The following is a 72,089-nucleotide window of genomic DNA, read 5'->3' on the forward strand; positions in this document are numbered from 1 at the left end:
GAATGAATTGACCAGCATTGATTGGCCAGTGTACAGCTCGTCTGTGAGGAGGTGGAGTCTAAGATCAGACCACAGCAGTCTCCATTGTGGTCCGATCTTAGACTCCGCCTCCTCACAGACGAGCCTCTGGCAGAACCAGCGTTGATTGGCCGAATGCTGTACACTGGCCAATCAACGCTGATCAATTCATTCCTATGAGAAAAAGTAAGCTCCCTCGTAACAGCAAGCTGCCAGCTCTCTTCTGACTATCAAGGACAAGCCTGCTGCAGAACCAGCGTTGATTTGCCGCAGGCTCGTCTTTCCTAGTCGGGAGAGCTGGCAGCTTGCTGTTACGAGGGAGCTTACTTTTTATCAGCGCAACTGCAAGCGCTGTGCAGTTAAAGCGTATGGATCCCATAGACTATAATGGGGTCTGTGCGCTTTAACTGCACAGCGCTCCTCCTAAACACTCTCCTCCTGCTATTCGTGGACTTGGTGACTCTCCTTTAGTCGAATAGTGGTTTCCCCTGAAATGAGCATTTTTTCCCATAATGGGATTCGATACTCGATCGAGTAGTCGAATATTGAGGCTCTACTTGAAACGAATATCGAATCTCGTATATTTCACTACTCGCTCATCTCTATAAATGATCAGAATTTCCCACAGATTAACTCATATTTGACCATTATTTATAATGTCCTGAAGAACAAGACGAAGTAAAGCCAACTTTATAATGAGTTATGGTCATTGTTATTCATAGATGTTCTCTGAAAAGAAAGTTAAAAGAATTTTATATAATTATATCATGGCATAATTATTTTCCAGATTCACAACCAGACACATTTCCAGTTTTTCTTGGTACATGGTATTTTTAAAAGTGACTTTTTTTTTGTTTGGGTTAGTCAAATAAATGTGTATTTTTTGATGATACATAGGGCTGGAAATACAACCTCCTAGCACGAACTGTTGAGTTGATCTGGGTCTAATGGAAACCAGCAGTTCCTACAGCTACCTTGAAGCATCGGAATTGAAACAGGAAGCAACATGGCAGCTTCCCAACCTGTGTACACATATTTTTTATAGCGCCAGTTCAGTTTGATTAGAGCCTCATCCATAGAAGTGAATGGGACAAGGCTGTTATTTATATCTCATGGCCACAATGTAATGACCCCTGCAAGTATCTGATCAAAAGGAGTCCCTGATATCAGACCCCATCTGACGCCATCAATAAAAAAGTACAACCCCTTTAAATGTTGTAGAATTGTGTTAAATATCCATCACTTTGTGTCCATATGAGTAAATAGCATCAGAATCTAAACCAATACGGTAATACTATGGTTCATCATGCTTATTATTTTAAAAGGAATGTAATGTCATATGCACAGATTATCCATAAACCATCACAATTTTACCTGAATCTACAGATGGGTGAACCAGTCCCAGATCAATCAGCCAAAATGATTTCAAGAGTGTGTATGAAGATAGAAAACTCATTTTAGATAAATAGTTCTGCAGATTAAAATTGATATATATTTTGTGTTCTCATGTTAAACTGCTCGCCGTTTCTGAGCCTTCCTGTTCAAGCCACTTTAGTCAATTTCTGTTCAGTTATTCAACATTCGTATTAGAACAAGAAGCAAATTATTGAGGTTTTTGTCATTTATGCAAATGGACAAGTATTACGGAATTATGAAAGGAAATAAGAGGTATCACGAAATGATAATATTCACTATGTAGGTAAACACTTTTGATGTCTAGGGGTAGGTTGACATCTCTGTTTTTCTGATCTGTCGCAGGAACAGGTGGATGATAAAAACAATAATAAGGGATCCATCTAATGGACAACAATGGACCCGAAGGATCCCCATTTACTGTAATGGAGTCCATTGGGTTTCCACTGTGGTGCCATTTAAAAAGTCCCCCATGAAGGAATTTTTAGTCCTCAATATCAGATGTCCTTTATTATGGAAGCTCCTAATAGAGCATCCAGTGCAGAGGTGAGCATTGGATAAATGCATAATATTGTTGTCTTATTTTATTTTTTGTAGCAATAAGTAGCATATAGAGATGAGTGAACATTGTTTGGATCAGCCGTTCCGAACAGCATGCTCCCTTAGAAATGAATGGAAGCACCTGGCACGTACACTTTGCCGGCCAGGTGCTTCCATTCATTTCTATGGGAGCGTGCTGTTCGGAACGGCTGATCCGAACAGTGTTCGCTCATCTCTACTAGCATACAGTAGCCATCAGAGGTGTCAACCAGTTACTCCAAACTGTTGATATGTATGGCCAAAAGCTCTGTTCCTATTCCAGTGAATGAAAGCAAGATTGCAGTTCCAGGTGTCACTACTATGGTGCATGGATCAGAAGCTGTATACAGTGTATGACGCCCCATATACTGTAGTGGTGGCACCACGGAACTGCAGCCCTACTTTGATCACTTGAATAGAAGCAGGGAAGCTTCTGGCCATATTCTTTATAAATGGCCTCTGGCTGTCTCAGTGCAGGATCCTGGACAACTCCTTTAATGCGCCTGTAAAGGAATTCTTTGCACAATGGCAACATTATATATTGCAGACATGATGTGAGTATCTGGTTTTCTCTATCACCTTTGCAAGTGTTAGACTTTGCTGCAAAGTTCCCCAAGTGGTAGCCTTGAAAGGTCCTCCTAGGCTAATACCCACCATCGGAACTAGGAAGATATCAGGAGAACCGGAAGAGAAGTGTGAATGACCAGGTGGTAGTTCTGTCTAGGATTTTTCTTGTTCTCATCCCTTTGCATAACAGCAACGAAAGCATCTAGTGAGCACATCCACAGTACTAATATACTCTGACAACAGCCGGAGACAAATTGTGTACAGGGGATGTGGATTTGGTTATCAACATTTGTATGTCCTATTGTACAATTTCGTCATCACACATCTATTATAAAAGAGCATGTGACAGAGATCGGGGATGTGTATGACCATACGGGGCGTTCCATTAATCTTCAGATCCTCTGAATCCTCAAAAAATCAGCAGGATAATATTTTTATCCTCTTCCACAAAACTCAAATGCTTTGGCACTCAAACAGTCAAATGGAAACTGCCTTTAACCCCTTCCTGCCAGAGTAAATATGTATTTTGTTTCGTTCCACCCCATCTTTCAAAAGCCATTACTTTTTATTAATCAATTCCATTCTCAGTATTAGGGTATGTTTTCTGCAGGACAAGTTGTTGATTTTTAGGCTAAGGCCCCATGTAGCGGGCTGCGGTGAAAATGCGCTGTGGGAAAAAATACTGCAGAAACGCATCGTGGTTTTTCCTTTGTCGAGTTTCTGCTTCAATTATACCTATAGGGAAACCACCGGAGTTTCCGTAGGATAGGATTCATTTTATGGGGCAACCCCTTTAATGTTCCATATAATTAGAGATGGGCAAACCAATTTGTTCTGAGCTAGATTCGACCCAAATTTCCCAAATTGTTAGTATTATAATGATACTGAACAATTGGGCATTCGTCTCGGAAAACTTACCATGGTTGCCAAGACATACATTGCAACAAGTTATGAGGTCTAATCAGATTCCAGAGTATAATAGATGGAGGCCCAAAAATTTTTGTTTCATGTGACAAGTGTCTCCATCGAAGTCTATGGAGAGTTTTCTATATACATCTCTGAGGGAGGAGAGGAAATAAGTTGTGACATCATCTATTGTCAGTAGTGGATGCAATGATGGGTCAGTGGTGTCACCTATAGTTTTTCTCTCCCTCTGTATAGTCTGTGATATAAATAAAGTTACTAAAGATGGGTGAACCTCAAGAGATTCATTTGGCCCAAGTTGGGTGTGGAAAATGAAAAAAACATTTTTCCTTACCTCAACGAGTTCACCTACTTGCTCATCACCCATAGCTGTTACAAAGACATCACAGTCATGTATGTGTAAAACATGACCAACGGCACATGGATGAACAGGACTCCATATTTTGTGACTTGGTCCTATGGACCCCACATGGCCCCTTAAAAAAACTGAATGTGTGTATAGGGCCAGAGAAATGAATGGGTCCCTATACAGTTTGTTACAGATCCGTAATAATGGATAGCACATAGGCCAAAACAATGGTTGCGTAAATGGGAATAAGGTAGGGTTGAGCGGTCGGGATTGGAAAAGATCGGATTCCCCTCAATGCTTGGGTACTGGCCAATCATTATGGGAAATAACCTCTGACCTCGATCCCGCTGGAAAAGATCGGAATCGGAATCCAATCTTGTCCGATCCCGGTCGCTCAACCCTAGTGTAAGGCCTTATTTACATGACAGTAAAAAAACTGCCATGTGACGTTCAACATATGTCCATTACAAATGGGTCAGTATGTTGGGTCAAACAAGAAAGACCAATGAAATGCATTAATTTTTGTAACAGTCTATTAAAAATGGATGCAAAGTGGATGACACCCACCCATCAAAGATGAATGCAAAATGGCCATTATACGTCTTTGTCCATTTTCACGGACATTTGTCCCTTTAAAAAAACGGAACGGCCATGTGGATAAGGCCTAACTCTGCAATAGGCAGTTCCCCTTTCCTACAGAAAACAGGTGAAGGCACTTATCTGTCAAAACAGAAGACTTGTGCGGGTTCAGTAGAAATGAAGGATATCCAGTGAACTCGGAAAATGACACTTCCTAATGTATTGGTTTAATTACAGGCTTCAGAGGCAGAGATATGAATATCATGATAGAAAGGTTATTCACAGGCAAAGTCATATGCTAGGAGGGTACTTCAGAATAATTGCTTTAATAGAAAGATAATTATATATGTATAACATTCTCATTTTTTCAACTAATCCTTTATAGTCTTGTAAGACAGTTTGTTTTCCCGGCAGACATGGCATTTCTGTTACGTGTTAAGAAGAAAAAGAGTGTATGGGAAGAGCGAGGAGGGAGGATTGGAGTCTATTCAGACCAATTGCAAATGGCTCATTTTTCAGCGCAGATTACATATTGCAAAAAATATGTTTATTAATAATGTTATTAATAGCTCCTCTGTTGGAGCCGTGTGATTACCATGGTGGATGACCTAAGCGCACGTATCTATATAATACCAAAGTTTTCCTATTTTAAAACTGTCAGCGGACTTTGACAAATCTCCTATACAGTATTATTACTGAATTAGCTTGTTATGGTATTAAATACAGTTTGTCGACTGGCACGTTGCACCCCTCCCCCGTCTATTCTAACAAAAAAATCCCTTAGCGCTTTGCCAATGTGATCAGCAAGCTTTGCATATTTAATATAGAAGGTATTTATTGCACTTGGGGAGACATCACCTTTAATACAAGCATCTGATTATTAAACATGGCACAACTTGTTAAAGGGAGTCTGTCAGTAGAACAAGGCATCTCAAAGTGGCCCTGCAGATAGGTAGGTTATGGTCACCTGAATCACACCGCACATTCACTTTATTAATCGATGCCTCTGTTGGTGACAAATCACTGTTTTTGGCAAAAAGGCAAATAAGTTCTTTACCCCTCGCTCACATCTGCGTTTGGTAATCTGTTCAGGGAGTCTGCATAGGGACCCCCCCCAAACGGAATACCAAATGCATTGGCAAGCTTTGTGTGCAGTGAAAGCACACGGACCCCGTAGACTATAATGGGGTCCATGTGCTCTGCGTGCAGTGTCCGCGTAAACATGCGTACTTTGTGATCTACTTTCATGTCTGCATGAATTGTGCAGGCAGCATGCGGAGAGCACATGGACACCATTATAGTCTATGGGGTCCATGTGCTTTCACTGCACACTGCTTGCCAATGTGTTTGATATTCCATTCGGGAGGGGTCCCCATAAGGACTTCCCGAACAGATTACCAACACAGATGTGAATAAGGGGTTAGAGCAATGAAGACATTTCTGTATGCCCCTTTGGAGTCACAACAGCCCCCTCATTGCTCCAAAGAGCTTGTCTGTACATTGACAAAAACTGTGATATCTCAACAATGGAGACGCCAATTCACAAGGGAAAAACTGTATTTGATTCATGATTTGATGGGGCTGGGTTGACATACTGTGTTCCAGTGACTAACTCCTTTTACGATAAAAATTTCTCCATATGGCTCCATAAAAAAATTTGAAGCATACAAAATAAGTTGGAGTCCAACACAAAATATACTTTATCACATTGCACTTCCATACAACTCACACATTGTATTCAGCTGTAGTACAGTAACTTGCACAATCCTCTGTCTATACCCAGTGAAGCAGCTTGGCCTCTTTGTTATTTTTCAAAGACAATGCTGTTTTTGTCTATGGGCTGTGTCTGGTATTGCAAACTCAGTTCTTGTTACTTTGAGAAGTTTCCCATCTCCCTCTCTCACCAGTTTGCCTGTTCTCTCTTCTTATTGCTTCCTGTATTCTTCAACAAGCTGGTGGACAGTTTTTGACTGTTTGATGCATATTATTATTTATTAGTAACAAACGTTTTCTACATGGCAATACAAATGACAATTACATTATGTAATTTTTGGTTTCAGATACAATTAGGTTACTTCTTCAGTGATGGGTCAAAGACATAGTATATCCATATAATGTGCTATCACCGCAGTGGATTTTATGGACTTGAGCACCTCTATTCTAGCATTTGGTGTGCTTGACATAAAACTAATTTTTACTCTTTGACAGGACACTATAATGTATCTCAAATGGGAATAAGCACAGGGAGCAGGACACAGATTTCTGTATTATGACTGGTGTAGGAGGTCTCCTTTTTCTATATTCTGACTACTGACTACTGCTTCTTTGGTGTCCGGACTGGTATAGGAGGCCTCCTTCTGTGGTATCCATACTGGTATAGGAGGCCTGCTTCTACTATATCCAGACTAGTGTAGGAGGCCTGCTTCTACAGTATGCACACTGGTATAGGAGCCTTCTGGGATATCCAGACTGGTGTAGGAGGCCTGCTTCTGTGGGATCCAGACTAATGTAGGTGGCCTGCGTCTGTGGGATCCAGAATGGTGTAGGGGGCATGCTTCTGTGGTACCCAGAATTAGGGTCTACTTTATCTTCAGCTTTGTGTTCAATCTTGGTACACTGTTTGCCCCAGGAAACTTATCACCGATCCAAAGAACCCACAGAATAACTGATAAATATCTTACCACAAGTGACCCCACTACTTATGACTCTGGAATTGGATCTCCTGAGGCTGGTGAAATGTGGCCAAGAGACTGCAAGATTCTGTTCCCATACAAAGCGCATAACATGCCAAAATTAAACTTTTTAGCTGGGGCTACACAGTGTTGCACGGCCAAAGGTTACTTTGTTGCCCTACAAAACCTGAAGTATCATAAGCAAATGAACACACAAAAAATATTGGGCTCTGATCAGGGGTCCATTTATTTGCATTACTTCAGGCATCGCAGACAATGTTGATCTCTGGACGCATGACCAGACCAGCGGACAATATCGCAGAATAGCCCCAGCCTTGGAGTGGAATACACACATTTTACATAAGAGAAATTGTAATGGCTGACCCCTTACAAACCCCGCTAGATGAGTTGACATCAAGACTGTCTGATGTACAGGTAGTCCTTTGTGAGAGACAAATTAACACTATAAGTACTTAAATGACTGAAAACCACAGCCAACATATAACATTTCTCCTAAAAATGGAAAACAGAAGACTGGATCACAAATGGTTGAGATTAGACTGAGTTCACATCTGCACCTTCAATTCAGTTTCTCTGTTCCATCATAGGAGCAGAAAACCAAAGCTTACCTAATATTGGAATCTGTTGGGGTCCATCATGGTGTCTGTTATTTCAGTGGAAAAAATGCCCTATGTACTATTTTTTCAACAAATATGACAAGATCTTTGAACGAAACTTCCACCACAGATGTGACAAGAGAAACAGTATGTTTTGGACAGCAGGATTTAGGATCAATGTTAGGTTTTATTCACAAGTCTATAAAGCATGACCACATGCTATGTTCTCCATGGACAGCATACAGTCCCAAAGATTTTCCATAGTCTATCGTCCACTATTTTGGTTCATTTTTGTTCAAAGGTATTCAAAAGTCTGGCCTTGGCTTGTAGGCCAAATGTCTACTAGACACACCACTAGAATGTCCAACAGAGGAGATCAAACTGTAGAAAACTGTACAGTTTTAAGCAAAACTTTATAAATTAGGCCAGGGAAGGTGAATGAAAACTCACCTGTCCATGGTGTTCCAATGCACGTGACCACTGAGGCTCACCATCAGACGCAGTGAAGGACATGGGACATCACTACCTGTGACATCCCCGGGTCCTTTTCGTAGGTCACTTATTGGCCTCAGCGGTCACATGACCACTGAGACCAATAAGTGGCCTAATGTAAAGGACCTGGGACATCAGAGGTGGCGAGGACTTCCGAAATAAGAAGACATTGGAGTAGCAGGAGCGGACTGCACTGGGGACACCTTCTCAACTTCTTTAAGTTTGTTTCCATATGAAAAGGTTCATTGTTATATCTGATTAGAAGGAAACACTTCCTCAATTATAGTAATTTTTTCAATAAATATTAAAGTTGGCACATGACTTTGTTCAAGTTTTTAATTTTGGCTCACTGTGTATTTGAGTTTGACACTCTTGCCTTAGAGTGAATGGGAAAGGATACAGATGGAGTGGGCTCCATCTGCATCAATCTTTCAACCAGAGTTTTTCTGTTGCTTTTATCCTACGTTGGATGAGAACAATGGACTATAATGATGGTAGTGTGAACCCACCATTACAGTTAGAGTTCCTCATTGTCCTCTCACTGCTACTGTTCAGGACCCTCGGTCCATTTCTGTTTACCTGTCTGCATGACATATAGGGATGACAAAGCAAGTAGGTATGCTACATGTAGCGATGACATCATGGGCAACAACTGACTCACTGAAAGCATGCAGACTTGTAAAGAAATGCAACTGGGGACCAGTGGGAAATGTTAAAGGTAAGAATACCAAAGGGTTGTCTGGTTTATAAAATGGTCAGAATGGTCTAAAAAGTAAAATAAAGTCATGCTTTCCTCACTGATCCCCCACCACTCTCAGACTGATGATGCAGAAATGTGGCCACTATTGTGATGGATCACCGCAGCAGTCACTATTGTGGCAGGTCACCGCTGTGGTCACTACTGAGGCGGATCACCGATGCAGTCATTATTGTGGCTGGTCACCGCTGTGGTCACCACTGTGGTCACTATTGTGATGAGTCACCGCTGTGGTCACTACTGTGGGAGGTCACCGCTGTGGTCATTACTGAGGCAGATCACCACTGTGGTCACTATTGTGGGAGGTTCACCGATGTGGTCACTACTGTGGTCACTTCTGAGGCAGTCCCATTGTCACACTGTGAGGTGGACAAGGAAGTTTAACCTAGTGGGTGACCCAGGAGAGACTCCTCAGAACAGGAATGGCAGGGGATATACTTTTTTTTTCATCTTTACCCACCAGATAACAACTAATACGTTTATTATTTTAGTCTTTTGATGAACATTAAAAAGTTTTATTTTTATCCTCAGACTTCCATTTATTTGGAGGTGCTCTCCACAGATGTTGTTGATTATTTATCTTTTTAGGGTACATTTGCTTTATCATTATTATATGCTTTAATATCAATTCCACTATTCTGATCCCACTATTCTTTTAGGACAATATTATCTTCACCTCTATTAGTCAAAAAACTTTTTAATTCAGTATTTTAGAATACTCTTTACAACATTTTTAGGGGCTGCATTTATATTTTCAGTAAATTTCGTTACTTTGTAACTTCTCTTAGTATTGTATACTAATCCATGTGTATATGTTACATGTATTTTGCTTTGTAAAATCACACCCGTAAGATATAAAAATGCAAAATTACGTAGACAGTACTAGTAAATTGAAACATCCAACAGATGGCGCTCTTGTAAAGGAACACTCACAATGTGCCAAAACCAGAGTAACCTTTCTACATAAGTAACTCTTCTTGTTACTAATGTAATCATAAGGATATAAATATTACATTTGTCTATACAGCAAGTGTTTTAACTAATGCGCTTCGTATATTTATGTCTCATTTAAACAACATCCATTCCCTTTTATTATTTAGATAAGGGACATTTTCCATTTTACGTGTGAACAGATCTCCCCAAAGCCTCATCACATTAATGTTCTTAGGGTGCCAGGGCTGTGCTATTAATTAAACATAATGTGACTGGTCCTAGGAGTTAGGGGAAACTATTGCAGGGGGACAGATTTAGGGCCTGAGGAAAGGACAGTGACTATTAGGCTTTGCAAGGCGCTGACTGTTCGTTACATTCAATTTGTCAAGGGAAAACAAGTAGTTGCATAGAATTTAATACAGTCTCTGTATTGTATCTATGTAGATGTATGCCTCCAGGATAAACTTGGTCTCCTCTATAGTCATACATGTATCCTTCATTAAAATCTAATTAAGGAGGATTTGGTGCCACCCCTCGGGGAATTTTAGGGGTCACCATTTGCTGTTCTATCACTCCACGGGGGACCCAGGGATTGTGCTCAAATAAACATAGATATTATTGAGCTACTAGACGAAGTAACTCTGTAGTCGCATTATGCTCGTTTTCTCTTGTAATATCCATGGGCAAAAATGCAAGAAATATTTTTCAATTTCTTTATAAATTGAGTTCACTTCCTGAATGAACACTTTATGGATAAAGTTAATAGGAAAGGTATCAAGGCTGGCGATGGTGAACAGGGTGTACACTTCCCTTCAGGCGCATTGTGACAACACTTTTCCAAGATTGTAGTTTTTACATAGTGGATGACACTACTCTAATTGATTGCAAGATAGCGATGAGGGAGAGTACGCAGGGTCAAAGACTGCAGGCGGGTTCCATTTATATATGGGTATATAAATTTATACATCTATATATATATATATATATATATATATATATATATATATATATATCCGGCTACATTTATATATGAATACACATGAATACAAGGCATAATTCTATGATACAATAAAACACTTTGGCGGCTTCTCATTTTGGGTGACCTCATGGTAACAACTTTTACTGTTCTACATAAGTGCCCCATTCTTATTCTGCACCATTAGTTGGTTGCATAGTTGACGCATACTAGGCCAAGGCCAAATGGCCTATCTAGATAGCAACATTAAAGTACAAGATGTTAAAGGGGGTTGTCCATCACAAAACCATGGATTGTCCATCATAGGACCGTGGACTGATTATGATTCACTGGAAGTAAGCAGAATGAATGACAGCAAGCAGGGATCTAGAAAACTGTAAGGAACTGATATAACAATGACAATAAGGTAAATTGTAGAACTTTTCCGGGTACAAATAATAAGATTTATTCGCTTATAGTGGACATCCCCTTTAAAATTACACTAAACATGACATGTTTTGGTTCAAATTGCCACTTAACTAATGTCTGGCTGTGAACCCGGTTCTGTGTCGGACCAAATACTGTGTATGCTAGCGCCTGGGTACTATGTTGTGTTGTTAGTACATTACGCTAAAGGAACAGAAAATTTTTACAATCTACTGGATGGCATTAAAGGACAAAAACAACTCTGCCAGCATCTACCAATGGAGGTTCTATAATGGAGGTCGAAGGAACATATTGTTCAGAATGCTATAACATACAGCATAGAACCTCATCACTTTGGATTTGTTTGACCTCTATCCTTCTATATGAAGGCAAAACCATTTGCAACCATTTGGGTGGAATAAAATCTGGACTCTCAAGAGTTGCCAGGCACAGGATACTTCTTTCGAAAAGTTTGGCACATGAGATCCAATGGAGGAAATTTATCGACCCACCTATATCAGTTTAATGCGGAGTCATTGACTGGAAGAGGAAGAGGACTCTCCTTTGGATGCAGTGGGGGCCCTTGATGATGATGACCACCATTGTTTGGCTCATTGCCAAAAATGTGCCACATCCCTGGTCTGTACCTGTGGGTGGAGAGCGGGGAAGAGAGCAGAACATATTGATTATAGCTCACACCAAAAAACTGGTTTTATAGAAAATCTCTGAATGGGGTGTAGATTTCCGTCCTGGTGCATGGGTGTGAGCCAGAGTCATGGGTGTCAGCCAGTTGGGGGTCATTACTAAACCCCAGTCTTAATAAATTCCTTCCAATGTATCGGAGATCACTTGTATAAAAAAAGTCCCTTGCAGTTACATATTCCTCATCATACATCAGCACATATATCAAATACATTACCTTACATCAAAAGCCGTGATATATATGACAATGGCGTCCCTGAGGGTGAGAACAACAGGAAAATATACACTAAAGAAAGTATGTTTAGCACATTGATGAGGTCACCGCACCCTTCCTGCCGCTGAATACCTCTTCAACATGGTTTCATGATCTGTGTCACTTACAGCTTTAAAAGCAAGCCTTCGAGGTTAACATTACAATGGACCTTCTATATGTATCACCTTGATGCATTTACATTAGGAATAAATACGTCATATCACCACAGGAGCACTCAGAAACGTTTATGACTAGAAAAGAAAAAAAAAAAAAACAACTTATTTATTTATTTATTTTTTTTACTTTCTGCTTTTTTTCCCCTCTAAAATCAATAATCACTTAATGGCATGTTCCACCTGCGAAACGCGGCCTTCACCTCCATTAGCGAGCTACTTCTGCCAACAATTAATAACTGCGTGAACACAATATACCCAACATGACTTAGAATAACTGTTAAATTAATAACCCTTTGTCGTCAGAAGGGATTGAAACATTGTTGCGATTGCTTTTATCTAACGCGTTCATTATTTCTAGAACATTAGGGGTTTTCGTAAAGATGCCATTTCGCGCGGCATTCTTTTCTCCTTTTTTTTTTTGTGTGTTCTAGATTCCTACCAAGTGACCATGAATATGTTTTTTCTTCCCTGTATTGTTATTATTTTGCTAGTTTTATTATGCTAATCAGATTATTTGGATAAGAGATTGCTGTAACCTTTTCACATGAGAAATAAAATGCCATGGCTGTAAACAAACTGCCTTCTGATGAATGTTTAGCTTCAAGGCTCGGTGTATGCATTAAGATTATGGCCCCAATCAAGCCCGGGCTCCAATAACTCATTTACAAGACGACTGGATGTGCCTAGCATCTACGCCCTGGAATATTCTGCATCAGCCGAAAACCGTGGGAAGAATTGCTCACCTACAGCAACCAATCAGATACCAGCTCTCATTTTTAATAGACCCTTTTGAAAATGAAAGCAGTGGTATGATTGGCCACTATAATCGACTGGCCCACTTTTTCCCTGTACCCATCTTAACAAATCTTCCCCGCTATTCTCTGTTGTTTCTCATAAATCTGGGTTCACACAGTGCACTGTTGTGGTCAAAAGAAAAGAGAACTATAGAGAACCTTGGGCATGAGTTAATCGGTGCAAATTCACATGTTGCAGAAATTTTGTCAACATAAAATCAGTTTAAACCTGATGGTTTTTCAGGTTAAGCATCTGGACTTTGGAAAGCTGCATTAATACAGCGCATCAATGGAAATTATTTTTAATCGCAGATGTGAGCATACTCTTACCCTTGGTTCACATCTGCGTTTGATAATCCGTTCGGGGAGTCCGCATGGGGACAGAATACCAAACACATTTGCAAGCAGTGTGCAGTGAAAGCACATGGACCCCATAGACTGTAATGGGGTCCGTGTGCTTGCCGCCAGATCTGTGCATGAGTCATGCGGACAGGAAAGTAGATTGTGAAGTACTTTCCTGTCTGCATGTTCCCTGCGGAGATCTCACGACAAGCACACGGACCCCATTATAGTCTATGGGGATCCGTGTGCTATCATTGCACACTGCTTGCAAATGCGTTTGGTAGTCCGTTCGGGGGGACTACCGCAGATGTGAACAAAACGTTAGGTCTGTGAAAAACTTCACAATTGTACAGTATGCTTGAGGCCTTGACATGAATTAATGGCAGGCAGATATGTAACTAAAATTTCTGCAACTATAACTCATATTGTATTGCAATATATATGTAGGGTATATTTCCATGTGGCAGCAGGGACATGTAAAGGCAGCCGTCATTACTGCGTCCATAGACCTCTCTATAACGTATAACGGTACCAGTATTATAAATGGCTTATAGTAGTTGGGAAACTTTGTTATAGATTTTCCATTGGGACCCACAAGCTTCAAGTTACGCCTCTGTGCAGTAGATTTCTGTGCCTATAAACTGGTTCCATACATGTCATTGGGGTCGTTTGTGTAGTATATACATAGATTTCTGTAAACCCTATTCAGATGAAAAGGACAATCACATAAATTTCTGCTGTGTGTGAATATACCCATAAAGTGACTTAAAGAGAACTTATTAAGCAGGCATTATTCTGCAGCGTTACATAGAAATCCATGCATGCTTCTGCCCTGACATCCTGCTTCTAATTACACCGAGGGTTAATGTATCCTATTGGCTTCTAATGATCTGTATTAAACTTCCTTTGATCCTTATAACACATGTCCTGGATTAAAACAAAAAAAAAGGGGCTAAGGGATGGGGGCTAAGTCTAGAACTGGATACCGGCAAGTTGTCTATTTTTTTTTGTTGGCTCAATTGACAATGTTGGATTGCGGAAAAGTTCAAGGCAAAATTGTTGCAGAATTTATTTGCTGCGGAAAATCAGCTCAATTCAATTTTTCTGCAAATCTTCTGTAACAAATTTGCAGCATTGACTGGACCGTTGCGCTACTGTTACATGGCACTTCCAATTTCCAGTGACTTCTGTGAGTCCTGATGGTCCAGGAATCTCTATACATTGTAATGCTGAAAGCAACAGGTGACTCCGTCAGGACCAAGTCTAGTGCTACATGACAAAAAGTCGCACAAAAGTCATAAAGAAAAAAAAACAATTGTTTGACTTGCGGCCAAAATCAGGTTTGGATTTTCTGAGACTGTCGCTTTGCAGTCACATGGACATGCACTGAAATTTTTGTCATGCGACTGCTGTGCAACTTTTTGTTGCATGGCCGTAGCCTAACTGGGTGCAATAGTTGTGTAGGTTTCAGTTGCAGAATGTACACAAGAGCTGTAAAATCTCACACACTATGATGCTACTGCAGATTGCAGAGAGTTATTCGCCACTGAGTTTGCAGCATCTACCTCTCTGCAATCCCTCTCAGTGATAGATTGCAATGTACACTGTGTGCCGCAATCTAAGATTTGGTTGTTTTGTGTACCCCTAAATCGAAGACTAAGCCTACATGGCAACCAAAGTCCGTGGTGTTGCCCTGTGACAAGTTAACAAATGTTAGTGAAGGAAAATGCATTATGACCCTAGGGTGCTAACAGTGACTTATCATTGCATAACGATTGAGCCTTGTGCAATATTTTTGCAAGCAGAAGTCACAGTTTTGACACCTAGGGGGTTGCAATGTGATTCTATTCCCTTGTAGGAGTTGTGGCCAAAGTCAATGTGTAGCCATAGCCTAAATCAATATGTCGTGGTACAAATTTTTTGGTTGCACGACTAATCTGAGATTACTTATCACACAACCAAAGATTGCTGTGACTCTTTAACTAATGCTAGTGAATGTAGTAACATTGTGACCCCTAGGGTGCTGTATTGGTGACGCCTTTGCTAATGTTAGTGAATGTGGTGACGCCTAGGGTGCTGTAACTGTGACGCCTTAGCTAATGTTAGTGAATGTAGTAACACTGTGACGCCTAGGGTGCTGTAACTGCGACTTCTAGTTGCAAAAAGGAGTGAGCCTTGTCCAATCTTTTTGTAACTAGAAGTCACGGTTGTGGAACCCCAAGGGTCACAATGTAACTACATTCACAACCATTTGTTAAGGAGTCGTGGGGCTTAAAGCAGTTTGTATGGCACAATTTTTTCGGTATGAGGCGACCACAGCGGCCGAGTATCCCTGACATGTGGCTCCCCAGCTGCATGCAGCACTGTCGCACACACAAAAGAGACAGAGGCGTCGCAGGCGTATTTCAGCTGCTCGCCTTGTACTGTGCCATGCATTCCTATGCAAAGAGACCCCGCTAGATAGTCATTGTCTAATAACTCCCTCCAAAACTTCCTGTTTAACCATGTCGCTGCCAGAGGGATAATTTGTGACATGTCCCTAATTGTAATTGTCAGAGGCAGCAGCAGCTCAGATCTGTACTTAGGACTGGATCTCTCAATTAAATGACTTCTAAAAGGGGGGAGCACGGAGGAAAAAAAGCGTCTTCCACCTGATCTATCCATCAGCCTGTGCACTGCCCCCAGTCTCAGCACTGGCCTTCCCTTGGCTCATTTTATTATTCCGCCTGAACAATCAGAAAAGGGGATTGGGCTGGGAGGAGCCACAGGCAGGCAGCAGTGCTGGCTTTAGCTCAGTCAGTAACACATGTCAGGCTGGAGAGAGAGCAGAGAGCTCCTAGAGAGAGCAGCAAGAGAGCTGGGGCCTCCAGTCTATGCAGCAAGCCCTGTATACTGTATACACCGTGGACTCCCTGACCTGCACCTACAAGGAGCACTCTCAAGCTTGACCTTCTCCTCCTCCTGCCTGGTGTCAGCCCAGGAGCAGATCCCAGGACTTTGACCAGCGTTCAGGAGCAAACTTGCGGTTTCTAGCAGGCAGGATCTGCGCTTGTGTGGGGAGCTAAAGCTGCACCTTGGATCGCCAAAGCTGCGTTACCTCTTCCTGGAGCTGGTGCTCATTCACACTACTGTATTGCCATCCCAGCTGTGCAAGAAGGGAAACCGGGAAAGGTAAGAAAGCAAGCCTTGGGTGCTGGGAGTTGGAAGGGTTAAAGCAAGCCTTAAAGTATGGAGAAAAAGTCAGGAGCTGCTCTTATCGTGTCCATCTCTGGATGGAAGTGTCCCTGGAGGCTCCCCCAGCTGGAGCGATGGCAGATAAAGTAGTAGATCATAGGGGCACATATTTGTCTGGACGTCCTGTCAGCAATCTACATTATGGTCAGCCTCTCCACAACCTCAAATGGCTGCTTACAGACATAACAATAGATTGCATTCAACGGCACGGCAAATGGAGAGGGGCTAGACTTTAGGTTTAGGGTTCCTCTAGTCAATGCGCACTTAGTGGTCTTCATGTGTTGTGTGACCCCCCCTCCTGTTCCCGCTCCGGAGAGAGTCCTGGTGGGACTCTTGCACAAATAATGAAGAAACCTTACTAGCCCCTGACAGGCGTAGATCTATGTGCCCCCCTGGTGTAGCTGCAGAGCTTCTAGGAGGCTTCTGTCCTCTCCACCCCTTCCTCTACTCTATTTTTTTGTGGAAAGGATTCCCTAGCTTAATTGTAAATTGGGCGATCGCCACCCGCCTTCTAGACAGGAGAACTGGGAAGCCCTTATTTTTGAGGATCAAAGTGGCCCTCGGTCTCTGAACTGGGAATCCATCGACTTGCCTAATTAAAACCCAGCTTATAGTTCTTTTTTTTTTGTATTACAAATTACCCTCCTCCCCTCTTCTTCTTCAAGAGATCTCCATTAAACAAGAGACGTTGCTGTTGCCTCTAGCTGCCACTGCTGGCTTCCCTCTACATTCCCTAAATTGCCTGACTATATAATTTATGTAGCAGTTCTATTAAAGTTAAAAGGTTTTTATTTCCTCAACTGCAATGAAACTTGATGAGCGCCCTCCCTATAAGTTATCTTGAGAGTCCTTTCTGGTCAGTAAAGAAGGATTCATCTCTAGTAGATTTAATCAGCATTAAGGTATTGCTTGTCTTTAAGAGCTTTACTTAATGTGGTTACTGGATGCCTGGCACAGTGTCACGTTTCTTTTATTATTTTTTTTTCGTATTTACCTTTCTACAAGGATTGAGGCCGGTCGTAGGCAGTCCTTCGAAAAAAAAGAAATTTGAAACGAAGGTGGGGAGGGGGGGGAAAAGACATGAAAACACTTGGTGGACTCTGGGCAGGAAATGCAGATTCATTTAGGGGTTGGAGATGAAATTGTTACCAAAAGCCATTCGTTGAGTAATGCATCAGATAAATCAATTTACATAAAGGTATGATGCATTTGGGTACACAAAGATAATGGCTTTTAGAGTGGTTCCGTTTCCCAAGTCCTAGTGTTTTGTTACAGCTTAAAAGGTACAGTTCTGATTATAGCAGATTATGTGGTTTATTTACTGTCCTTTGCGAAACGTCTTCAGAGACTGCCATGAACTTCACTGGCTCCAAACTTTTTCCCATGGCTGTGCACATTAGGGACATATGTATCTGAGGATGTAAACAAATAGGTAGCACATGTTATCGGCTTTCACGAACCAATTATTAGATCTTCTGTGAAGATGTTCTGATGTCTAGTTGTCCCAGCTTTGGGTTCTTTGACCCTAATAACTTCAGAAAGGATAAGGAACCAGGTGGACCTTACCAAGAACCAAGGTAGTGAAGTATAGGTGGCATGGTCACTGTATTTACCTAGATCTACTTTTAGAGATGGTCCCACAGTTTGGTTCAGATGGCATATGCTCACGTAGCTGGCTATATCAGTGATATGACTACTTTTAGTCCAGAGATAAGGTGGTTCTTTGCTTCTGCAATTGTGTTGACAGATGTTGACTTCAGACTGCAGCTTCAATTGTCTCTCTTCTGACTTTTATCTGTAAATGGAAGCCTTTTGAAGGTGTCCATTCATTGCATTTAAATTGCTGATCAAGGACAGATTAGTGATACAAAAGTGTTATTTGTTTGTAGAGCAAGTTAGAAGGGCTTCCTAAAGTTCAACCTGGTTTATTTGCTCCTAATTCCGAGATGACATTCATTGATTGCCTTGAAATCAAATGAGATTTCAGCTGATCCAACAATAATAAGAAATTGATTAAATGGCGAGCGTGACAAAAGGGAAATAACAACTAAGAACACCAACCCAACACGTTTTTACCCCTCACTCTCACGAATGGTGATGAATATGTTAAAGTCCTTGTAGAACCTGGTAGAAGATCTCAAAATGATCTGAATAGCTAGATCTATCATCTTCTTTAGTGAATCAATAAAGTTATTGCTGTGTTATTTGGTTTTATTGGCAAGTGTGATGCCAATCCATGTGCCAAACTGTGTGCTCTATCAGAAACTACTCTTCATGTGATAAGACTTAGGAGTTAAAGGTGTCCTCCTAAGGTCCTGACACTACTACAGACAGTTGGGAGGAGGGCTATCAGTAAAAGTGATCTGGTGGGTGGCACCCCTGACAGAGACCACTGACCCTAAACCAAATAAACAAGCTCTTACAGTCTCCATTAATTAGCTGGATCCTGTGACTTGCTACTGTTTTAGATTCACCTGAAGGTTAGAGAACATCCTCAATAACTTCATTTTTTTCTTCTCTATCCTCTTTCTTTTGTTTTGCTCTGTTTTCGTAGACCATGGTGAACCCAGGTAGTAGTGCCCAGCCTCCCCCTGTGACTGCTAGCACCCTCTCCTGGAAAAGGTGCGCTGGTTGTGGGGGCAAGATTGCAGATCGGTTCCTGCTCTATGCCATGGACAGCTACTGGCATAGTAGATGCCTTAAGTGTTCATGCTGTCAGGCTCAACTTGGGGAAATTGGCACCTCGTGTTATACAAAGAGTGGAATGATTCTCTGCAGAAATGACTACATCAGGTACGTGACTTTCTTTCTTTACCTTAGAAGTCTGCTTTTATATCAGTGTGTTACTTGAACGTAGGATATACATCGGAGAAAAACATTGTCTGAGCCAAACCATGTGATGACATTGGGAGCTAAGAAGTGAAATATTGCATGATATGATCTGCACATACTTTCCACTCTCCACATGATGGAACACGTCGAGGATCCTTAATTACCAAACTGGTTTGGGCATCTTTGCATTCCCTTCCTTTTGAGAATGATCCATTTCCTGACTTCTGGATGTAATCATCCTAAGTAATAACCCATTAATTGCAGAAGATGTGAGCAGAGATTAATTACATGTCCATCATGCTTCCTAATATCATTTTAAAGATGGGAATCGATAAGGATAGTGTGCCCATGCGATCCAGGTGAAACCAAGCTTCTTAAGTCATTAAACTGAAAGGCATTTGAAGGATTACATATTTAATTTAAGTCAACGCTTTAATACACTGATGCACCTGGATGCCCGGCACTTTTTAGACACGTCCTTCTTTTTCGAGATTTCTTTTAAGTCGTCCATAAATAACCAATTTGGACATCAAACGAAAGCACAAACCAATTCTTTAAGACACTGGCTCAAGTTTGCTCTTGAAGTATGGAATGCACTGGGGATAATGTAGGATCGGTTGGATTTGAGAACACTGTAGACCTCAGTTAGTGTTAAAATGATGAAGTCCAAATGCTCTAACCTATGTCCGACCGAATCCCAGTGTCCTCAATCAGCTAAATAGAAGTAATATGCTCGTGGAAAGGGCCATGGAGGGATTGCAACATTAATTTCACTAAGTGGTTTTTTTAGACTTAAATGTTAGGAAATCAGCACATGCTCTAACAAAGCGGAGCCCGATGTAGACTCCTCTGTGAGCTACTGTGGGCATGACAGAATTTTAATTAAATGGAGCAGAACATGGAGGGAAGAGAGCCATTTGTTTTGAGGTGGAAAAAATGACACCAGTGTCTCAATGCTTCCTGTGCTACAGATGTATCTAGCAATAAAAACTGGGAACTATTAGAAAGTTGGTGTGATCATCTAATTCCCATCATTGGTAGTATTACACATGTAGGGTAAGGGCTCGTTCACATGGCGTCTAGCTCTAAGTGTGTCGTTTTATTGTACTTTTTGCATTACGTGTTGTGGTATTCTACCAAGCTTATAGAGTCTGTCGCTGTTGGTAAAATGACAAAAGTTACAGGGTGCATAAAATAGTTAAACTTATATGTTATATGGAATGGTTTACCTATGCCATATAGTCTTGTCATCTGTCGATAGATCTCATTGGACTTACAGTGTTGATGAACTTATATGGACCTCCCCTTAAAGTTTTGGTCACCCAAACTTGATGGACTGATGTCTTCATCCAACCTCATCGACTATGTAACTATAAATGGACACTCCAATCTTATTCTAACATAGATTTGGAAGTTTAGGTGTACTGTTATTACAGCCACAAAAGTGTGAAGTCTTCTGTATCCTATATGATATATCGGTGCGTATTTTGTACAGGAAAAGCGTTGACCTCAATCGCGTCAGCTGCATTCATTACACGACATATCGGGTGTAGAAATAGGATGCCTGTCAAAATGGTCAAACACAAAGGTAAAGGGGCCGGGCAAAATGTCTCGAGAGTTTGATGTGAGGATATGATTGTCTTTGAAAAGCACCTTCCGAGTAAGGCCAAACAAAGTGCTTCATTTCGAGGAGGTGGTGGTGGTGCTGGGGGGGTTGAAATCCACCTCTTCCATTAATGAAAGTGCTTTTGGTGGGAGACTGACATGTAGCTTACAATCATAGATTGGAGATAAAACAGCCTGACAGTGAATACACACAATTAAAAGCTTTAATTAGTGACTCCTCCATTTTCTTTTAGTCCTGATAGGTTTTATCTAATGAGATCTGGGCCCTGGCTTAGATCTGCTCCGAATGACGTGTCCGAAATGAATGAGAGCTGCATTGCAAACAAAACATTTAATTAACAAAATTGGCCTGTAAGAGAGGGGATTATTAACCGGGGCTGAGGATTCAGACTGTTAAAGGGCCAGTGTCTGCTGACTGGGAAACATTAAAGGGATTTGCAGAGATGTTGATGTGATTACGCGATCTTCGATTCTGTGCATCTCTAAACATTAGTGCCCTGTCAGCGGGCATTGTATGAGCCAGCCAGATAGCAAACACCAAAGAGGAGCTGGAGTGGTTCACCTACATCTTTACAGTACAATAGGGTTGTATTGATGGTTCTTTGCCATCGATTCTCCTTGGTTGATGGGTCACATAGGGAATGACAGTCTGTTAATGCCTGTTGTGTTATAGTCTAAATGACACTGTTAACCCTGTGCAGCCTGGACTCAGCCTAGTTCAGTTAATATCGAAAACGTGAGAAAAACCTCGACTTGCCGGCCATCACCTCCTGCGATAATGAATGAAATAATTAGAATCTGGTGTAACACTTAAGCATTAATAATGGTGGTGTCTGGTGCCCCAGTCCTAAATCCCAGTTTAGACAGAGGTCTTCAGTGTAATTGCTGAAGTAATATGTCTGGTAGCCGGGGCCCCCCCTTGAGCCCCTCCTTGTTTCTTTAGAAGGAATCCAAGAGACATCATGCAGAGAGTTAATTTCCCTGGTAATCAACAGCAAGCTGCTATATTCAGGGAATGCTGTCCCTTTAATTGAACAGGCTAGGTAATTAAATGGCGTTTTTCCAATAGGACGTGCTAGGTAAATCTAATAGTTGGTTATTTAATATCACTTTGAAGTCTGCCCACTCAAGCACAATGACAGCACAGGAGCATGTGAACTATTAGCTGGGAGAGAGGGGAAAAAACTGGATCTCAAAAATTAATTAAATCGCATGCAATTTAGGGGGAACGTTTATCTTGATTTGTCATAACAGAATTAATTCAAGGCCTCCAATTCACTTGGGGGCAGATCTGTTACTCTGAATTAACCAAGCGTAATTTGGCAGATTTTTTTTTTTTCTCCTTCCTCCTTCTCTTCTCTAATGTAGCTGCAGCCATTATGCACAGCCCTTTTTCTAAGTATCAATAGCTTCTAGAGCTTTTAAGGTGCCTTACTATCCAGTTAGTATGAAGTACCTTTAATGGACTTGGCTCTTGGCATCACTTTGTAGCATTTAATACACCTCCCATTAACCCCTGGAGAGCTGGAGGTTAATGCATTGCACTCCTCTGCAGAAGGGACTTAAATGAAAAGGCGAGACTTATATAATTGCTTAGAAAACCGGTTAACGCTAAAGGACGGTGTTTTATATGAAAAATGAAATAATGTATATGACCTTGAGGACCATAAATTACCCTTTAAGCTGGCACAATAATGCTAGTTTGAGGATGGCCGCTACGGTATCGGGGGAAGATCGATGTTTTTTGCAACATTAGGGTGTTTGTTAGGAACTAGGTAGGCCAAGCGGATTGTTGTTTTTTTTTTTACGTAAATTTATAATGGATTGGTATATATATATATATATATATATATATATATATATATATATATATATAGTCATTGTATGAAGTCAATATCTGCAGGGCAATTCTTAAGTATGTCATTAAAGTGGTAATTAAATATCATTGATTGAATGTATCATTGTGGAAGGAATTTACCTATTATTATTTTTTATAATAATATTATTATTATTATTATACACATTTAGAAATATTTACATTACTTTATTGAGACGGATTTGGCTAAATACATAATCTCATTGGGCCAGGATGTGGCGCTATGGAAATCTGTATAAAGTGCTCGTGATAAATGTCTTTACTTCTCTACATAGTTACATAGTAGATGAGGTTGGATGAAGACATCAGTCCATCAAGTCCAACCTATAACCCTACAGTCCCCTAGACTATTATAAAGTTGCGCCCAGTTCTCCCAGTGTGCATATGCTCCACTTTTGCATTGTATACAGCTGAAAACCAAACTTGGCTATTTTAATTTTCCATGTAGTCAACAAAAGTTTGAGTAACACATAAAGCATACATAACAGTATATATCAGTGGTTCTTAACCAGGGTTCGATCGAACCCTAGGCCCTATGCACGGTTCATTTTGTGTACCAGTAAAAAACATATACCTATATCTTGAATTTGGAAAAAAATCATATTTGATTATCACTAAAGAAGGGTTCGGTGATTGTGCATATGAAACTGGTGGGTTCGGTACCTCAAACAAGGTTAAGAACCACTGGTATATATATATATATATATATATATATATATATATATATATATGTATATAGTGTATAGTCAGTGCAATGCGATGAAGATTTGCAAATCGCCATTCATGTTCGGTATGGGTTTACACTACCAGACTTTTGTTAAAACACTATCATTCCTTTTTGAACAGTGACTATAGCCCCTTTTTTTTGCATTGTTGCACAGCTGTCACTTATAAGCCACACCCCCATCAATCACATGACACTCTGCTCTTTCAGGATAGAATTCACAAATGTGTCTTGACATCATAGGCAATGCTAACACAAGTCTCTAAGTGGTCCAGACTATGTTTGACCATTTTCAAGGCCTTTCCTTTTGATACATCTGCACATAGTAGTCAATCTCTTTGTAGTAAAACTTTCCTTATAACTCTTTGTTAACTCTGTGACTCCTCCTGATTATTTAGGAATAAATTGACAACCGCTTCGTAACAGTTTGGGGATTGTTCCTACATAGTATGTCCCATCAGCACTGACTATACCAGTCTTTACATGGACATATCCCTTTAACGGGGCAATAATTCTCAATTGGGAAATCTCCCCAAAAGACCAAGTCTTTGCGAAGTCCATCTCCGTACCGAGACACCATTTTCTGTAACAGATTTTCAGTTTTTCATACTAGACTTTATTTTTTAATGTAATGTTGGGTGGTCACCTCAAAGAGGTCTCATTGTACCATTTAATCTCGCCTGAAGATCACCTCTTTGAGAAGACCTTCCCATGATGCAAACCAATTTCTGTGATTAGGTTTTCAATTTTCCATATTAGCCATCTTGCTTGAGAAGACCGCCCCCCTAACAGACCAATTTTGTTGGATCTTCTCAGAGGTTTTACCGTATTTATAAACGTTCAGGGGGATTTACAGAGTTCTGAGAAAAGATGTTTTATGGGAAATACATGTTTTTCCAAAAACAGTCATTTCATCATTGGTGACGGATCAGAACTGAAAGAGTTAAATGGACGTTACGTCTGGCGTCCTCTATAATATTTACTCGTGTTAACTAAATATTGATTCCTTTTTCTATTTTGCAGTTTTTGCTACTTTACTTTGTAACCTTCAGATAACGCCTTGTATTTTGACGCCTCCCCTCCTTTGCAGGATCGGGCTCTTGCCTGTCTCCTCTAGTGCATTAACTCCAGCGACATGCGTAGATTAGATGAGATCCAGTGACACCAAGCAGTGGAGATCATTAAATGAAATATTTACATGCAGGCAATCTCTTATGTCAGATCTAGCATTGCGAACAATGATCTGCCTGTAATTGTAAATGGTCTCACCGTATTAGGCACATCTTGCTGTTTTGAGATTGATTGTGTTCCCCAAATGCTAAAATATTAACGATCTCCTCCAGTCTGAAGACCTTAGCAGAGGAAACTGAAACCATTTCTGTCATCACAATTAAGGAGTCCCCTGGCTTTAATTAGCCTGACCTGGGGTGTATCTCCCCCCATAGCTGGAGTGGTAGAGGAGGGGAAGAAAAAGCCCATTAAAGTCCAGACTGAGACTGATAGCTACTTAATTGAGCACCTAAAGCCTCGAGCCTTCTAAATCAAACAGTGTCCTGCACAATCCCCTGGTTAGATAATTAACTCTCCTGCCTCGCAGAAACTCTCTGAAAACAAGTTTTTAGAAAAGGCTACAGTTACATAGTTGCCTTCATTCTTGGCTCAAAGTGAAAAGCAATTACTCCTCGTCACTTACAAGGGTCTACATTCAACCCAGATTTTTCAATTTCCAGAAAATGATATCATTAAATATTCGGACCTATACAGACCATTCCCAGGATAGAAGCTTGACCAGTCCCCCCCCCTTTTTTTTTCAAAATACGTTTTGCCTTCTCCCTTTCTCACGCTCCCTTACGTATCCTTGGTGGACGACATTAGGGAAATTGGGTATGACCTACAAATGACCTTGATGCAGTAAAGACTGATAACCAACATCCAGGCAATTAAAAGAGAACAATAGAAAGTATTGTATTGTGTAGCCAATATGGTCTTGGGTGGTTATTTCATACAAAGGAGTGAAGACAACATGGGACGCACAATGGGAACCTTGTTTAAAAAGCACCGAGGGCTTCTCTGGTCCATTGACTGTACTTGGTGCCGAGTACGACTTAATTGTATACTTCCCTCGTCATCGTTATGTTACAGTGTAAAAAGGTGTAGCCTGCGCCTGACGGGTTGTTTGTAATGATGATCTTTTGTCAATTAGCGATGCTGTTGGGGTAATCTGCAGCTTCGTCTAGTACTGTGCAAAAGTTTTAAGCAGGGGGTGGGGAAAGATTCCTCAAACTACAAATGCTCTCTATGGACAACATTTTGCCTGTCATCAGTTCTTCTCGGTACTTGCACACAGTTTTTGAACAAATTCGACAGGGAGGTTGTTGCAAATATGGAGCACTAAGCACAGATCTTCTATAGATATAAGCTTGCTCCAATCCTTCTCTCTCTTCATGTAGTCCCAGACAGACTGGATGATGTTTATATCAGGACTCTATTATCACTTTCCAGGGCTCCTCCTCCAATAGCAGTCAATCCAGATATTTACTAATTGACAAAAATAAACTATTAACACTTTAAAAATTTTGGAGGCGTTCTTACTTACACCTGCCTAAAACTTTTGCACAACACTGTGTATGACTTAGTTGACAGGTTTTGCTAAAGTAAATGTAGTTTTTACCTGGTGACCTATTCTTTAAAAAGTCTTATAAACCTCTCACGGTTAGGGCTAGTTCACACGTGAGTATAAGGGGAGGTTTTTGACAGCGGATTTCGCGTTCAAAACCTCCCTTTATAATGGTGGTCTATGGAGACCGCCGGGCTTCTTTTCTCCGCTAGCGGCGGGCTGCTGCTAGTGGAGAAAAGAAAGGACATGTCCTTTCTTCAGGCGGAAGCCGCGCAGGCTCAGCCGCGCGGCTTCCGCCCCCGGCAGCTCCCTCCTATGTCGGCTCATTCATTTGAGCCGACAGCAGAGGGTTAAGCCGCGACAGCGATGGTTGCGGCGGGCGGGTTTTGACAAGAGAGAGACGCGGCTAGCCGCGGCTCTCTCTGTGTGAAAACCCGCGCGGGCAGTTCACGTGTGAACTAGCCCTTAGGGTTGAGCGTTCGGGATCGGATTCCGATCGGCAAATTTCACAATCGGGATCGAGATCGGCTGGAAAATGATCAGAAATCGGATTTTAAAATCGATCTTGAAATCTCAACCCTACTCACAGTATACAGACTAATAAAACAATCACACATTCAGGTTTTGCCTCGCATGTCAATCATGTGATAAGCAATGGAAGACGTTAATAAGTCTTTACATGGATGACAGTCAAGAACCTGCCTTCACGGACAAAATCCAAAAGTGCCATAAGCCGATGAACAAATATATCAGCAAGATAGTCACCCATTTAACCCTTTAGAATAAGAGTTGCGACTCCTCCATAACTCTAGTTCTAGACGATCGTCTCTTGGCAACTTGCAAAGTTTGCATCTGCTCTTGACAAGGCATTCATGTATCTATAGGCTTCCCCCTAGGGCTGATACTATGGTATGGTTACTGTGTCACTTCAGCATTTAGATTACTATATAGGTGAATATTATTTATAGGTTATATGAAGATGATCTCAGGACGTTCTGCCACCCCTGTTCCTCTTCTAGGTCACTCCATGGACTAATGATGATCACTTACCTATTACCAGAATTAATAGCCTAACATCTTGCCTCACCCCCTACATTGTTGGATCATAACAATATGCCGCTTATTAATAGTTTTCCTGGAAGTAGAAAATGTGAGAACAGCACTACGGCTTGTGTCGTTTATTATGTTAGCGATTGGGTTGGACGTATATACAGTATATAGATGACAGGTGTGGCGCAGTTATTATAGCCAACAAAATGAATGAGATCTTAATCTTAGGGCTTTGTATATCTGAACTAATTAGAAGATGGAACGCAGAGATTAGTTTCTCAATAGTCTGTCTACAAATACATAACAAATTTCTGGTAAAAACTCTTAAAGGCGTTGTCTTAAGACTACATCTTATTACTGATGAATAATATCCAACTGTTGGGACTCCAACCAGTGGCGTAACTAAAGTCTTGTAGGCCCCGATGCGAATTCTTGATAGTGATGGTTAAGGGTGCTAAGGAGTTTAATCCGCCTTAGTGTGGTTAGGGTAATCTGTGGGTCTCCTTGGTTTATGGGCCAGATAGAAGCTGAAATCTCAGTTGCCAATACTTATGAGCCCCCTAAGGCTCCTGAGCCCCAGTGCACCCTCTGCACCCCCTCAAGTTACTCCCCTGACTTCCACCAGTCATGAGAACAGGACTCCCTTGTCTCCTCCATTTCATTGTGTAATGGTCAAGTATTCGCACTGCTGCTCCATTGTATGGGTCTACCATAAATGGCTAAGAGCAGAATATATTGGATCTACAGCCCGTTAAAATGGGAGGAGATATGGGACCCTTCATGATCAGTGGGGTCCCAGTAGTCAAACCCCCAACAGCCACACATAGTATGGGGTAGGTGTTAAGTTGGAGTCTTGATATGGGTCCCTTCATGATCAGTGGGGTCCCAGTAGTCAAATCCCCAACAGCCACACATTAATATAGTATGGGGTAGGTGTTAACTTGGAGTCTTGGGACAACTCCTTTAAACTGACCAAGGAAAACAATAGTTGGTGCCTGGCATGTTTTTAATTTTTGTACGAGGTTAAAGGTTTTGTTTTTTTCCAAAAATGGTGCCATTCCCTTTAATCGGTCCCAGGTAAAGGGGGATGAGCTGTATTACCATACAAAGATCATAAAAGTGAGTAGAACGTTGGACATTATTGAGGATATTAGATTATATAATCCATCTCAACTTTTTGATCCGGGAGAGAGATCTATAGTTTAAGGCAAGGCTGTGGGGTTGGAGTTCGGACCAGTTTCGGGTGGAGTCAAAGTTGTTCTTGACTATCTTTAAAATGAAATGACTAATATGTATTATATTGTACAAACATTGATATTATGTCATTTATTAGATTTATAGATTGTTGCATGTTTACATTCATAAAATTCAATCACTACTTTTTTCGTGAACTGAAGAAGTCAGAGTTGGTGGTTTGGCCTACTGACTCCACAACCCTGGTTTTTGGGTTCCATTATCTCGGGTTGATACAGCTGAAGAAATTACATATATATATATATATATATATATATATATATATATATATATATTTTTTTTAGATGTAGGCCATACAGTATAACAACCAGATTTGATGGGTCTGTCCTTATCATTACATATGTCACTATGACCGAACATTCTCAGCTTGGTCACGGCTTGTATTGAGATTCAGTCTTCACAGATGGAATTTCCTCTGCATCTAAGCTAAAGTATAAATTAACATTTACTACTGCAAAATCCAGTAACTGCAGCAGATGCACAAGCGCTGATCTTGATATAATCCCTGGATCCTTTGGCACTCCAGATACCTATATCTCCCTCTTCTCTTACGTTACACGCATACATTGTCATTCTCCCTGTACATTGCATTGGCGTCCTGATGAAAAGGTCTAAAGCCTTATGCTGGGTACATTAGCACGCGGTAAATTGACTGTATCCACATGCAGAACACCAGACTGCAGAAGTTTAATGTGGCTTACAAACTTGTATAAAGGTCCAATGATTCACTTAAGTGACAAACTGTTAACAGTGGAACAAAAGATGACATTTTAATGACTTCTAATGAAGACGGTTGTATATGTAATACTCTCTGACAGCTCCGCTTGTTTACAATCTCGCGATGAACACTAGACATATTACGGTTTATTGGGAAATCTTCTATTTTTATACTCGGCCTATAGGATACTAACATATTCTCCATTACGTGTTACTATAGTCCGGTTATCTGTGTATAATCTATAGCCGTATTCTGCAGTCTGTGCCTTTCCACTTGTTGTGAACCCACAAATCCCAGTATGAGTTTGAGGCTGCCATGACTTGATGAGAGTAACTTTATTACTCTGTAGTAATTTGTAGCCTATGTCTCTCCTTCATATAACCACATACTTCTCTATAGACTGCTTAGACGCCATATTCTATAGTTTTTAGCCATAGGGACTTCCTGCGAACATGGTCTGATAGAGATAGAAGCTGTATTGTTTTGCATAGCTCCACCCACTGTCCTAAAGTAAAGAATAAATCCCTTGTTTTGGAAATTTGACATGCAAATAACTTGATGTAATTCCATATTTTAGTGAAAGGCCTTTGTGATTCCCTCAATCCCGCAGTCTAATGGGTTATCCCAGCAGAATTTATTCTCTTAACACTTGCAATACCAGAGAAAACATGACATTACAATTTTACAATACATATGCTAATAGTATTCCTAAATGTATATGTGTATGTATTTCCAGGATATACGTTATAGTTTGCATTCATGTGGACAATCTTCTGGTTAGATGGCTGATAACAGAGAACAATGGATTGCGCTTTATCAAATCACAAATCTTTCATAGTAGATGAGATCAAGTCCAACCTATAACCTATCATTCATCAGGATGCTAGATACATCTAGCAGTTATTGAGTTAGGGTGCATTCACACTGAGTAAACGCTAGCTTATTTTGTAGAGTAAAATTACACTTGTAAATTTTGCTATCCCATTGACTTCAATGATATTTTTTTACAAGTGTAAAAATACGCCTGTAAAAAATACGCCTGTAAAAAATACGCCTGTAAAAATACGCCTGTAAAATGTCATTGAAGTCAATGGGATAGCAAAATTTACAAGTGTAATTTTACTCTACAAAATAAGCTAGCGTTTACTCAGTGTGAATGCACCCTTAATAGGTATTGCTACTAGGCATGGTGACACAAACTTTAGGCGGACCACTAAAATGGCAGAAACATACAGGGCCCGATGGGCATCATTGACTATAATGGGTTTGGTCGGGTGTCTGTTGGTTTTTAGACTGAAGTGACGGACCAAAAAGTTATGTTGGCAGGACATTTTTTTTGGACGCTGATTCAGACGGATGTTGAGACCGTCTAGTCTATACTATAAATGTGAATGTAGCCCAAAATGGCCGATGATGGTTTAAAAAAATGGCCACAAACGACTATTTGCAAAATAAGAGCGACCCGTTGTGATATAAATGTTCAACAATGGGTCTGCTGAAAATGGAAGTGTGTGGCATGGTCAGGTGAGTTTTGCTGCAATTTTACGCAGATTTTTTTCCCCTAAAATGAACTTTTGATGCAGTTCAGTTGGTTATGCTGATGGTAGATGGGTCCTATGATCAGTTGTTAGTGTCATGGCTGACGTTAGATGTAAGTAACAAAATGGGTTGGCCCATGACAGTCTTAATCAGCTATCTGCTCAGTATAACTGGGGGTCTGACTGTGAGAATTAGGGGTCCCATGTCCCATCTGAGTACAGGGGACCTATCCAGTTGTAAGTTGTAACAGTTTTTGTTGATAAAGTTTTTCCTCCTCAATATCTAAAATCTTTTGCTTTGGCGTCCCTTAAGTAGGCCATAGATGTGTATACCTTTAGCGGTTCCCAAATTAGGGGTAGACTTCATGTTATAGGCTAAATTTTGCAAGAGGAATTGTGTTATCCCTCTTCACTATTCATCCAAGAATTATCTGACGGCTCCTATAACTAATAATAAATGTATTTTTGTATAGTACCAACATTTGTTGCTGCATTTCACAAGTCCTACGACATGGCAGTAATAAACTAATCATTAATTGAGGCCATAGGAGTGAGGGTTCCTACAATATATGACTTAGATGGGGGACACAAGAGGTAAAAGTTCTTATACTATTTGTGCATGAAAAGGTAACACAAAGCTGTATGAGCCGTCACGTATGTACGTATGTACAGGTCCAAAGCTGGGACTTCTGGTTCCACATCGACTTAGAAAAGCAGACAACTCCATAATGTATTGTCTACGATGTGCGTTACTATTTGTATGGCTTGTAGAGGCACCGGAGATCCCAAACATCCTGCGGGTTGGCAACAGCAGCTGATCCTTACATAGGACTGCTGGAAGTTCCGTTCTCCCTTTTGTTCATGTCCTATATTTCCCTAGCAGCAGGATGTCACACGCAGCCTCTACATTAGTGACAAAGAAGACTTCTTTTAGGTATTTAAGATACCATCATTTCCTATAATTGCCCCGCCTCGGCTTTGCCTCTCTGTGTAGTGCATGTATAAGGGGCCTGGCAGAGCCAGAGGCTCCTATGGCCGGAAGTACCACGTGTTCTGGGCTCCCCTCCCCCGCTCCCACCACCCTGAGCATTCTGCAGGAACGTGTCAGCGTGCGATCCCGGGCCTCAGACTAATTAGTTTTGAAATGGAGTTTTGATTGAACTCTCCAAATCGATGCTGCTGCAAAATTTGTTTCTCGGGCTTCCTATTAAAAGCCATCTTAAGGGGCAGTTTTTACTACTCTCCCTGTCGTTCAGTCGATACATTTAATAACAACTTACAGGCTATTTTCAATAAAGTGGCGACAGCAAATTAGTAGTTTGAACATGACAAGCCTCCTGCAAGATCAGATTCAGAAAACTCCGGGCAATTAGTTTTTTTTTTTTTTTTCCTCCTTTCCTAAGGAGGAAGCATGTTGCTGTAATGAGAAGCCCTCGTAGTGGCGAAGACTCATTATTAACCCCTGCTGCGCTGCCGGCCACAGCACTACATTCCAACTGGGTGGCAGAGGGACAGTTGCAGTCTCGCTATTGTGTGTCGTAGACCACCATTAATTATCTTGAAGGCTGTCTCTTCAACCGCAGGACAATTCAATGGCAGAACCTCTTTAAAAGCACGCTGGGCATTCCTTACTTTATTTCAGAGATGTCCTAGGGGTAATCGGACTTGAACAAGGCTTTCCAGGCGATTATTGAAAGCCGGGCCTAGATCGGAAAGTTGTAGGTGGGCAGCCTTTTCCGCCCAGCCTTTTAATGCATTTATTTCATAATCCTGGGTTTTTTATTGCTCTGGTTTTTAGCACTAGATGAGTTCTTTGAAAATGGGAGGTTCTTTTTTTTTCAATGGGGCAGGTCCACCCTGCAGAACTGAGATCTACAGAGATGGGGTTACTCTCTATATATTACTGTGTGCCGCCATATGGTGCTGTACATAGTGATATGTTATGAAGAGAAGACTTCTTCTATAAATCATATATAATGGGCCATGCCGCTGTGGGAGACTTGCAGAAGTATATCGCTGCCATACAACTCTGACCTTTTGCAAAGGTCTTACCCTTTTTATGTTACCTACTGTGTATAGTGCTGTCATAGTCTGAAGAGCTGTACAGAGATAGTTATCAGCCTCTCTCCCACATGCACCGAGGGCCATATTAAATCCATCCCCTTTTACAGGCAATTATTGGCAACAGATGGCCATCTCCGATAATCAGCCTGGCTAACCGTGCCACCGATTACCCAATGAGTGGGCAAAAGCTTGATTTCTGCAGGTCATTCTGCAGCACATCACCCTGGGGCTGTGCTGCTGACAGTCGCTTTTGGGATTGTTTGCCCTTCATGTGCCTTGCATCGGCCCGTGCAATCGGGATGGTGCAGAATGAGCGCTGATCAGTTTGCTTGTCAACAATCAGTGCTTACTCAGAAAATCTTAAGGCCTAATGTAGTTTTAAGGCCAATGAACTTATTAGTAAGTTTTTTTTTTTCTTTGTGTGGGGGAATATGAGAACACCCCAAGGAAACCCAGACAGATAAAGGGAGAACATACAAACTCTATGAACATGTTGCTCTTTAAGGCTAAGGGCCCACGGGACGATCTACAGTGCTAAAGCACTGCGGGAAAAACCGCGGTGGGAACACATCATAGTTCTTCCCGCAGCGCTTTAAACAGAAAATTCACAGAGTGTTCCTCCACTTTCTGTTACCATTATATCCATGGGGAAGTCGCCGGCATTTCCGTAGATATAATTAACATGCTGCAATTTCCAAAACCACGTTGGTTTTGGAAATCACAGCGTGTCTGTGCTGCTGTTTTTACCGCAAAGTGGGTATGGGATTCGCATGAATCCTATCTACTTTGCAAGTACTGTAAAATCGATGCAGGTAAATCGTGGCGTTTCTGACCTGTGGGGACCCGGCCTTAAACTTTCAATAAAACGTCCACTTTTTATAACTCGCTGTTTCATTCTATATACCTCCACAACCTGTTGACTACCGTGTTTCCCCAAAAATAAGACAGTGTCTTATATTAAATTCTCATCCTAAATATATGACCTGTCTTATTTTCAGGGGATGTCTTATTATGGAGTGGCTGCCGGCTGACAACTGGCAGTCATGCCGGCACTTCCTTAACGGAGCTCCGGCATGATTGTTGGTGGTAGGTAGTGTAGGGAAGGGGAGATATCCTACTTACCTTCCCCATCTTCGTAGCTGCTGTTCATCCTGGCAGTGGAAGTGGTGGGCGGGGCTAAGCGAGGCTTCCGGCGGAAGCATTGCAGTGCACAGGAAAGCCGGCTGCTGCCTCTTCCTCTTGGATGAGCTGGAAGAGTGGACTCCCCGCCGCATACGATGCTTACCGCAGTGTATGCACAGCGGGCATCTCCCAGCTCATCCTACAGCAGCCAGAACAGTAGATGCAACAGCGGAGGCAGCACGCACGGTGTTCAGCTGGCTGCAATGATTTTTGGGCGATGCCTTATTTACGGGGGGTGCCTTGTATTAGGCAATTTCATTAAAAAAAACAAAAAAAAACATGCGTTACTTTCGGGAGGGGGGGTGGGGGTGCTATTTTCGGGGAAACACAGTATAAATCACGTTACTGCCCAACAAGTATAATACTAATTTAATCCATGGGATACATTAGATAAACTCCCAAAATTCATAAATTCAAAGTTAATAGAAGGATGTGAACCATTACAGATACCTATCTCGCCCTGCACTTCCTTTAGGAGTTACATGTGCAAGTTTACAGCATTTACAGTAACACTGCCACTTTTGTCTGTGGGCTGTGTCTAGTATTGCGGCTTTATTCCAAGAAAGTAGTCAAGAGTGGATCCAAGAAGAAGAATAACCCCATCCACACATTGCAGAAAAAAAATCTGCAGCGGAATTGCCCACATTTTTGAAAATCAAAGGATGGCAATTATACCTGTGGGATATAATAAGGGCAGATTGTCCGCAGAGGAAATCGCTGCAAAAGTTTTAATTCCGCAGTTGCTGCATTTCTTTACATGGGGTCTTATGCTTGGTTCACATCTGCGTTTGGTAATCCGTTCGGGGAGTCCGCATGGGGACCCCCCCCGAACGGACTACCAAACGCACTGGCAAGCAGTGTGAAAGCACACGGACCCCATAGACTATAATGGGGTCCGTGTGCGTGCCGCGCACTGCCTGAATCATGCAGACATGAAAGTAGATCACAAAGTACTTTTCTGTCCACATGTTCCAAGCGGGCTGTGCGCGGAGAGCAAACGGCCCCATTATAGTCTATGGGGTCTGTACACCGCATACCAATGTGTTCGGTATTCCATTCCGGGGGGTCCCTATGCGGACTCCCCCAAACGGATTACCAACGCAGTTGTGAACCAGGCCTTAGCCTCATTCTGTTTCGGTCTTTGACTTGTCAATGTCCGAGAGCTTATAACCTACAGGCTGAAAAGTGAAAAGAGAATTCCATGTTTGAGGCAATTAAAGTAACAGGAAGTTAGAAAGTTGTGTCTATGTGGTCTCCCAGAAAGAAGTGTGGTTTGCTAAGGTCAGAGGGGTAACATGAAGCCAGTCATTCTATATTTAGTTCTTCCTCTAACTACCAGTTGCTATATACCCATATACATGATGTCAGGGTGTATAGGATCTATATATACACAGCAAGTGTTCATTTGTTTAGCAGAATACATAATTATCTACAGTAAATCATATGTTATGACATGGACTTTCCTCACTGCCTACTTTGATGTGCTTATTCTGAGACCCACGGGTCATATTGGTATTCATTCCTCTTTGGGGGTCCTATCAGTCACTATAGTAACTAGGCTACAAACAATAAGCCTGTGGTGGCAATCCGAGCATACTTGGCAACCTTCTAAAATCCTCAAATAGGGGCATAGATTTGAGGCCTATATTCTGTGAAAACGTCACTAGGCCTAGTAAAGTTGTATTGTCGGCCGAAGGAATCTGACTTTGTATTATTTTACTTTAGGGGCAAATTTGCACAAATCCTGCCCCATTGTGAGCCAGTTTGAAGGATTGGCATGTCAGACAAAATTGGGATTAGGGGGATATGCTTAGTCGGAGTGGTCACCGCCACCTGTTCTGGTAGCACGAATACCACGACCATGTTAATTTATACAGGTGAAGGTGGCCATTGATCTCTAGTGTCATTTCTGATCCCAAAGTTGCTGTACTTTGATTCTGCAAGTAAAAAAGTTTCTTCCAAGGAGTATATAATATAGGAACCTTACATCAAGACATTTTTATGGAGGGTCGCACTCATGAGCATGAATCCCTATAGTTTCAGACAGTCCAAACCCGTTTGACACACTGGGATAAGTCCGTAAAGTGTTCAGTCCCCTCTCGGTGTGCGCAAACGGTCACGGACATACACGGTGTGTGTGTAGTTGAAAACCATTTTGTAAATCTCACCCCTATGTGCTATTACCCAATGGAAACAGCCCAGTTTAGAAAGTTGAACGGCTGTTGCTCTGGGCAATAGTGTCACTTCGACATAGTTTTGAGGCCTACATTCTGTGACTAGGCCTAGTAAAGTTGTATTGTAAGCCAAAGCAATCTGACTTTGTATTATTTTTCTAGTATATTTGCTAAATCCCTTCTCTAGTTTCCGACCAGTTGCTATGAGCAATCCCTCCACTAGGCCTCATTGTATCCACGAGGCCTCTTGTGAAGTCCTGTTAGGCAGACGGGAATGTAACACCATTGTCCTTTCATTGTCAAGCGTTCAGTGCTCTAATCCACTAGAAATAATAGGCAAGCCAATCTTAAGATTCAATTTAGGATCCACATAAGCTTTCCCTTTAAATTAAAAAAAAAATCGTTCCGTAATTAACATCTGTCCATTTAGAAAAGACTTATCCTTGGGTTCTAGATATTATACGGCAGCCACTAGTGCCTTGTGAAAGGCAAAATGTCAAACGAAATTAACTTTTCGCTCGCATGACGGAGGTAAAATGCAATCTTCATTAACTAGCGTGCGCACAGTTTTTGGCGAGCGCTTAAATGTATTAAGAAATTATGTATATAATTTTTTTTTTTTCCCACATCCCCCCTTTTCTCTACACTCCCCCTATGGCAGATGTTGTGGTCTCATTTGATTGCATAGGAAAACTGCAGTGATACAACAAACACCCAGAGAGATATGATGACAAATGGGTCCAGATCCCGGTAAATTACTTTCTGCTCAAATCGAAATTTCATTCAGTTTGTTGCTAGCAGAGATGAAGTAATCTAAATTGTGGACTCAGGAGCAGATAGAGGGAAGTCGGAGCAAGCATTTCATTATCAAGAGAGAGAGAGAGAAGGTTAGAATGAAAGAGATGAGCGGAGGCAAATCTAAAGTGTTGACACTATGATTGAAAAGGTTAACCCATACACATTATATATCAACCTGGATAGCAGTGACTTCCTAATGGAAACTCTGCTCTGATGGCGGTTTGCTAGAGTTTCAATACACAGAGCATGATGTCTTCTTAGATATACAATCAAATCCCCTTAACCCCTTTGATGACTCATATCTCTTGATATGATTAAACCACAAAAAGAAGAGTTCTTCAAATAATTTCAAGGACACAATGCATTTAAACTCCAGTCATGAATTGTATCTATGTTATTTTTATATGATGAGCCTCGCAAATCTGATAAAACGTGTGTAGAACACAACGCTTTTGGATTTGCTTGAGGTATAAGCCAGTGTTTTTGATTAAATCCCATGGCTCCTTGCGAATCAAGGGAAAGGTTGTATTTTTCTGCTGATACCAAAAAAAATATTGCCCCCCCCTCCCATGTCCTGTGCTGTAAACCCAATCGTATCTTCAGACGTTGCTCTATCATGCGGTTCGTCTGTAATGATGTTGGCGGCGCGATGTGTCGTTACAATAATCGATCCTCATTTTCTAACCCTTTTTTTGTCTTGTTGTTATAGGTTATTTGGAAATAGCGGAGCTTGCAGTGCTTGCGGACAGTCAATTCCAGCCAGTGAACTGGTCATGAGGGCACAAGGAAACGTCTATCATCTTAAGGTACTTCTACGACATACAGCCCCGTCTAGGTAGTTTTTAAAGGCTTTTTTTTACCCCAAAGTATGGGATATTTGATAGTGTCTGGCATCAAAGGAGTTAAACCCCCTATGCGATTTTTGCTAAGCCACTTAATTGAAGCTATGATCTCTAGTATTATTTTATCAGCCTTATTTTTTTGCTTTGATTAATTTGTTTCTATTACCTTCCTTCTTCTGCCGTGCAGTGTTTTACGTGCTCAACCTGTCGGAATCGCCTCGTCCCAGGGGACCGGTTTCACTACATCAATGGCAGTTTATTCTGCGAACATGATAGACCTACAGCTCTTATCAATGGTCATTTGAATTCACTTCAGAGCAATCCACTACTGCCAGACCAGAAGGTGAATACTCCACTCTTTATTAACAAGCTTTTGCCAGGGGGCTAATTGCCACAATTATCTTTTCCGTGTTCCTTTTTTTTTTCGTGCATTTCTTCCATGTTTAGAAGTGTCAGATACAGAATGCTGTCACTTCTTTTCATTTCAATCGCTTTTTCCTGCAAGTAGTAAAAAAAAGTAACTAGTTGTAGATATGATTTATTTTTCATATATTACATTACATTGTGGCATTAACCCTATAAGTGTCTCAGGTAATCGTGTTAAAGAGCGTCCCAAATTTGTAATGTTCCACATTTTATCTTTCGTGCTTTAAAAGGAGATGCCAGACTAAAGGAAGTTTTAGGTAATTTACATATGCAAAAAGAGGAAGACTTATACATTGATCTAGTGCTTCTTAATAAATTCTACAGTACTGAACATGAGGTTCTTAGTATACATATTGATCAAGTTGACACTTCACGGCGAACTCTTTATAGTGGGTCCCTACACTACTGGGTGTGGTGCTGCACAGTGACCGCCACAAATGCAACACAGCGTCCACAGGAGGAGCAACCCAGTGGTCCGGCAACTATCTAAGTTAAATATTTGGGGTAAATGATTATCAGGTAGTGGGAGCGTAACTTGAAGCTACTGGATCTTACTGCAAAGTTTGTAACTAGGCCGCACACCTACTTTGCCCTATTATACCTGCGTCATCTTATGACGTGAAGTGGCATTTAGTTCCCCCTGACTATGGCCGTGTGAGATGACATTTTTCTGAATTTTTATGTCATTGAAAAAACCCAGTAGTCAGCCTTTTATACAGGTAAATAAAGACTTTAAGCTTATCATCGTTTAAAGGGAGTCTGTCACCAAAATTCAGCGTATCAACCCAGCTCCGCAGATAGTTTAGGGTCACGTGAACCTATCTATATCTGCAGTGCTCCTTTGATATCCTGTGATCTGGTGACAAACTCCCTTTAAGTGTCACTCCAAGCAGGACAAGCCACAACTTGTTGAGACTTGAGTTGAGACCTCTTGTTGATCAGTCATTTCAAGCTTTCTCCATCTTGTAGGGCTGGAATTAACAATACATTATTGCTTAGGCCCCAATGAAGATTCGCTACCTATAGGATCATTGTTCTTCATTGCTGAACTGGTGGGTGGCTACAAGGATGAAATATTATGTACTGCATAAAAGTATGAAATCACAGGACCCAGGAAGAAAAGATATAATAATGTATTGAGCGGACTATGTCATACACCAGTGAGTCCTGGTGAACATGTAGGTCAGCTGCTCAGACCCTCACAGGTCATGGCAATCACTATATTACAATCAATCAGAATGTACTTAATGGGGTATCGGCCCCCAGGTAAGAAGTTAACCTTCCCGTAATCCGTTAAAATAGGACAAGGTATATTTTGTAGCTAGTGATTTGCAGATCTATCCAGGAATAAATAGTTTGATTCCTACATACACATTGGATTGGCCAAGTGTGCATGCGTTAGTGATGAGGATAGGGTAGTAGGCTGCTGTCAGACAAAAGGATTGGGCATAGAAAATCAACATGCCCTGTCGTTCTTTCCCCCCAACATCATCTGTCGGGGAAGAGTTGGCCCACTCTCATACACATAGTTGGCTGGTCCTGTTGATATTGGCTCCGGTGCAGAGGTTGTCATCCAGCTCTTCTACAGACCTGAATGGCACATCTGTCTAGTCATGCATCCCTGTGGGGAGCAGTAGATGTATTGCTGTATATCTATGGGGTGATGACCCCCCGTTATAATGGGGGCCTTACTTGTCAACAAGCCTTTTTAGAAACAGATGTAACTAAGAAACTGCTGAATATAATATGAAGCCTTTACACTAGAGTACAACACAAGGACTTTTATTCATAGGGGATTTTTAATTATAATTCCAGCTGAAATAATTAATGAGCTTTTTTTTTTTTTAATGTCTGTTTACTGTTAATTAAAGCCCAGGAAAAATAAGCTGTGACCTTAGCAGGTCTGTCACCAGCCTGACGCCTTTCTATAGTGCGCATTAGATTCTCTAATTGTTCTATTTTATGGGCTGTAATTGCACCCGCCATGCGCCCCCCCCCCCCATCTTATCTTATAGGTACCCTGATGTAAAGAGAGCCGTGTGGTGACATGCCTGTCATCAGCTTGGATAATCCTTCATATAACAACTTCCCTGCGTTAATTGGGAACCATTGCATTATATTTAAGGAAACCCAAATCTGCTATTGTCTATTGCTTATTAATATCATATGTAGCCTATGTTTATTTCCTGCATATGGTTCCTGATGGGAAGTGATCTCAAGCGCAGCACAGTAAATGTCATTTCCAGCCTTCCTGTCTAGCAAATTAACTATTTTGTCAACATTTAACTTGTCGTTTCACTTCCCTTTTCTCTGTTTGATCCGGTATAATTAACTCGAGCAATTATATTTATCTGCCTAAAACAACAAATACATAATTGCTAGTTGGAGCACTTCATATATCCAGACTAAATGTGTACAGACCTGCCGCATGAGGGTATATTATACGCGTCCTCCTGTGCTGCTCGTGTTATTGGATATTACTACACTAATACTAAATGCATGTGTAGTTTATGGCAAGGGCCATGACCAAAAGTGATGTACGGATGGCTAGAGTTACATCTGAGATATAGAATCGTAAAGGAAGTTTTTCCAAAGTAGTCGCGTCTGCCAGCGTGTTATAGAGCAGGGGCAGCCGAGCAGATTGATATATAATATCCTGGGAAAATATTCACTATAACTTATTTTTATAAAAATCTCTTCTTGTCTGGCCTAAGGGTCCATTAACACGAAGATGGAAAATGGTGTGGAATTTCAGCGCTGAAAAAAAGCCTCCCGTTGACGTCAAAGAGTTCCTTTTTCTGCTAGCATTCCACACCAAATTCCTCACCATTTTCCTCCGTGTGAGTGGACCCTTAGGAGTCCAGTGGGTGGTCCTAGACAATGACTGACAGCTATGAATGGACACTCCTATACTGAAGGCTGTTAAGATAAGATAATCCTATAATAGTCCCACAATGGGGAAATTTCAGTGATACAGTTTCATAGATGGTACAATAGTATATAACAAGAGAGAAACACATACAAGCTCATGGCAGATAGAGAAATACTAGGAATCAGAGCAACTAAAAAAGAAAGAAACACAGACACACTGCAGGATCATTTAGTTCTCTGTGTGAAGTGATGTTAATAATACAGCCGAATGTGGTTGGAGGACATGAGGAGGGGGGTCACAGCATGTAGATATAACAGGCCAAAAACGTTAATCACTATTATACCGCTTTACTCCTAAAACCAGAATCGGCAGAGGTTTCAGTTAATACCTCCAAGTTCTACAGAGTTGTAATATCGCACCCAAGTATACAGGATACTGCTGTACTTCTGTATCAGGCTATGCCCCATCATGTACTATATTACATAGAACAAAAGGTCCCATTTCCATAGGGAAAATGTATGTAATGGTGGTAGATCAAATTTTTAAAAAATATTTTACCTATGGTGATTTTTTTTTTGTGCTGCATATTTCTTTCTCTGTATGAACATGTAATTTTATTTTATATATATATATATATATATATATATATATATATATATATGTGATTTTTTTTTTACCATAGCTGCTAGACTAATAGGAATAAGGCCTCATACACACAACATACTTGTGTAAATTTGTAGAGAAATTTCTCCGACCTTAGGCACCAGGAAGCCATAAAATAACTCAGTTGTCACCACCCTAGTATACCAGGAGAGCTACCTGCTGCAGCGGGCAAGGTAAACATCTTGCCTACGACCTCTCCTTCCCAGATTTGTGCATGGCCTCCAAGAGCAACTCTAGTTGGAGAGGAGCCAGTTACCCTTTGCAGACCATGCTTGAATTTGGCGTAAACCTAAGAAGGTGAGGATGTACCAAAATTTTTGCCCTGCCTGGGGAAGCATATATAGTTATGCAGTTATATGAGGGTGCGTTCACACGATGTAACGTGGAGCGCAATCTGGCATGTATACACGTGCCGGCAGATGACGCGCTCAAAATGCTCCCATTCATTTCAATGGGAGTTAGGAGCGTATACACGGTACTGAGCTTTCTTTTATGGTTTGTACACCCAGAGAAATTGCTCTAAAAAATGTTCCGTGTGTGTGAGGCCTTATTCCCATTAACATTGTATGACTAGCGACTCTGGGGAAAAAAATATCTAAAATTGCAGTAGCAAAAACACCCTAGGAGAAGGCTAAAAAAAAAATCAGATGTTCCACATTTACATACATTTTCCCCTCAGTCAAGTGAAATGAATGTATCCCCATAATGCATGTACGGAGACGGGCAATTCAGATCAACAGTTGTACAATATCTGGGAGAACGAGACTGTTTAAGATCTAGCTTCATTTTCCTAATAAGTCTCCTTGCTATTCTAGTGAGTGCATTTTGATAACTGCTGTGTCTAATTTGTACCAATTACTGTCAGTCCTCACCAAGTCTGTTCATTCCGCACTGGTTCAGGGGAAAAGAAGGAAAGCACGACTCCTGCACATAATTGTATTCACATCATATTTCATACTGATTATGTATTGATGACATTGATTCATTTACTCTTTACAGCTCCACTTGCATGGGTAGTAAATCTTATTGACCACATATGAATTTTAATTTCAAATTGGTGATAGATTTTTCCATCAGCTCTGATAGCGTATTTGACTTTTTCATCATTAACCCAGGCAATCACGCTGCACTGAGTTATTGCAGTGAAACAAAAAATGCATACTTCAGTTGCTGCTACTATATGGATTTGCAATAGAAACTTCATTAATGTGCTGAGAATTAAAGAAAATGCTTTTATTCTCTGCTCTGCATTGCCGAGTAAAATAATAACTCTGGATTTTGTAAAACATTCCCTGCAGAGGGAGCAGTATTTTAATACATATGTATCATTTATAGAATTATTCACCCAATATCAGAGCGCCATTTCCCAAAAGCAATTTCCTACTATATAGGATTACATTAAACACAGCCTAATGGATTTATTACTCCTTTTTATTTGTGCGCCAAATAACTTTTCCAGGAAATAAATAGGCAGAGAAATGACAAAGAAAAAAAAAAAAGCGGAGGTGGGGGGGTAGAGGGTTAAATCTTGGCAAATGTGCACTCTCTTTATTGTCTACGTGTTGCGAGATAAATGTTGTTGACCGGGAATGATTTAATATCGGGTGAACATAAAAATCTTTAAATTTGTAGACAATTGAAAGTGAAATAGAAATAATTTGCAGAGATTTAATGAAAGATAGTTACATACTTACATATTAGATGAGATTGGATGAAGACATCAGTCCATCAAGTCCAACCTATTTCCCTACAGTGTTTATCCAGGGGAAGGCAAAAAAAACCCCATGAAGCTTATGCCAATTGCCCATTACAGGGGAAAAAAATTCCTTCACGTGTTTGTACATTGTGATCAGATCTCCCCAAACCCCAAATTTGTTCTCCAATTCACCAATTTCCCGAATTATTTTGGTCGCTCTTCTCTGCACTCTCTAGATCAGCTATGTCCTTTATGTACAAAGCTGTGCACAATAATGTGAGGTCGTACTATTGGTTTGTATAGAGCCATAGTTATATTCTTGACTATGCCTTCATGGATGCATCCCAGGATTTGATTTTGCCAGCAATCCTCTCAATTTTCTTATTGTTACTAGGTATTCAGACAGGGACACTACATGCATTTGAAGATACCCCATCTGCAACAAGATAATCATGGCTTGGTTTCTGACAAGTGCCAGATCATGTAGGGGACTGTAGGGTTGTGGGTTGGACTTGATGGACTGATGTCTTCATCCAACCTCATCTACTATGTATCTATGGAACTATGGTCTTATCCATTGGCAACATTTCTTAAATGGCCATACCAGATTCTAGATGTGGTTTAGGGGCCTGCAGTCAGTATAATGTGTATCAGGCTATAGTTGGCCGACATCTGCTCCCTGCCATTAAAAGTATTTTGTAATAATGTTTAGAGATACATTTAACATATTATGGTGCAGGTCTGGTGTAAAAGTTCCCATACACATGAGATCAAAGTTGGCCTGAACCCATTGAGTTTGGCAGGTCCAGACAGCTCTCCTATGGATATCTAATATCTTGACTTTTCAAGGGAAAACAGGATTGGGCATGTTGAATTTCAATATGCTCGAACAGGATAAAAGCTGTCTCCAGCGGTGACTTAATACTCCACCGTTTGAGAATATGAGTGTGCATGTGTATGAGTTTGGAAAGAAGGAATTGGAGGAGTAGCTGTTGACTGAGCCGTCATTCGACAGCTATTACATACTTTATGATTTGATTGAAATCAAGGCCGTTTACATGCTGATCACTGAAGCTGTGATTGCATATTGCAATTATAGCATAGAAAGGGGATCAAAGCTACTTCCTGCTACATGGGCATTTACGAATATATAGAAGCTAAACCTTCATCCCGTACGAGCTGCCAACACAAAACTACAAAGACACTAAGTAAGACCTGAATTTATGGCCGCACATACTATTAACTGCTTCCAAAGCCTAACTAAAACACAGCAACAATTAGACTGAATTCACATCTGTGTCGGAGGCTCCATTAGAAGCCCCAGTTGCAGAATCCGATTAAAAACAGCAGATTGTAGCTATCCATCGCTTTATTTCTGCTGTTTGGTTTCTACAATGCAACAGAGCAATGGAAGCCAGGTACTAGTGTGAACGTAGCCTTAGATTTGTAGTGTATTTAACCAAATACACTGTAGTCCCGTCACTTTCCAGGTTGCTTTTCCACCATATAATAGAAGACATTGGCTGTAGAAGTCTTTGTCACTTGTAGATGATCTGCTATACAATTCTGTTTTGACTTTGTACCCTTATGTACAAATTTTAGTATTCCTCCACCTAAAAGAGGACCTTTCATGTCCTCTAACACCGGCAGTGTTATATTCCTCTAGAAAGCAGACAGTGTGTTGAATTTGCCAGCATGTGCCCGTTGACGGAGATATCGCCGTTTTGGCAGCAATTTCCTTCCACTGTCAGAAAGGCAGGTCTTACAACTCGACGACGTCACTGACAGTACAAGGCTATGGAAGAGTACTGTCAAGAGGGACAGAGGACATGATGGGTCCTCTTTAACAAATGAACAGCTTGAGGATCAGTTTGCATATGTGCATTGAATTTTCTTTTACTGTTAGGTTACATTCATACCAGCGCCGGAGACTCGATTGCATTGTGCGCCTGAAATCGGACGATGAAAAAGTCCTGTGCAAAGGACTTTAAAACAATGACCTCACACCAAACTCCATAATAGTCAATGAGTTTTGCTGGTCTTTTTTTGGGCCTGTTCACATGGAGTAAACACGCGTGTATTTTGGCAAAATAAACATGTAAAAATAAGACTCCCATTGACTTCAATGACATTTTACACGTGTATTTTGATGTGTATTTTGAAGTGTATTTTTTACGGTTTATTTTACACGTGTAAAAAAATGTCATTGGGGTCAATGGGAGTCTTATTTTTACATGTGTATTTTGCCAAAATACACGCACATGTAGGGAGCCTTCACATGGAGTAAATGCGTGTGTATTTTTGCAAAATACACATGTAAAAATAAGACTCCCATTGACTTCAATGACATTTTACAGGCGTCTTTTTACAGGCGTATTTTTACACGTGTAAAAAATATCATTGAAGTCAATGGGAGTCTTATTTTTACACGTGTATTTTGCAAAAATACACGCGCATTTACTCCGTGTGAACGGGCAGTATAACTGCTATTACAGAGGTCCGCATGTCTGTTATTCTGGTTCTCTTGACAGACCAGAACAACAGAAAGATTATACTTGTGTGAAGCTAGTGTTCAATATAGGAGGACAATAATAAAATTATTGATGAATCCTATTAAAGGGGTTATCCAGGATTAGAAAACATCATTGCTTTCGTTAGGAAAGTGCTCTATGTCCTCTTCTTAGACCTTATGCACATGACCAAGGGTGCAGGCCGAGGCTCTTTCGATGCTCGGTTCCTTTCCAATATTACATAGGACATATGCTACAACCAAGCATTGGAACAGAAGTTGGAAGAGCCCTGGGGTGTACATGAGGTCTCAGGCAGTGATATCCTGTCTGTTAGTCACATGACCATGCTGCAGTTCAGCCAATCATTTGAATGCAACTGGCAGCAGCATAGTCATATGACCAACAAAGGTGATGTCACTACCTGGAATAAGGAATTCTGGGGAATATGCAAATCTGTTTTCCAGGATGTAATTAGAAAAATTAGGACAGCCCCCTTAAACATCAGCCATGACATTTGCATTGTTTTCCTAATTACATCCTGGAAAACAGATTTGCATATTTCCCAGAATCCCCAAGTGGAGCGAAAATGGCTTGTAAGTCTCCTGCAAAAGCACTCTCCGTAAGGAGTTTTCTTAGTCCCTAAACCTGGAAAGAGGAAGTGTAACTCTTTCTGAACAAAGCAGCCATGTTTTCTCCTCCTGGATAACCCCTTTAACTTATAGTATGAGTTTTTCAGTTTCAATCATCTCCACATATAACCGGACGGATCAACAGATGACTTTAGTCTTAGACCATACTAGTTGAGTAAATACAGTGCTAACCAAATAAAACCGTTCAATGTAGTTTAGACCGTAACTTAATCTTGGAACATTTCTTCATAATTTTCTTCTAAAACTTTAAATAAATGTCAAATTATCCCGATGAAAATATTTTCTATAAATGAGAATTGAAAAGCAAAGCACCTATAGAAAAGGTCAAACAAATACCAGCTTATAATTGAATGATTCTACAGCTTAATGTCAAAATATACAAGTAGGATTAAAAAAATAAAAAAATAAAATAAAATTCTAATTTAATAAAATTTTATAAAATGAGTAGATTTATTATTTATTGTTTTTGTTCAGGCCACCATCCTACACACTTGAAAAAAAAAATTAAAAAACACTACGAAATTTTTTTTTTTTGTAAGATTCTGTGCAGGTCCTGGAGTTTGTAATTTAGTTTCGGGTTTGTAATTCCAGGCCTAGCCGCTCTAGCATGTAGTTGCCCCTCAGTATTTACTTACTTGTTAATTAAGTTCTTTGTTCCGTTGTGTTTGGCAAGGGGGTGGGAGAGCATGGCCAGGCAAGCAAACTCACCTGTACAATCAATCAGCATATACGGTATTATGTTATCTATTCTGGCCTCTTTTAAACCAAGGTCTGCGCTATTCACTTTATTGGTTATTAAAAAAATCTTCTAGTTTACATATCACTCAACAATTCCCTGGTTGTTATATAATTGGAGTTGTCTGTGTCCATAGTAGAGGACATTTGATGCTCATTTATTAAATATGCTCACTGGCTGCTCTCTAATCTCTTTGTTCTGGACAGCCAAATTACCTTTCTCACACTGAGCTTCAACTCTTGGGAATTGAACCTCTACTCCCGCACCACTTTAATTAGCTTGAAAGTATGGTGTTCCTGAAGGAGGGGGGTGGGGATCTTGAACTTATTCAGAGACCTCAAGTTTTTACTTACATGGTGCTCTCCTAGGTTTAGAAGATTATGTTAAAACTGATCGGAATTTATGTGTTCTTAGAATTTCTAGACTTTTTTTTTTTTTTAACCATCAAATTTGTAAGACAACCAAAAAAATTTATAAAGTTAAATTCTTTTCTCCAGGAAAACTTTCATTTTTGTAAAAAATTTATACTGAAAGTTAAAGGGAATGTGTTACTAAAAATGGCGTATTTTTTAAAACTATTTTTAGGTGAATATAATTTTAAAGAATTTTTGTATTTGTTTTTAATTGTCCATGTCACTTTCTAATATATTATAAAAACTCAAAATCCTTAAGTGTTCACCGTGGCCACTAAGCCTAATAGTAGACTGTAGGGATTTTCATTGCAGCAGTCACCTCCTTTACATCTTAAACAGGTGTCAGGGAAACAAGACAGACAGGGTCACAATAGAAGTTCACACCTCTGCAGATTACACCCATATTGACCAATCATAATATCCACTACTGACATATATCTAATGCCTGGTTCACATCTGTGTTTGGTAATTGTCACGGGATGGTTAGAGTCTATACTATAGGCCATGTGTAATATATATTTGGTGTGGAATGTATTCTCTAACCTGTTGTATACATCAATGTGTAGTTGGCTGATTGGGGTCTAGTGTGTTAGCACATTGTATGCAAATCCCTCTAACTAGTGAGGACCAGTGAGGACAATGGGTGGAGATAATCTGATTGTGTCCCCAAGAAGATGTTGGATGGTGCAGTGTCCATAGTAGACAGGGAGTCTGCTCTCCTTGGTATAGGTGAGGGGGGAAGGATCTGTGACTCAGCCCTTCCCACCCACAGATATAGGATGTAACAGTCTTAGTATATAGTTGTAGTGAGCAGTTAGTATGGGTTAGCCGGCCTGTGCACAGCTCTGCAGAGAGCCAGGATTTAGTTACAGGACCAAGGAACCAAAGCTATTATTGGATTGTGACTTCCGTGGACTTATTGTTGTTACGGTTGATGTGACTGCCGCCGGCTACTAACTTTGTGGATTACAATAAATTGCTTTTGTCTCCCGACCTCTTGCGTCCATGTTGATTCAAGATATCCTCCGGAGGAAGGACGTATACCTTCGCTCCGTGACAGTAATCCATTTGGGGAGTCGGCATGGGGACCTCCCGAATGGAATACTGAACACATTTGCAAACGGTGAGCTGTGAAAGTAAACGGACCCCATAAACTATAATGGGGTCCGTGTGCTTTCTGCACAATCTCATAGAAATGGAACGTCACACTTGTAGTTGTGCCAAAGAACAACGATTTATTGGTGTAGAGTAAAACGTTTTTCGATATTTCATATATCTTCTTCAGACTCTACATATAGAACAAAAATAAATAGAACACAAACAACATGCATTCGCATTATTTCATGCACAAGAATAAATTTAAATAAAGTAAATAAGAGCTCTTATTTACTTTATTTAAATTTATTCTTGTGCATGAAATAATGCGAATGCATGTTGTTTGTGTTCTATTTATTTTTGTTCTATATGTAGAGTCTGAAGAAGATATATGAAATATCGAAAAACGTTTTACTCTACACCAATAAATCGTTGTTCTTTGGCACAACTACAAGTGTGACGTTCCATTTCTATGATATTTGGGGTTGGGACCCTACGTCTACACCCACCCATTATTTGGGCCTTGCATCCCTCAAACACGTTCTGCACAATCTCCGCACGAGTCACGCAGACATGAAAGTAGATCACAAAATACTTTTCTGTCCACATCTTACATGCGGAAAGCATACGGACCCCATTATAGTCTATGAGGTCTGTGTGCTTTCACTGTTCACCGCTTGTCAATGCATTCGGTAATCCGTTTGGGTGGGGTCCCCATGTGGACTCCCCTGAACAGATTACCGACGCAGATGTGAACGAGGCCTTACAGAGAAGAAGTAGCTGAAGAGATTCATATATAGGTTTGTCGTAGATGGTGAAGTATTTTTATTCACTTAACGCTAAGGCCCCACGTTGTGGAAACGCAGCTTTTTTGTAGCAGATTTTGTTGCGTTTTTTTGAGCCAAAGCCAAGAATGGCTACACAATGAATGGGGAAATATATAGGAAGTTCTTACACTTGTACCTTCGGCTCAATCCACTCCGTAACAAAATCTGCAACAAAAAAAGCTGTGTTTCCACAATGTGGGGCCTTAGCCTAAATCTCCGCTCTTTATGTCTTGAGAATTCAAGTAGCAGACCTATCAGTGATTGACAGCCTCCACCCTGAGATTGTTGTCAGTCACTGATAGAACCGCCTCCTTGACGTCTCCAAATATCAGTGGACAAATAACAGGTTAATCTAAATCTTTTCCCACAAACCTATAACTCAATCTGATCGTCTCCTCCTGCTCTATAACATACTGCCTGTCACAGATTCCCTTTAAGTCCCGGTCCTTCCAAGGCACCAAAATCAAAGTTATAAAAAAAGTTGTGTGATGCTTCATAGCATGCCATATCACACCTATATTGTCAACGGACACACAATACAGTACTAGTACTATGTTTGGGTCCACAATATGGACCTGATGTTCTGTGCTGACCTAAAGGGTCAACACACAGATCTAAAAGCCAATGATTGTTGTGTTGCACGATTATTTTATCTTTACTTTATGTTCGACTAATCATTTTTTCTTTTTCTTTTTAGGTTTGTTAAAAGGTCAGAATAAAACAGAATGCGTGCCTTCATCTCAAGTTCTGTTCATCGCAGATGGATCCCATATGTCTCCAGTAGACAAGTCACCTTTGTAGCTAGCATCAGTGCCAGCTTCATGCCATTGCACCTTTTTTCTCTTCTTGGTTGCCCTTCCCACATTTATTGGTGTATGAAAATGACTGAAGACACATATTAAGGATTCCATGAACCTGGGCTAATTGGGAGACTCTTGGAAAAATCAAAAAAGAGCAGTTGACCAGAGGACTTCTAGACGAGGGTGAACATGACTGATAAAATCTTACAAGATACGTTCAGAAACTGCTTGCTACCCTCCTTACCGATTAGCAGGGCACTGGCCAGAGTTTGCACCCTTTCCCTCGACAACTCTACTCACTCTTTGTCTCTTTTACGTGCTGTGAGGAGGAATGTTCCGATCAAAGTGAACATAAGATAAAGGGGAGTTGTAGCTTTTGTGGTACTTTATCACAAACACTTTTATTGTATCTCTCTGTAAAATACAATGTACGTATGCATGTATGTGTTATTTTATTTTTTTTTTATTTTTGAATTTTTGTTTGTCCTATTGTTGCTGCTTCCCATGGCAAAAGGGAAGGGGCGGGGAAAGAATCTGCTATTGTGTAGAAATTTTCACCTACTTGCTGATTGAAGAAAAAACTTTTATTTGTGATATTTTCAGAGACTTGCTCTAGTATGGTGTATTTAAGTAATAAAAGATTAAAATGCTATAGTTAAATTGAGTTTTACATTTTATACTGGACACACACTGACCGTGCTGTAGCTTTTCTTTGTACAGAAAGGGTCACCAAAAGGGTATATAATATGTCCATTGTCAGGGGCTGGGGTTGCTACGTGGGGTGGCATAGACACAAAAGTCCAGATTCTTTAGTCCAAAACAAAGGTAGAGTTTTATTTTCACTCAAAAAGGTAGTGCAGCAACAAAAGGAGACAATACAAAAATAAATACCTGCCCGGCTAGGCGCTAACTAAACATAGAATAGGTTACCTCACCTAGAATAACAGCAATCCAAAATCCAGTAGAATAATTGAGGACACAGCTCCAAAAATATGACCTCTCTGTTGGCTCTCCAGCCAAGCTCTGCCCAAAGTCTGCTGCTGGAGCTGACTTCTTAAGCTCCCTTGATGAGCAGACTCTCTGCAGCCGAGTCGCTGCCAGAACATCCCCAAAGTGTGGACTGGAGGGGGGTGGAATGACAGGTCCCACTACCAACCTACCTGCCATTCCTAAAAATCCAGCCCAATACTGAGCATATACCAAAATGCTCAGCAGACGAAAGTTGTCTGCTGAGAAAATCCCCTCCATTACCTGACCAGCCATCGGCTTACACCATATATAAGGGTACCAAAATCCGCCTGCAAAAAAAAAAAGGCTCCCATTCACTTCAATGGGAGTCGCTTCTTTTGTTTTTCCTGCTAGTGATATTTTTCAGCTAGCGGGGAAAAGAAACAACATGTCATATCTTCCCACCGATTCCGCAGGTGACTCAGCCGTGGTGTGCATGGCGCAAGACTCACTCACGATTAAGCCCATTCATTCGGGCCTAATCAGAAGCAGTATGCTAAGACAAGATGCCGATGCACTACATCGCTATCCCGTTGCAACTAGCCGCGTGGAGAAATCGCATGACGGAAAAGGTTTCTGCTGTGTGAACTAGCCCAAAGAAAAAAATCCGAGTCCGCCAACATTCCGTACAAAAACATGGTGGATTGTTGTTACTGCTAATAAAATAACTTCCATTTTTGTACAGAATTCTGGTGAACTCAACTTTTTTCTTTGCTATGTGAACTTGGTTTGGAGACAGGACGCTGTTATGCTTTCCTCAGTGGGGTTGAGCCGATCTTGAGATTTCAGGATCGATTTTAAAATCCGATTTCCGATCATTTTCCCTGCTGATCCCAATCGCGATTGTGAAATTTGCTCGATCGCCAATTGGGATCCGATCTTTTCTGAACCCGATCGCTCAACCCTATTCCTGAGAAGGTGAATATTCCCATGATACTGGTGCGGCTACAAAAATCTCTTTATTCATACATATATATTACACATATGACCAGGGGCGTAACATGAGGGGGTGCAGAGAGTGCAATCACACTGGGGCCCATAAGCACTGGCATCAGTATTGAGATTGAGCTTCTCCTCTGCTCTGTTAACGTCATTTTGTGATAGTCTTTAAATCACAGCCATAGGGGCAATAGTCTGGAGCCAACATGTCTATGGGAGAGTTTTCTAGGTATGTTCTGTTCAGACAGGCGAAGTAGATAAGCTGTGACATCATCTATTGTCAGTAATAAGTTAGCATTGCATAGAAGGTCATACCTCTACAGATAACACCCATAATATCTGTTTTGTATGTGATGTAAATGAGGTGATTGCTACAATGAAAACCCTAGAGCACTGGCTATTGTCAGTCTATTATTAGGTTTAGTGGCCAGAGGGAACACTGCAGGATATAGTATATACAGCTGATTCCTGTGTATGCTGTAGGTTGAGGCAATCCCTATATGGAGCCTTTGATGTGAGCTTGAAGACCTTAAAGGGGCTGTCCAGGGAGTTAAGGAGTTAAGCTTATCAGACTTCCTCCACCCGTTTCTTTATGCTGGACCCGGGTGTTCCGACTCCTGGGTCATGTGATCGTAATCATGAAACTCCCAGGTCCAGCATGAGGAAACTGCCAAGGAACGTCAGGTAAGTTTAACAAAGTTTGGGTGGTTACAGGCAAACCAATAGTGAAAGGATTGTCTGAGGAGTTAAGGGGGCGTTCACATTTGCGCTTGGTGTCCGTCCGTAGTGAATCTGCCTTAATATCAGAAAAAGAGATTGGGAACGGTTTGTAAATGGTCCGTTTAAACATCCATTCACTTCAATGGGTTTTTAAAGCAATCCACTGGTTTCCATTTGCAGCCTCTCCACTGTGAATCCACTCTTGGATGGCGACCAAAGATGGATTGTGTCCATTCAAAAAAAGCGGATTCACGGCGGAGAGGCTGCAAACGGAAACCAGTGGATTGCTTTAAAAACCCATTGAAGTGAATGGATGTGTTAAACCCAAACAGTTTTTAAACCCAAACCATTCCCAATCTGTTTTTCTGATATTAAGGCGGATTCATAATGGATGGACACCAGGCGCAAATGTGAACGAAGCATAAAGGGGTTGCTCAGTCAAATTTAAACAATACCTTGTAATGGAAGGTGTGTGTGACTTGTTATGTATATTTTTATGCCCTCTCAATTTCATAGATATAATTCTACCTGCAGCTATATTGAAATATTGTTGTTTTATATTCATTAGCAAAGAAACCGGCCCGCTATAGCTCTGATACAGGGCAACAAACCTGCAGCTGGTATAAGTCAAGATAGAAAACTGGAGCTGAACATGATCAGAAACAGAAAACTCTTTCAAGTTCTGCTCGACTTCTGTAATGCTAGGTTCACACTAGCGTTCGGGTCTCCGTTCTGTGGTTTCCGTCTTCTGCATGCAGAAGACGGAAACCTGTCAGAGCGGGTCCGGCCATGAGCGGCGGTGACCGTTTTATGCTCTCCGCCGTGAAATCGTTTTTTTAAAACCGGACACAGAGTACTGCATGTCCGACTCTGTGTCTGATTTTAAAAAAACGGTTTTGCGGCGGAGAGCATAAAACGCTCACCGGCGCTCATGGCCGGACGTCTTTCAATCCCATTCAAATGAATGGGTTTGAAACATGCCGGCAGGTTTCCGTCTCCTGCCTCTGTTTTGTGCAGGAAACGGAAACCTGCATAACGGAGACCGGGTGCAGATGTGAACGAGCCCTGACCTGTAATGGTGACTTCATTCACAAACTGAGCAAAGATCCTGAAAACAATGAGAGATTAAAAAACAAAGTATATTAGAAAGTTGGGTAACTTTCATTCTGCAGTCATCAAACTTTACTCATCAGTATAATTCCTCTCCACTTTCCACCCCGCCATCTTTCCATTGTAGCTGAATTGGTGACGGAGTCCGCAGCAAAATCGAGGAGGCCACTTTTTTTCAGCTTTCTTCTTCACTCCTTGCCTCCAATTGAATACAATGCGGGGCAGATTCGGGATGCAATCCACCTAAACATCAGTGTGAAATTACATTGTGTTTATATAAGTCTTAATTTCAGCTGTTCATCAATCATAGAAAAGTGTAAACTGACAACTGGGTATTTCTGTATATGTTTCTACACGGTGACATTGTCCAGTTTGTGTTGCACATGGTAGACATTTGGAAAAGTGGAATGGTAACACCTAGTTTTTAATTTATTAAAAAATAGTATGACAGAGTTGTAAAGAAATAGGACCCAGAGTTGTTGCCTGTCTTGCAGGCATGAAAGCTTTTGCATAGACCAGTATAAGGAAAACTTCATGTAAAAAGGTTGTTAGTGTTTTTTAAATGGTATCGCCATCTATTCTATGTAAAAGTGGTGATAAGAATATTAACTAAATTAAAGGAAATGTCAAGGGATAAAATAAACTCTCCATGGCCTGTACTACTCAGGAAGAAGTGGCAGTGCCACATATAAATACGTAGTTATAGCAGACCAATATTTCCAATATTTCACGATATTATGTAAGGATTCTATAGTGACCGGGTCCGCTCCAACAGACTGATTCATAGCAATTGTGGTGCCAATATTCACCTGTCCCCCAAGCTTCTTTTAACCTTATTTTAGGATTGTCTTTGTCCATCTATTCCATTATAAGTGAATGTTGGTGCTCATTCAGCAAATATATCTGCACTTGTCAAAGAATCATATAAAGTATTAGACTGAATGTTCTAAGATTTCCAATCCTCACTTTCTTCTCCAGATGTGATTGAAGCCGTACTTACCAACATTCCAAGTAGATCCTTAGGAGATTGGTGCACACAGCAGGTTTTGAAAATTTTTAACCAAGGTTATAACCTCAGTGGTCATGGCCGTGCCCCTGTCTGGCCATCACTTTGCCCTCTTTGGGCCTGGCATTTGCGTGCTTGTCTGGAAGGTCACCGCATTTCAGGAGAGTTATCAATTATGTCCAAACCTTGCGTTGGACAAGTAGTAGATATGTAGGTTTATGTGATAGAGGGAGAGAAGCTGAGCTCTGTGATATGTAGGTTTATATGATAGAGGGAAAGAAGCTGAGTTCTGTGATATATTGGATTATATGATAGAGGGAGAGAAGCTGAATTCTGTGTTATATAGGTTATATGATAGAGAAGAGAAGCTGAGCTCTGTGATATATAGAGTTATATGATAAAGGAGAGAAGCTGAGCTCTGTGATAGGGTTATAGGATAGAAGAGAGAAGCTGAGCTCTGTGATATATAGGGTTATAAGATAGAGGAGAGAAGCTGAGCTCTGTGATATATAGGTTATATGATACAGGAGAGGAGCTGAGCTCTGTGATATATAGGGTTATATGATAGAGGAGAGAAGCTGAGCTTTGTGATATATAGGGTTATATGATAGAGGAGAGAAGCTGAGCTCTGTGACATATAGGTTATATGATAGGGGAGAGAAGCTGAGCTGTGTGATATATAGGGTTATATGATAGGGGAGAGAAGCTGAGCTGTGTGATATATAGGGTTATATGATAGGGGAGAGAAGCTGAGCTCTGTGATATATAGGGTTATATGATATAGGAGAGAAGCTGAGCTCTGTGAAATATAGGATTATATGACAGAGGGGAGAAGCTGAGCTCTGTGATATATAGGGTTATAGGATAGAGGAGAGAAGCTGAACTCTGTGATATATAGGGTTATATGAAAGAGGAGAAAAGCTGAGCTCTGTGATATATAGGGTTATATGATAGAGGAGAGAAGCTGAGCTCTGTGATATGTAGGGTTATATGGTAGAGGAGAGAAGCTGAGCTCTTTGATATATAGTTTTATATGATAGAGGAGGGAAGCTGAGCTCTGTGACATATAAGTTATAAGATAAAGGAGAGAAGCTGAGCTCTGTGATATATAGGGTTATATGACAGAGGAGAGAAGCTGAGCTCTGTGACATATAAGTTATAAGATAAAGGAGAGAAGCTGAGCTCTGTGATATATAGGGTTATAAGATAAAGGAGAGAAGCTGAGCTCTGTGATATATAGGGTTATATGACAGGGGAGAGAAGCTGAGCTCTGTGACATATAAGTTATAAGATAAAGGAGAGAAGCTGAGCTCTGTGATATATAGGGTTATAAGATAAAGGAGAGAAGCTGAGCTCTGTGATATATAGGGTTATAAGATAAAGGAGAGAAGCTGAGCTCTGTGATATATAGGGTTATATGACAGAGGAGAGAAGCTGAGCTCTGTGACATATAAGTTATAAGATAAAGGAGAGAAGCTGAGCTCTGTGATATATAGGGTTATAAGATAAAGGAGAGAAGCTGAGCTCTGTGATATATAGGGTTATAAGATAAAGGAGAGAAGCTGAGCTCTGTGATATATAGGGTTATATGATAGAATAGAGAAGCTGAGCTCTGTGATATTTAGCTATATAGAATTTGGAGCAGTATGTCTGAGTAAAAAAAAAAACTGAATCAATCTTGCCAGGACTCCTAGAAGAGACTCTGAGAGTCCTGATTATCCCGACCACACACAATGTTTGACCAATCCTTGACCCTTCCTACCTCTGATAAGATGTTTTAGATAAAGTGTGCACCTGTTTTCCATAGCTGAATGTGACAAAAGTAACAGTTCCCCCATTAGCGTGTCATCCGTAAATAGTCAGTGCCCCATTACAATCCACAAACAGCAAGTGTACCCCAAAAAAGCAAGCTACATTGCATTTGTGCAAACCACAGTGCTGCCTAGTAATCCACATCACTGGCAGAGGACAGACCACATTCAGCAGCAATTTTTGTAGTGCTACTTTGGGCAGTCCATGGTGCCTCCATGACCCACAGTATTTTCCCATAGAAGGAGTGATTCCTATTTTATTTAGCTGCAAGAGACCCTTACAACAAGCCCTGTATCCATAAATGCACTGACATCAACCTTGCATAACCTTGACCTAAAAGTTTGCCAGCCATAAAAGTCACAAAGTCATAATTCCAGATAAATATAATATTTAACCTATCAAACCAAAAATGAAGCTCTGTCCAGCTGACACTTCCCCTGCCGCGGGCTGATAAATCTACGATTAAGCTGCCAGCAGATACCAATAAGTAAATGCCTAGAAACCGGAGGTGTGAGAAACAAAGTGGCACCTGTCCGATAGCACTCTGCCAGTCCGAGGTTATTGTGTAAGCCAAGGCTACTAAGCAACTTCAGATGGATGGTCGTAGAGAGAATATATGAGACGACCATATGCAGGGGACCATGTGTTGGACCTAGAGAGATCATGGCAATACAGGGTGGGCCATAAGTATAGATACAGCCAGGTTGGGTCCTAAGTATGGATACACACAGAGAGGGTAACACATCATGACATAGCAATTGCAGATACCCAGTGGAATTTAGGATTCCATTGATGAAGTTGAATCCAAAATGGCGGCTTTCCATTTGGCCACCATGGGTGTATCCATACGTATGGCCTACCCTGGATGTATCTATACTTATGGCCCACCCTGAGTGTATTTATACTTATGACCCACCCTGTATTGAAGACAAAGATTGCCTAAAACCTTCACACAACAGTCACAGTCAATAGAAATCCGGTCTGACACGATGGCCATGTATTTATATAGCATGATCCTCTTGGATTACACGTTGGTTATTCTATAGCCCTCCCTGTCCTTCGGAGCGAGCATTACAAGTTCATAACCTGGAATAGTATTGGATCGTATGAATTTTTTTATCATTCTTCCCTACTATAATCAAGATAATGGCGGAGGCTAATCATTTTCAGCCGCTTCCGTCTTATACCATCTTATCTGGCACTCCGAGCCTTAGGTCATACACTGTATTCATAAGACTCCAGTTTGCTTACATATATCATATGCTAATTAGCCAAAATTCCAGGGCATTAGTAGGAATCCTGCGCCGTGACTGGTTGAAATCCAGCACCCTGTATGATAGGCGAGGAATGCAAAACATGGCTGCTAACAATTAGTAAGTATCCGAAAAAAGGTATTTAGTGTTGTAAGGGTCGGAGTTCAGATAGCGCTTTAAATGAGCCATTATATCCCTGGGTTCTTAAAGAACTGCTACTCAGTTAATGGGAAGATTTAAAAGCATTTCCTAAATTGCAAACCTATAAGATTACAGATGTCACTCATGTTCATATAATCCACCGGCAGGAGATGAAGGTTTTGCTTTGATGTGCTAAATTGGAGACGGGCTAATGGCACTATTAATATACAATAGTGCATATTTAAGTAGTTAGTAGAATGGTTTTCCTACGTTTTTGTTCCCAACCACAAGCATTTAAAATGTTCAGTCCTATTTAATATAGATTCTGGGCTCCTGAAAGCATGCCGGGCTTAGTACAGCTGATGGCTTGACATAGGATTGTTTGTGAAGAGCTTGCTATGCATTCGACTTCGCTGTTTGACAGATGTCCGCAGCCCTGAGAGGCACACAACTGCGGAGAATAAGCTCAGATAGCTTGGACCCGAGTTTGCCTTTCTTGTTACAGGAGCTTAGGGATAACCTGTGGAGTAGATAATCAAAGCTTTACAAAGGTGATACTTCAGGACGTCGCTCAATATGTCAAAAGAGCAGATAAATTCTATACATGGACTCTTGTTATGTTCGTGACATGAACATGATATTTATGTATTGAAAAATTCCAGCTCCCCCGAAATATTTCCCATGAAATAACAATCTTCTGTTAGATCTCTCCATTGTGCAGTTCCTCTGTTATTCCTCCTAGTAGTTTATGGATAATTTGACAAGTGGGTGTTAGTAGTTAGGGAGTGCCCTTACACAGTTTGGTTCTGGCCAATGAGTGCCAACAGTATCCTTGGAGTAGAAGAATGGTAACTCTTATGACGGGAATGGGACAGTGTAAATTTCTAAGATTGTTATGCGATGGATAATACAAATATTTAATACAACGCAAACGTCTGGGGTGGTGATGGGTCCTCCTTAAAGGCCATGATCCAGTACTTTTATAGTAACAGGTGTACCCCTATGCACTCTGGTCAGTCTGCCGTGTTTCCGTCCTAATCCCCAGTGAACTGGACAGGGGACGGCTAGCCGGTAGTCAGTTTTGAAACCCATCAATTTGAATGGGTTTTTAAAGCAAACCGCTGATGATTGTCTGCAGCCTCTCTGCCTGGAAACCGTTTTTTTTGGGGGGGGGGCGAGGGACACAAAATCCTACATGTCCAACTTTGTGTCCGTGCAAAAAAAGCGGTTCTCAGGAAGAGAGGCTGCATGTGGCTTTAAAAACCCATTCATTTGAATGGATTTTAAAACTGACCGCTGGCAACCCGTCCCCATGTCCAGTTTCCCCGGGAAATAGGATGGAAACATGGCAGATGGACAGGGGTGTAATAGTGAATGCCCCCTAAGAAATAAAGTTATTGCACTGTAGAAGCTGAAGTGGTAGTTTAGGAATTGGACAGATCTTAGACAAGGTCTGGGAAGGAGTAACATAATAAAATAAATCATACTCCCCTGTCTCCAGCACTCTGGTGTCTGCTTTTGCCGTCCATTTGGGTGCACCCAGTGTCTTCGCTGCCAGAATCCTGTGCCGCACGTGACTACTGAGACCAATCAGTGGCCTCAGCAGCTGCAGGAAGGTAGCTGTAGTGGGTAATATCACCAGGTACTTTCCAACTACCCCAGAGGCCACTGATTGGTCTCAGCAATGCTGTGAGGTGCAGGATTTCCAGTGGTGAAGGCACGGCGCACGCCAAATGGACAACGGCAGCAAACACCAGGACACTGGGGACAGGTGAGTATGATTTCTTATATTTATCTTACATGTTTCCCCAGTCTCCTTTGGGATTGGTCCAATTTCTGAACAACCCCTTCAAGGCTGTATTAAACAGCTAGATCTTGGAGCCCTGAACTATCGATTAACAAGAAACACATTGATTGGTACTGTTGTCGATCTGCCTTACTACATAGGCCAATGCAACCTGAATTGGTGAGGAATGATTTTTGGAGGGAGCTGTGCTGCCGAAGATCTACATCAAAAGATACAACAGCTGACTAGTGAGTGTTCACTCACTGGATGCAGCACTATTAGCCTCTTATCAGCAGGGAACACTCCCAGGAATAATAGTCCTGATCCTGATCCTGAATATTGGCCCGTCTTATAGTGCCGATAGGCATCAGTGGGCGTTCGCATCGGTGACAACAAAGCCCAAAACTAAAATCACCCATTATAGCACATGATATATAAGTTAAGCAATGGATGCTTTTTCAGTGCATGGCCTCACTATTCCTTTTATCCTATGGGAATATAATCAATCTAAAAATTTTAAGATGGTATTTGGACATGTACTCTTTTACAAACATAGCCGTGCTACACACATACACACCCCATGGTTCAAATCCTTGTGCTTGAACTGAATATCCAAGAGCCCCCATCCCTTTCCAGAGACTTAAGTTGACCGTACATTAGTGATTCAGGATGGCGGAGTGATGAATGACTTGTCATTTGTAATTGATCTGGTTAAATTGTCATTATGGACAACAATGCCATTCATTAAAATGACAAAACACAGACGGATCTCGGCATGGGTCTGGGAATAAGGCAAGAACATGTGAGCATTGTGGGGCACGGGGTTTAGTGCTGACCTGCTCTTCATAATAGCACAATCTGATTGACTTTTGATTTTTGTCTTCGGTTGCCTTGTTTTATAATGTGTTGTGTCATGGAAATGGGCAACCGATTTGGGGTGGCCAAGGTACAAGAACAATGCTGAGATATACTTGGTTCAATTTTAAATTTGCTAGGGTAGGTTCATGTAATGGATTTTAACATAAATTTTAGTGTTCCCTGCCACTCCAATGCTGTTTTAGTGGCCATACCCTTGATGTTACCTGTGCTGTCATGTAACTAATATTCATCGAGAACACGAAGATGAAATCTTAAATTCCTAACCCTTCTTTGTCCTTACATTGGTTATCATAGTTGTTTTGGGATATCTCCATACACATTAGATGATCTGACAATCCTGTTAAAATTTGTTAGGTTACAAATACAATTTGTCCTGTTTAGGACCATGACTTCCCATGAGGTAATAGCATTCTTATATATGTGTCCTTCATCTGACAAGTAAATGATGGCCCCAACCATTGACACTCATTATGGTGAAATGAATTCTAAAGCCTTGTTCACACGTCCATTTTTAATGGATGGGTGCCACTGCGGTCCATGTTCACCACAGTACACAGTCCTATTGATTTTTTTTTTTTAGACAAGTTGTGTCCTTCGTTGATACATTTTTCATGTCAGTGCAAAATGGATTAACCATTTTTTAACTAATTTCCTATACTTTGCAATGTATTGGACCTGTGAAAAATGGACAACACGTGGATAGCATCTGTACGTTATCGGTGATACAGGCCCATGGCTCTTAATGGCCGTGATTGGTCTGCAACATAGACCAAACTAAAACATGTCTTCTATTTTTTAACATTGACAAACAGACAGTGGAAAAAACGGATGTATACACACATCCATTTACAATCAAAAGGATTGTGTGCTGTCCGTGGAGAACATATACGTCTGAATAAGCTGTTAGGGGCTGTATAGTGCAGACTTTATTCTATTGGCCTAGAATGCTCCTATTGTAAGGTCAGAGTCCTGTTTATGACTAATTGACCAATAATCCCGGGTAACTGTTGTTGTCCTAATTAATTAGACTGAGTGCCAGGTGATAAAGAAGTCACACCACTCTATGTATTGGTATTCGTTCTTCTCTCAGCTACAGAATGTGTGCTGACGCACTTTCCTTCAAGACCACAGGGGTTAAATAGTAGCAGAGAAAATAAGAGAGATAATAACAGCGTACATTTTCATATTCATTCCTGATTGGTATGGTACATCTCAATCAAACAGAAAAAGTTTAAGCAGTGCCATACATAGCCAGCTACTCCCAGTCCTGCATGGTAACCTTGGGGAGCTGTCTTCTGGCAACAAGCCAAGCATTTGTTCTTCTTGCACCCATCTTGGATACAGGCGTCATCTTATGATATAACATTATACCAGTTTCAAGCATAAGCAACGATATATAGCATTCAACTTTTAAAGATAACAATGTTTTTCATACATTACATGATTATAACCTTCACACTATTACCTTTCCAATTATTATGATTGGTTCATATATATATATACTGTGTGTATATATATATATATATATATATATATATATATATATATATATATATATATCTTCCCAATCAGCCAGCAACCAAACGAATGCCCGTGTATCAGCTCTTTGCTGCTTATAGGGTGCCCGTATGTGATGCTTCCCAACCTCCTATCATTGTGGTTGTTTCCCAGGTTGCACCTGGAGTCATATCAATTAGATGTGCAGCCCAGCAATTAATGACCCATGTGATTACTGCTGATGGCCAGGCTTCCCCTGTACTTGCTACTGCTTCAAAATAAAAAGTATTGGTGAAGCCTATTATATGACTATAATTGCATGAGACTGGGCCACACCTTGCCCCTAGGGTGTCTGTGCACATTGTGCATCAACATATAGCGTTGGAGGCAAAACCAGACATGAATCATAAAGGGAGAGAAAGCATTATGGACTGGTGATACGCCTCCTGTCTTTGAACCAAAAATCTTATCATCATTTATGCAGAACATGACTGTGTATGCAATATTAGGCAAGATCATATCAGTAGCACCACACCCCGTGTAAACAGGAATGTACTGCCATTAACCACACCAAGTGAATGTTGGAGGAACAGTCAAGGCACCCATTGTAACTCCCAGTGGAAATGGAAGAAATTGAAAAGTTTAGCGCTGATTCGCGATCGTCCTGCCCTTCCACTTGGCAGTCTCATAGAACCCTTGGAAAACTAGAGCACTTTCCTATGGGTCTGCCTGGCAGGCAATGAATATTCCTAGCAGAGGTCATTCACAATCATTGCCTACATCTTCATCACTACTGCATGCCAATAAACAAATGGTTCATCTGCATACAGATGTTTTGGTAGCACATTGCCCTGTTTACTGGGGACCATATAGTGCTGCAACCTATAGTATGTTGGATAAAAGATGCTTGTTTATTGGGTTAACCGGGGTTTGTTGGATATATCTCCACGTTCAGGTATTTGCATACAGTATATGAAGCCAGAACCAGGTGTAGATCGTAATGGGAGAGAAAATATAAGTAACAGGTGCTGTTCCTCCATATTTCATCCTGCTCCTCAGTATAGCTTCAAAAACTGCAAAATTCTGAACATATACATTCACCCTAATAATAATTGACATAGTTACATAGTAGATGAGGTTGGATGAAGACATCAGTCCATCAAGTCCAACCTATAACCCTACAATCCCCTACAGTCCTGATCCAGGGGAAGGCAAAAAAAACCATGAGGCTCAGGCCAATTGCTCCATTTCAGGGGAAAAAAATTAAATCATATAAAAGAGCCTTTAATTTTATTTTCCACTGTTATCTTATTACACAATAATTGATTCCTTCTAAATAGACATGATTAAAAAATCCAGCTCGCTCCTATCTTTTTATCAGATTTCGGCATTAAACTAAATTTCCCTAAATTTAACTTAATAGTATAAGCGAATTTGAGAAATCTGTCATTTATGCAAATGGAGCTTCATTTCCTACCATAGTATTATCAATAACACTGGCTTGGCCATGTAGTTAGGATTTTTTTTTACCTGTTGTTAGGTCATCCGAATGAGAGAAAGGCTTATTGTAGATAACTATCAATTTGTTTCCATTAAGTCATAATTAAGCAGTTGCTGAGATGCCATTTTAGCTGAGAAATACCTCGGTTGCATGCTAAACAGTCAACAACTGTGCCGCCGGCGCAGATGCTGAACAATGCATAATGGGCACGGCCGGCACTCTCACCTATATCCATGTCAAATCCGTGTCATATTGAAAGGTATTTGTGTTGCAGAGTGCTCGGATCTCATGTAGAACATGCAGAGATCTGTAATGAGTCACGGCCAAGCTCATAGGTTAAACTTCCAGTCTGCTTATTATTTTACTGTATCCTCTCTGTGCAATCGGTAATAACAAGACTGTTTGCAGATTGCAGAGAGAAAGTGTTAAGCTTCATGTTGATTCTGCTAAATTGAAGAGCTACAATCAATGACGTGATGCAGGTCGAGACATGTTCCTCTTGTTTAAAGGGGTTGAAAAGAAGTGCAGCACGTAATGCTTTTTGTGCTCAAATTCAGACAGCTTTTAACCAATAAAAACATATGGCACAAATTGGAGCACTTAGGCGAAGTTCATGGAGTGATAGAGCTAGCTTGTCAGATGACATCATGCCCAACATGCGTGCACATGTACGACCATTCATTTAGGCATAGTCTCACTAGTGATTGTTTTTTCCCTGCTGTTTGCTTTCTTTATTATTACTGCATTATATTGCCAAAAAAACCCAATCAATATCACTACCCGATTGCAGCATAACCGGAGGAAAATGAAAACTTGTAAGGCTCTATTATGTATTGATTATCCCTTGATTTAATAGACATTGGTAGCACATGTGCGCCATGTTCTACATTAGCGTATTACAATATGATCTGTTGCTGGGGTGTTGTGTATGTTGTTAAAAGTTATTATTATTTTACTTGTGTTGTGATACCATCTCCAGCTATACTCTCCAGGAATACTATTACCTTCCTATGGACAGGCTTTTGGGGCTACAAGATGAAATAAATTGCAGCTGATGTTCCTAGGTGGCCATCAAATGTTACTGGTAAGGATAGGTTCATTGAATCTCAAAGATTCAACTGTTAGGATATAAAACATGAAAATAATGCCTTACCCCTTAGGGACACTCTAAAATGTCAGGAATCTATCCTTGCTCCTACTTTTCTACCCAGCAGTTGTCATTTTCTTCTGTGCAGCTCTGCTGGGTAAGATTCTGTAAGACATCTGCATTTGCCACATGGCTGTTTAAAGATGCCTACCAGTCAAACTTTGGCTGGGTCTGTTTAGGCAGCTAGAAGTTCGAGATGCAGATCCAATTTGGTTTGTACTTCAGCATCTGATCAAGGGCTGAGGCCCTTTAACCTGATGCTTTCCTAAGGCTTGGTTAACATCTTCGCACGGGTTTCCATTCAGGGGGTCCACTTAGGGACCCCCTGAATGGAAACCTAATCTTCATAAAAAAGCAGCTACCTTAAGTGACCCGTGTGCCCCATAGACTATAATGGGGTCTGCATGGTTTCCGCACAAAAAATGCGGAGAGAAAAGTGCTGCTTCCAGCACTTGGTATTTTTCATGCGGAGGGGGGAACGGAATCCTTGTACGGAGTGGCAGGTGCAGTTGTCAACCGAGCCTTACTTAGGTGCCTGTGATTGCGTTAGCTTCCCATGCTCTGTGTTCTCAGAACATACTCCCCATACCTTTTCCTATTTTCTACTGATTTCCTGGTTTACTGATTTAGCTTGTTTCCCTGGTTTGGCTATCTCTTGCTGATCCAACTGTATCTGTAACCTTCTGGAATTTCCTGATTTTCCTCTGCTATCCTTTTGGCAATTCTTATGTATTACTTTCTTTCCTCTGCAGTAGGGTTTATGGTCTAGTCCATAGCCTGCACCTTCCTTTTGGAACCCTGTTCTGGGTTGCAACCTGGGCCCCGAGCAGCAAAGTCCATCCTGCCTTGCTGCGAGCTCTGGTGAACACCTTGGGATGGCTTTAGAATCTAAACCAGAGCGGTGAAGGATTACAAGTAGTTGGTTTATTTGCTGTGTGCTGGTCCTGTCAGCTACTGGCTTCTTATTAGGAAATTTCTTAAATAGCAGTTCTGTTACCTTTTGCGAATCACTTAAGTAGTTCTGTATCAGGTATACAGTAAAATATCAGACATTATGTTATCTCAGAAGAAAACAAAAGCCATTGAAAACCATTGAAGGCGTCAAGCCACAGGTCTGCAGCATTGTTAACATGTTAAGTGTCAATTTAAAGTTTGCTAAGTTTATACGAGCAGTAACAGTATAAGTGGTTGGATCATAATTGGGATGTTAACTTCAAATTGGTATATTCATACTCACTGGAGCTGTCTTACTACAACAGAACTGTAATATAATGTGATATATTATACACTGTCTACCAGTAAGTACTTGGACACCTATGGTAGAATAGAAAAACATTTCTTCCTGTACAATAGTTGGTAGACCCCAGCAGATGCTTCCTTACGGATGGTATTGATCGATACAATACTCCCGGATGCCTGGTGAAACTCCTAGTGTATGTGAGCCATCGGTTGGGTGCGGTATCTCTGGCCAGCACTCGTCGGTCTCTATCTCCCAGTTTCGGGGGTCTGCCGACTCAGGGCACATTCAGACAATCACCGTTCACCTTCCACTTTGTAATCACACAGGCCACTGTCGATTTTGGGTAATTTAGTTCGCTTGTTATGTCCCTTAAGCATCGACCATTTCTGTAGTACCCCACAATTACCCCTTTCTCGAAATCAGACAACTCTGCACTTCGTGGCATCCTGCATGCGACTAATGCCAATGCTGTTTCCTATTTAACGGCGGAAGGCGCGGCGTACATCACGACTGCAGATATCTTCATTTGCATGGGTGTCCAAATACTTATTGGTAGACAGTGTAGGATTCAAAGGAGCCAAATTCTAAGCAGACGGAACCTGAATTTCCTATCATTAAAAAAAATTGAAAGTTTGTAGTCATGCATTGTGTACTTGAGATTCTCTACCCGTACAGATAACTTTGTATACGTTTCATTGTCTGCCCAATTATACTAAATATCTGATAACCTGGATGTCGGGTCTCCTTGATGCCAGATTTACCGAATTTTTGTGTATGTGATTGACGTTTTGTGCTCTCAAATCTAAGAACAATACAATGCTATGAGCTAAAATACTGACTGAACCCTCCGAAAAGGTCATAGTGAAAACATTTGTCTCTATATTTTCCATTTTAATGCGGCAGAGATGGCGAGAACTCCGTATGTGCTACTTCCATATTAAATGGGTCGATTTTCCATATTTCATTTATTATTTGAATATAAACCAGTTTAAATAAATCTACAGGATTACATATGTCAAAATAGCATGTGCTAAGCTGGTGTTCATCAGAATTATATACATAAAACTGGGGGGAAACGTACATGTATAATTAGACATACACTCAGCCTTGTATGTGTCAGTATAATTTACATTGTGGCCAACTCCGTTTTCATGTTTCTGATTTGGAACGGAGCAAAGATAAAATACATGCAAGGGAACGGGGACTGCTGGGTAGTGATATGCACTATGAAATACGGGGACAAAAAAAAGATTAGAGGCTTTGAAATTGAGTGCTTGTTGCTAGTACAGATTCACAGAGAAGAATTTTTTCGACTTAATCTTTATAATAATGAAATTACTTTTTAAATCCCGAGATACATTGCACAGTAGGCTGTTTTTATACTCGCCCTCTCACACTTGGTCACATAGGACGCCGGCCTTTAAAATACGTTGAAAACAGAGAGAAAAAAAAAAGAAAGAAATTAAAACCTCTTGAACATTTTCTATCTGTAAGCAGTTCTGATTACTGACCATGTTTTTGGTGATTCATCTCTTCCTCGCACACACAACAATTAGAGAGTAAACAGAAAATGCGGTTGCTAAGTGAGAAATCAGCAGAAATAAGGATGTAATTAAAGGTATAATCTGTTCCATGTGAACAGTTTCTGGCTATCTCTTTTTAAAATGACAATTAATAATATTAAGCTGTTCATTTGCAAGATGTTTGCTCCATTTATCAGCCTATAAAAGACTGACTGGTGCAGCAAAAAGGCAACAAATAAGCAAAGATAAAAAAAAAAATTAAAAAAAAATACACAGGACTTAGTAAAACAGGGAAGAGTCGGAGCGTTGTTCATTTATTTAATCTAGTATATTGTACCATGTTATGCATTGGATGATAGGGTGACCAAAGGGCCAATTGCTAATTGGATATCAATACCTAGGGGTCTCCACCACTCTGTTTCCGCCAGTCCCTTTCAGACACTCCAAGTAATATGCCCTAGGAATAAATAGCTGGTACATCATAACAGCCACCTGATGATTCCTTATATACATGACACTAACTTCTGCCCACAACTGCATCTGTGTGTTGTTGGCATTGATGATCCACCTGCTTTTAAGCTGGCCTGTCGCTAAACTTGTTCCTTACATTGTGCCTGTGATTGTTTGGCATCTCAGCAGCTTGCTGGACGCCATATATTGAGTATGTTGTTGGCGTTGATGATCCGCCTGCTTCGGCGTTTTGTCAAATCTTAAGCTGGCCTGCACTGAATTTGTTCCTTGCGCCGTGCCTGTGATTATTCCGGCATCTCAGCAGCTCACTGGGACGCTATATAATGAGCATGTTGTTGGTGCCGATGATCCACCTGCTCTGGCATATTGGCTGCTCTAAGAGCAGCTTGACGCCTAGCTTGCTCAATCCTTCTCAACTCCGCTTAAGGAGAAGTCTGTTGACTTCTGGCTACCTTCATGGCTCTCGTTTTTTGAGAATTTTGTGACAAATTAGATTTTGGTTTTTCCGGCATGTTTAAAATTGGGAAGCTGCCAATTTGGATTAAAGGGATCCTATCATACAAACGCTTTTTTTCTGAGTAACACATCGGAATAGCTTTAAGAGAGGCTACTCTTCTCCTACCTTTCGTTGTCTTCTCTGCGCCGCCATTCCGTAGGAATCCCAGCTTTTGTCGGTATGCAAATGGATTCTCTCGCATCACTGGGGGCGGGCCCCAGAACTCAAACAGCACTGGGGGCATCCCCAATGCTTCGAGATAACTCTCTCCAGTACCGCCTCCATCTTCGTCAGCAACATCCTCTTCATCCGGTGCAGGTTTCACACTTCTAGTCCTCGGGCAGAGCAGACTACAAATGCCCACAGGCCTCGAGAAAATGGCTGCTTACAATACTGTGTAAGCGGCCATTTTCTTGTGGCCTGTGGGCATGTGCAGTCTGCTCTGCCCGAGAACTAGAAGTCTGAAACCTGCACCAGAAGAAGACGGGTGAAGAGGATGTTGCTGAAGAAGATGGAGGTGACGCTGCAGGGTCTGCTTCTCACTTCCTGTATTTCTCTCCCTCTTCCTCCCTCTGGCTGAACGGGAGACAGAACACTTATGCGGATCAGATCATATGCAGATGCTTATACAGAATGGACTCAGTGTTATCCATGTGTTTACATAGAGAGATAACAGACCTGGCTTTATCAGCAAACTGCAATTAGCTAAAGGATTGTCCTAACCATCAACATAAATTGATAAGTTATGAAGCCATGTCGTTTACCGGGTTAAAAAGTATCCTATGTGTTAAACTAGGTTACAACCTATCTATGTGCCAAATTTTATCCAAATTTGTTCAGCCATTTTTGCGTGATTGAGTAAAAAACATCCAAACTTTCACATTTATAATAGTAGGATTTGTTAAAAGTTTTTGACCCCTATTAGCTTTTTTGTAGCCTAGGGATCCTCAGTAACCTTGATCCAACACTGGATGCAAAGGATTGTTATCAATACTTTTTTGTCATTAGACTTTGAACTATGGAAAGGGTTGTAAAAAAGGTAATACTTAAAGGGACTCCATCCACAAATGAAGTTTCCCATTTGCACAGACTGTGGTTGATTTCTAGGAACCGTATAAATCAGGTTCAAGTTTATGGAGACCTATGTGTCACTCATAACAGGCTTCAGCAGTTCTTATGTGATGAAACTGCCAGACTGTACCACGGACGTTTTCCACAGATACAGAAACTCCTATTACAGATGCTGATGATGATGAAGCAGAATCCTGTTACGTAGTTATAATGCAGAAGATGACATTGCAGCTCTCTTGACTGTAGCATTGTGGTTTGTTAGCTCATTTAGTAGAATATAGAAGAGAATTACACCATCCTTCCAGCAGGCAAAGATGATACTGACTGTAGCTGTCCATGTAATATTCTGCTGAAGCATCATGGGAAACACGATGAAAGCTAAAAAGAGAAGAGAAAGACATTGAAAATCTAAAAATCAACATGGAGTCTTATTAGAAACAGAGAAGTGTGCTTCCACTGGTGGTCTTTTAACATACCGTTTTTCTCCTAAAAATAAGTCCTAGCCCAAAAATAAGCCCTACCTTCAGTTTATTAAAAAAAAAAAAGTGTCCAGACAGCAAAAAAAGTAACTAGAATACAGCCGGACAGATACAGTAGACTCTTCATCAATGAAAGCAGACACCCCCCAAAAAATTGCACCCTCAAGAGAATCACACATTGACTTTAAGGGAGTTATCTGTACAAGATAGCACTAATGAGAGAGTTCTCTACAACAATAAGGTTTGACTACTGGTTGTGCTGGTTTCTCAAACACTGATCGGGGGTAGTCTCATTTGCATGACTACATTGTGTCTGCCTTCTGTCACCAGGGGGAGCCATCTGCTACACTTGGCTGGAACGCTGTTGCAATGGCAAGGGGCCTGAGGCAGGAGTGACTCAGATCTGTCTGTGAGAGCCCAACACACCATTAGCACTTGCCAACTTGAAATTGTTTTAGGTGTAAGGGGGTCTGGTGAGTGGATTGTTGTTCATAGAAAAAAATAAGCCCTAGCCTATCTTTCGGAACAAAAAATAATATAAGACACTGTCTTATTTTCGGAGAAACACGGTAGCTGATGACTGAATGCTCTTGTGGCCAACAGTTATTTCCCCTGACTCCCCAATACACTCGCAAACCCAGCTTGCCTTATGTTTTTCAATGGGGAGAAAGAAATTATACAGCTTATCTCCCTTGAGTACCTTCATCAGGTATGTTAAAATCCAGCATGACGATCCTTCTTTTCCCCATTTGGCAGTGAATAAGAGTGGACAACCAAAATGTATATTAGCAGTAGTTGGCTGAACTTGGTGAAATAAGTGTCCTCAGCCAATGTTCATCTAATAGTCATTTACCCACTAAACATCCCCCCATGCTGCCGATCAAGGACTGGACCGGACTGCTCACAAAAGTAGGGTCAGACATGGTAAAAATTCTCCCCAAAAAATTGCCACTTTTTGAGAGACCTTTCTCTATGTAGACAGATTTTAATTCCCCTATGTTGTATATATTGACCTTATCTTTTGATGACCATTTCCCTTGAAGACCAATTGCATTGTAACTGTGAATATCTCAGATAGGTTTTTTAGTATAATTCTGGCTCCAAGGTGCTGTTTACCAATGCCTGGCAGCTTGCTTTAATTGGAATTGCTTGTTTGTGAAGGTGACTTGGTACAAATACATTCACAGAAGAAAGAGTAGAGTATAAGACTTTAACTTTTATTTTATTTACTACTAAAAACAGTTC

At 40.9% G+C, this 72,089-nt stretch overlaps 1 protein-coding gene across 1 annotated transcript; it reads left to right on the forward strand.

Moving 5' to 3' along the window:
- Positions 1 to 16,326: 16,326 nt before the first annotated feature.
- On the forward strand, positions 16,327 to 51,419 carry LMO4 (LIM domain only 4). The gene is made up of 5 exons (XM_075286586.1): positions 16,327 to 16,719; positions 19,337 to 19,575; positions 37,945 to 38,041; positions 38,265 to 38,420; positions 50,663 to 51,419. The coding sequence occupies exons 2-5, from the start codon at positions 19,340 to 19,342 to the stop codon at positions 50,669 to 50,671; spliced, it is 498 nt and encodes a 165-aa protein (XP_075142687.1). The 5' UTR covers positions 16,327 to 16,719; positions 19,337 to 19,339; the 3' UTR covers positions 50,672 to 51,419.
- Positions 51,420 to 72,089: the final 20,670 nt, after the last annotated feature.

This window comes from Leptodactylus fuscus, chromosome 9, assembly GCF_031893055.1.
Source record: "Leptodactylus fuscus isolate aLepFus1 chromosome 9, aLepFus1.hap2, whole genome shotgun sequence".
NCBI lineage: Eukaryota > Metazoa > Chordata > Amphibia > Anura > Leptodactylidae > Leptodactylus > Leptodactylus fuscus.

Coding starts and splice junctions, on each gene's coding strand:
- LMO4 (XM_075286586.1), top strand. CDS start 19,340: ATGGTGAACCCAGGTAGTAGTGCCCAGCCTCCCCCTGTGACTGCTAGC. Junction 19,576..37,944: donor TGCAGAAATGACTACATCAG/GTACGTGACTTT, acceptor TTGTTGTTATAG/GTTATTTGGAAATAGCGGAG. Junction 38,042..38,264: donor GAAACGTCTATCATCTTAAG/GTACTTCTACGA, acceptor TCTGCCGTGCAG/TGTTTTACGTGCTCAACCTG.